The sequence below is a fragment of the Erythranthe guttata genome, chromosome 4 (genome assembly GCF_056151865.1).
Source record: "Erythranthe guttata isolate IM_541 chromosome 4, IM_541, whole genome shotgun sequence".
NCBI classification, from domain to species: domain Eukaryota; kingdom Viridiplantae; phylum Streptophyta; class Magnoliopsida; order Lamiales; family Phrymaceae; genus Erythranthe; species Erythranthe guttata.
This window is the reverse complement of record NC_142536.1, coordinates 8,469,258-8,541,346: the sequence shown is the minus strand read 5'-3', so window position 1 is coordinate 8,541,346 and position 72,089 is coordinate 8,469,258. Positions and strand designations below refer to the sequence as shown.

The window sequence follows — 72,089 nt, the reverse complement described above, 5'->3', positions numbered from 1 at the left end:
AGAAAACAAACGATTGAACATTTACCATTATCCAGGCTTGATCAATAATATTTTCCATGATACTTCATAACATATCAAATTACGGACTATAACTCACTACCTTCCTCAGCATCCTAGATTCGATGCATGTAACATTTTCAGAAATGAATAACAAATGAAATGAAAACTCACCTTCCATTGCGTCTTTATAGAAACCCAACATTTCCCGCGATGTTCCCCTCCTCAAGTAGGCCTTTACACTCTGCAAACATGCCAACAAATTCTTCAGGAACATCTCATGCATTTCTTCTATCCAACATATGACAAAAACATCTATACCAATCAAGGAGCATGGAATTGCTTTAATTAGGCATACATGTTCAGAAAATAGATAATTGAATAATGCACTTGCACTACCGGTTAACCATAAGACACCATTTCCCCATTTAAATGATAATATTATTCAAACAAGTGATCAATAAAAGTCCAAAAAACAAAGTCAAATTTGACTTAGTAGGTCAAAAAATGCACAAACAAGTCAAAGCCACACAGGATACAAGAATGATTGTGCTTCAGCAAGATTCAAGAATAGGTCAAGTTGATACTGTAAAGGGATAATGGTTGAAATCTCCTCGAGGTTTGCAAGCATTCAGATTCACACAAATCACTTTGAGATCCATCCGACACACACAAACTCACCTTCAACTTATCACTACAAAAATATATTATATTTTACTGTTCAAATCTTATCTGTACTTTTTAGATTAACGAGCAACAGTGTCGTTGCCAGTTGCCACCAGTACATGAACACAACAAAATCAACAACCAATATCCAAACAACGCACTATTAGGGGTAACTTGATTTTTTAAGACTTGTTGGCAATCATGAAACTGGCTTTAAATTTAGGAGTTAGGACCAATGTGTTACATTCCCAGGACCTAAGACCTCGACTTAGTTACTGGACGATTAACAACAAGGTCACCCTAGAATAAAGGATTGGTTCCCTTGTTGTGGTTCTTAGAGCAACATGTATTGTAAAGAACAATTCAACTCGTTAAAGGGAATTGATAACTTTGGAACTCGTTAGAAAAAGCTCCAGATCTCTTGAATTAGATGAATTTCTACTTGTTTATTACGGATAACGTACCTCTCTTAAATAGAGGTTTACAATATGCAAAATAGCAACGTAGTAATTTGCAGGGATTCTAAATCCCTGATTTTTTTCTTCCTTGATTTATTCCCTAATTTATCTCTTCCTTGACTTTGACAGCTAATTACCAATCTTTCCACATTTGAATGCATATACAACACAATGACCATAAGAGGAAATTGTTTCATGCTGAGGAGCATGCATGAATAAGTGACCGAATACATTCATCAAGGAGTAAATCAAGAATGGGGTGGGGTTAATAGAGGTTGAGAGAGAGAACCTTCTTATCGAGATCAATGGCTTGAGTACAATCCGTTTCAGCTTGGAGGAAACTGATTTACAAGAATAAATAAGTGAAATATAATACAAAATATCTACAAGCAGATGCAACAACTCAAGAAGCTATAAAAGTTCAGCTACCTTCCCATCTCCAAATAAGCCGCAGCTCTGTTACTGTAGTATGTTGCATTACTCCCGTTGAGTTTGATGGCCTCTGTATAAAATCCAACTGCCCTCTGCCACTGTTTATCTTTGAATGCTTGGTTGCCCTAAATCATTAACAGGATGTCAAATTCACTTAAGAAGAACACGAATCAGATATGCAAATAGAAGCTTTCACACTAATATCTTTGTCCACCTAAAAGATGGAACAGGGCAGGTAGAATACCAAAACAATTTGCAATCGAACATGCATGAAGAGAAAAGTACACAAAATGTATAGCTTCATTAGGTTATTCTTTAAAAAGAGTACCGCCCTATCTCATCCAGAAAAGTGCACAACAAAGGGACCATGCATAAAAAAACAACAAAGGGACCATGCATAAAAAAATTTGAATCATTGCCTAATATGACTAAAACATCCCCCAGCCCGTTTAATTACTAAATACCAGCAGAACAGAAGATTAAGCTACACTCACTATTGCTCATTTAGTAAAGCAGGTATGCCCACCAAGTACTGCAATTTATCGGTCTAAATGTGAACATAGAAAACAAATGCAAGAATTACGCTCTTTTAAATATTCTAGAAGGCGTGCTAGGAAATTACTAAAAACACAGAACTGCGAAATTGACTAGAGAATGCCACAAACTAATATTGGTAACTTATAAGTGCACACTTATAAAAGAGAGGCTGACATGGTGAAACTTAAATTGTCATAAATAACTTGGTAAAAGTATTTTTTTTTATCAGAACCAAAGGACGTGTTTATTTAGGATTAACCTTTTCTTTGGCCATCTCTGCTGATGTTTCCGGTGTCACAACTTTACTAGATGGTTTAGGCTTTTCAGCTGTATCGACCTGCTCTTGCAAAGATGCATATATTGGTTGCAAAGTGTCGAGCAGAAATCTGTCACCCCCATGCCTAGCTAGGAGAGACAAAGAAATTGGGCACTTTTCATGGACCCCGAGTGGTAGTGCAACCTACAGAGAGAACAGTAAATCAGTTTTCAAATAGATGATATGCAATGTCACACTCACACTAGCACGTATGTGTGGGGAAGAGATGGGAACTTTAACCTGGCAGCAGCCTGACATACTAGCTAAACTTGTAAAACAAGATGTTTGAATCACGAATTCCTCTGATGCAATCTCTTTGGCGCCACATTTGGGAGGAAGATCACAAGTAGGAACGACTAACACTCCATCATCCTGTTTAGACAATTGTTTCAGGCAACAGGCAGTAGTAAGAAGCGCAATAACGCACAACCAGTTTGAAATGGTTTAATGATTTATGAAGACTAGAAGTGATTTGTAACGGATACAAGCAAATTCATTTTCAAAATACCATAAAATGTAATAACATTTACTGCAAAAACAATTTAGCATAACATGCATGGATATTGTGTCTGGTGGAATCAGCAATAGGTGTGAGAGAGTACAGTATTCAGTTTCAGTTCCCAGATAGAAAAGAAAACAGATGAAAGCCAGTGTCCTAAAATACAGGTCAGACTGGAAACATGATAATTAATACCTTTAAAAGCGCATTGATAGCTGAACGCAATTCAGTCCTGATTGCATTACATTGTTCGATGTCTGCGTCAGTCAAATCTAATACTTCAGGTATTTGTGCTGAGATGACAGGATCCAGGGTAGGCTTTGCAGAGTTGATCCACTCAATATGGTTTTGTCTGAACTCATGCCTGCAAGAAAACATCAGTCAATTATTCCATTCAGGACTCAAAAAAGAATTTGATCGGAAAGAATGACAATAATCGTTTGTCCAGCAGTATCAAGCATATATATAAATTAACAATGCACATCATTGATTTCACTATACCAATAAATGAAGTTCACTACAATTAGGTACAGAATAGTAACTATCAAGATGTTATTGCGAAAAAGGCAACTGATAAATTAAGAAATGTAAGACAACATAACTTAGTTGCAGAAAGTATGAATGAGAAAACGGGGTTGGATAGGACAAAGAGCGAGGATTCCAAACACTACAATTGAGATCTGATTGCCTAAGAGAAGTAACTCTTGGCCTTTCAATTTGGTCTTTATTCTGATCTCGACCTAAGCGATAAGAAGGGAGAAATAAAACTTCGACTATCCTTATAATGGAACCTAATTGTTGTTTTGGTTACCTAATCCACTTACCTCTTTTCCCTTTTCTCGTCTCACTATTATGACCAGCTCGATGTAGCATACCACTATTTCCAAAGTAAACCACTATTTCCAAAGTAAACCACTATTTCCCTCTTCTCAGTGTACTCTGTTACGCTCACTTCTGCAGTAACTCAGAAAACCATGAAACAAAGCAATCAACCATCAATTTAAGATGTTCTCCAAATAGAATCACTGAGCAGAGTATGTATGAGTCAGTTCCGATGTCAAAGACCACGTTCGTATACATAGTTATAACTGAATCAGTAACTAGACGTTGGAAAGGCCTTAATTGGAAACAGATGTGTACATGAAAATATAAACAAGACTTCTACCATGGCAAGACATGTTCACCATTAGCATTCAAATTATTTTCTTTAAAGATGTCATTGTAAGAATAGTAACTGAAGCACAGTAGCATCAACCTATTATTTACTTAATGCTACTTATAACCTCACCTCTTAAGCATCTGCATGACATTTGCCAGCAATCTTATAGGAGAAGCTCTCCCCTCACCATTTAGTTGCTTGACGTTGAATGAGTTTAAGCTTGGAACCTTCAAACTTATGTAATCACTGAGCTTTTCATGCCTCAAACCTTGTCCTGAAAGAAGAGCCTAATAAGCAATCCAGGATAACAAAACTGAAACTAAAGTACTAACGGGAATTCAAAGGAAAATGTTTAAAACCCATGGTAAGAGTAAAAGAACATACTTCCATACAACTTCTCGATGGATTTGGTCACTGCCTGAGTGATACGTTCTGCAGAAACTTTTGATAACTGAAAAAAGTCGTCCGCTATCACAATATTCCTTGGATTGCGTGGGGCAGCATACGGAAGCTGCAACAGCACATGACCAACACGACGAAGTACACTGGGATCTTTTGCAAACCATCCTGCAATTCACAGGTATAAATCCACTATTGGAGAAATAACGTTTGAAATTTTTAAGAAAACTTTGCCACGTTAAAATGTTACTACAGTAAGCCGACATAATGCTCTTCAATGAGAGAAAGGAATACGTTCTGGCACCGAAGACATATCATAAATCAAGAAGTGCATTTACACTAAAAGAAAAAGAAACACCAATTACTCTTGCATTGAGGACATATTGATATATCATTAAATGAGCTGGTATTTGGAAGTGGAAAGATGCATGCAAAAAAAATCCTCATCGTAAATGTGTTACATGGTATTAATGCTTGGGAATGATCATGGGACTACTTGTATGATGCAATAGGAGTAATTGTCCTGACTCTGAGCAACTATTAATTTGTCTATTACATTCCTAATGGTTGAATAGTTTCATGGCGGGAGACACCAGTCTATGCAAAACATCCTAATAATGATCAGCAAAGATTTTCACAAGATTAATGTCATCCGCTAGAGTTACTATATGGTGGAGAAGCATGGTATAGTAATGATGAACGCAAGAACTTTGATACTATTCCAAATTAAACTGACATTATGCCAAAGAGAGATTTTAATAAAAATCTAACAAGATGACATAACCTGGAATTTGTAGATACACATACCTACTGTGTCAAGACTTCCCGAAACAGGAACAACCCCAGAGAGGGAGACTGTCCCGTAAGATGGTCGAAAGCCAAGAATACCACAATATCCAGCTGGCACTCGCACACCACCATCAGTATCTATGCCTGTCATATTTTAGCAAGTTAACAAGCATGTCTTCTTAATTGAAGATTTGTGCAGAATACAAAACAGTACAAGTCACGAAGTCAATAAAATAATTCCTTCAGAAGTATCAAGTCCGAAACAGTAGAATCACAGCAATCTACTGATAGTCGAGAATTATTTATGCATGAAAGTGGAAAATAACCGTGAGACCAGCAAGAGTTAATTAACTGATTATGAATAAAATATCATCAAACTATTAATGAAACAGCATTGGCATTGGCGTTGGACCTCACGAGCTAAATACTTAATCAACATTAACACAAACAAAAGACAAAACTAACTTTCTGGAGTCCAACCAATTTTCTTTTTTTAATTCATCGTTCTTTTTCTTTCTACTGGTTGTGTTATTTCGGATACTGCGAACGCTAATTTGTTGTGGTATATCAAACTAACATACGTCCACGTATAATTTATCAATTAAATAAGTTAGGAATGAGTATAAGAGAGGTGCATATACTTAGGTGCCCTTGAAATTACCTAAGATCCACCATTAACTCTCTACTTCTAAACAACCATTTATACCTGATCTTAACTTTAATCATTTGTTGAAAAAATTGCAATTTTATATTATTCTATTACACTACCATTGATGATAAATTTCTTCACCGTTCATATTGTACTAATCTAGGTGCAGACAATCTTCTGTAGCATACCTCATAGATGCCTTGCCATAACTCTTGAAAAGTATAGAGGTACCAAAGATATTTGATCCACTATCACTTGAAACTTTTGAGGGGCGAGCCCAATTAATTTCATACGGGGATATATTTGACAATAAATGAAAACTACTACAGAATTTTTTTTTGAGAAATCCACATTATATCAATTCTTATAACATAGCAAGAAGATTGTTGATATAATTAAAGAATTACTTCAACCCTCCCTCTAAATCAAAATACAAAATGAGAAGCCCGAATACAACAACAAAACCTAGTGCAGTGTAAAGATCACTATAATTAGCACTAAGTAATAGGGGAATGCAATAGAGACTTTTCTATAACACTAAATGTGATCTTACCCAGAGAAAAATCAGTAAATTTAGCAGCAACAGCTACAGCGGCACCACTTGAAGCCCCTCCTGGCATTCGTGCAGGTGAGGCAGGATTAGTTGGTGCCTCATAATGCACGTTTTCTCCGCTTACGCTGTTCAAAAAAAGAAGAAGAAAATTTATTTAAAGATAGAAACTCAGTCGTGGCTAAAAACAAGTTGCTCCCCTGTAATAAGGGCAAGTAACTTACCCTAATGCCATGTCATCCACAACGGTTTTTCCAACACATGTGGCACCTCCATCAACAAGAAGTGCAACCACAGGACATGTCCGAGTAGCAGCCTCGTGAGTCATGGACCAGTCTGGATTGCCAAATCCAGTTACATGCCCTTCGATATTAAATCTGACAAAAAAAGACTCCAAAATTGAGACTGTTGAGCATAAATTATAGAGCATGCTTAATCCAAAAAAAGATAATTTTTAAGCAACAACCGCCTAATAGTTTTAGTATAAATTCAATATCTAGAGAATCGGACCGTCAGTTACATTTAATTACACCGTCACTCTGTAACAATTCATTTTTCCTTATCGAGAAAGAAATCACAAACATCATATCACAGTTAATCAAATTAACTTTCAAACGCAAACCTATTCAAAATTTAATTGATTTTTAAACACATATCAGGTATTGTATCGTTACAAAATGGCCTAACCAAACAAAAACAGTCCATCAGAATCAATACACATATAACTATGCAGTTTAAGATTATACTACCGATAGTAGCTACTGAATTTCGCCAAACAATTCCACGTTTCCAATTTTGACGACTTCCAATGTAAAATTACACAACCGTAAAATGTATGAAATATGCTTACACATCAGAGACCGCGAAAGAGAGGCCGGTGAGAGGGTGAGGAGCTTTGGGAGGGGCAGGCTGCGGCGGCGGCAAAAGCTGCAACCGCTCCATAAAAGCTCCGAAATCAGCCTTCACTGCGCGCTTCAGCTTCTTCGTCATAAACAATATCCCCGCTATCCCAAGGCCAAGCAAAACCCACAAGTTCGCCGATGAAGACGCCATTTTTGCAGGTTTTTGAGAAATCAACCGTTCGGCTGACTTAATTTTGCGATACGATTATAGAAATATAGAAATGAATCAAATAAATAATGAGGAAGGGATGAAAGATGAAGAGATTATATAAAGAAAGGGGTTGTGGAGAAAGGATAAAATAGTTGATGAGTTCCAGGAGAGAGGAAACCTAGAAGGAAGGGGGGGCAAAGGGGGTATGACTTTTTGGGGGTTTGGGGGTTAAATTTTGTATGGGGTTTATCATTGGCTTTCAAATATTTTTTTATTCCTTTTTTTTTTTTTTTTGACTTTGTCAATAATGATGAAGAAGTAATTGAGTGAAAAATAGAATAGTGGTAAAATTTGGGATGCGATAAATGTCGTTTCAGTTTTAATAATACTGTTTCAACTTTGAAAGTAATTTTGATCATTTTCGATGTTGAATTATGCAAAACTCAGAATACGGGATTTATAGTTCTTTGAGTTAGCTTTCTAATATAACTTCAATCACCAAGATTGGATGTTTGGTTGAAAATTGGTCATAATTTTGATATTTTGAGTTATCTAAAATTGGAAATGTGACTCGTTGATGCATAACGTTGTCATCATACATCCGATCTAGTTGATTCAAATTGTGTTCGAAACACATATCAAAGGACTACGATTTTCGTATTCTGAAATTTACGAAAATCATACTAGAAAGTGGACAAAATTACGTTCGAAATCAAAACAGTATTATTAAATTTAAAACGAAGTTTAACATTTCAAAAAATTTATTTATTTTCTTATTTTGTTTTGAAATAATTATTTAATTTAAATTAAAATATAACACAAATTGATAACCGATAGTTATAAAAGAATGTTCTGTGATCATAAAGGAAGGACATTTGGGTTGGTAGACAAGTCGGCATAAGGCCACGAGGGCGATGGTGCTCAGTCCCCACTAATTTTAATGTTTGATAGATAGATGATTATTATTAGGGGTCATTAGCAATACACCCCTCTTATAGATAAAAACTAGTGATAAGTCCATACATTAAATCTTCCTTTGTGAAAACCCCCTAAAATATTTAATTCCCATCTTACCCCTCTACTAGCATTCACGATTATTTTTTATTTTATATATTATTTTCAAAATCCCTATTAATAAGGGACCTAATCCCGCTATTTATGCTTAATTATTTAGTTTCTCTAATAAACTGCTCTTAATTAAACATTTATAAAGAAGAAAAAAAATTAAACCGTATCATCGTGAAGAAGGAGACCCACATATTGGGATTTTTCCCCCAAATCAAAAACTGGCAAAAATTCAAAATACTAGCAGCGAATCTGTAGTCACATTCCAAAATCAAAGATTGTTGATACAAACTCGTCAACCCACCTCCCCCATTCACAGTCGTATTTTATTTTAGTGGTGTTTCGGTAGTCAAAATCCCGTAAATTTCAGTTGCGATAGTCACATTCGATTCTGCTTTTTGAAATGAGGAAGAAGTCGGCACAGAAGCGTAAACGAAGACCCACTCCTGAGGACGTTATGAATCTTGATGCCGGTTAGTTTGTATACCTAAATCCTTTGTTTTTTGCCGATCAATTTTTTGTACCATAAATCGCAAAAAGTATATTATTTGTGCCCGTATATCCAATTTAATTTCACTTTAAGGGTTTCTTGGGATGATTTATGGTTGCCTCATGACTATATGTTACTGTACTACACACACATTGAATCTATGGTTGTTCGGATTTCATTGAAAAGTGTTCTGTATGTATGCCCAAACTGCAATTTAACCAATGTTAAAAATATTGTGACTTCTAAACGTTTCAGCAGAAATATGCTCTGATTTGAGTATGTTAAAAAAATTTAAAACTAAATTAGTGTATACTTGTAGTCGTTTTATGTAGTCATGTTGATATAATGTACGGTATATGTCTGCATGTTGATGTAATTAGTTGTATACCAATGTTAAAAATGTTGTGACTTCTAAACATTTGCAGCAGAAGCATGCTCTGATTTGAGTATGTTAAAAAAATTTGAAACTAAATTAGTGTATAATTGTAGTCGTTTTATGTAGTCATGTTGATATAATGTATGGTATATGTCTGCATGTTGATGTAAATAGTTTGTATACCAATGTTAAAAATGTTCTGACTTCTAAACATTTGCAAGAGAAATGTGCTCTGATTTGAGTATGTTAAAAAAATTTGAAACTAAATTAGTGTATCGTTATAGTCTTTTTTTGTAGTCATGTTGACATAATGTATGGTATATGTCTACATGTTGATATAATTAGTTGTATACCAATGTTAAAAATGTTATCTAAACATTTGCAGCAGAACACATGCTATGATTTGAGTATGTTAAAAAAATTTGTAACTAAATTAGTGTATTGTTATAGTCATTTTATGTAGTCATGTTGATATAATATATGGTATATGTCTGCCTGTTGATGTCATTAGTTGTATACCAATGTTAATAATGTTCACTTCTAAACATTTGCAGCAGAAACATGCTCTGATTTGAGTGTGATAAAAAATTTGAAACTAAAGTAGTGTATTGTTATAGTCATTTTCTGTAGTCATATTGGTATAATGTCTGCATGTGTGATCATAGATCCAGATTAGATCAATTTTGTTGTTTCATATGGGATTTACTTTTGTACACACAGATTTTTGGGGCAGCAGTCATGTTTGGGGTATGCGTTGATGTATTAATTGCCAACAATAGATGTTGTGGTTTATTCATATGGAGTCATGTTGTAGCCCTGTGTTTAAGCATATAATGAAAACCCGTAATTGAATTGGTGTATTGATGTAGTAACCTTCTGTAGTCATATTGGTAGAATGACTTATTTATGGTTGCATATGTGTGTAACATACAGAAAATTGATTTTTTCAGATGAAACGCGAAACATGGCACGTCAAGTGCTTGACCATGGTACGTGGACCTCACAATACAGAGGGAGCTTGAAGTCAGTTGTTTCATTCTTTGAGGATGTAACACTTGCACCAGCACATTACGAATGCTTACGGCGTACACCCTTCTACAACTTCGTACTCCCATTCGCAAAGCACAAGATCACAAAAGATAGTGTTATCGGGTCTCGTATTACATCCCTAACGATCCTGTGGACATACGACAAAGCAACACGTACATACTCACTTGGTGGGAAGTCGCTCCGAATCACACCCAATGATTGCCAACTTATATTTGGTATCCCCATCGGAATTCGCAGGATTGATGTTACAAAATCATTTAGACCAAGAGACGGCCTGGCTTTACGACGATTCGCAGAAGATAGTGTGTGTTATCAAACAGATTTAAAAGTGAAGCTGCTTGAGTGCTTGCAGAGCGATTCTTTAGTCGACGTTGAGGATGCAATCCGGCTTATCATTTTGCACCTCATGTCTACGGTTTTCTTCAACACATCTGCTGAAATAGTTGCATGGTGGATGTTCAAGTACGTGCGAGACATTGATCAAACGATGGCGTATAACTGGCCGATGGGTATAACAGAGTTCTTGCAGCATCAAATACATGTTGCAAAGGAACTAGACAAAACAAAGGGTTGTATTCCACTAATACTGGTAAGAATCTCATACTTCAATCTTTCATCAAATGTTACACCCACATCATTTACTAAATACACAAACTGATTATTCCTGTTCTTATTTTAAAATGCAGTATTTCATATGTGAGCGAACCAAACTTGTTCAGCCTGTCACAGAAAATGCATTCCCTCGATTCCGCCGTTGGGTGATACAGGAGCTGGCTAATGTTATATCAACTACAGCCATAAGAGACATTCAACCCGATGATGTCAATGACCAACCTTTGGTGCCAACACATACAGAAACTCAAATCCTAACCGGGCATTTAGCCATGGAAGAGAGCAGTGAAAATGAAGGCAAAGATACAGATGACGACAGTACAGACAGCGAAGAAAGAGAAGCAATGGCTTCTTCTGCACTTCACGAAATCGCCAACCAGATGAGCACCAAAGGTGACAACATCACTGATCCATTCGCGCACAATGACACGAAAATCAATGAAAGGATTGTTGCTGATAGTGAAACAGATGACGACCCTACTGTTGACATAGATGTCCCTATTGCCGTATGGCTGAAGCAACATTACAGAGATATGCAACACGATGTAGATAAACTGAAAAATGAAATCGTGGCATGCCATTCTCGTGAATCATCCCTCCAACGTCAGGTTACACAGCTCATGAATGAAGCAGATGTACTGAGGGGTACAATCACAAGACTCGAGTCACAGAAAAAAACATTGCGGTCGCATGTGGACAGGTACATTTAAACTGTCATATACAGTCATGTTACATCATCACATAGATCCCCCCATTATCAGAGATGCATTTCAAAATAACATTCATTTTCAATGCTGTCAATTTGCTCTGTATTATAATTTCACGTGACTATTGCAATATGTATAGTCATATTGTGTTGACTCCTTCATAAGTATATATTTTTTTTGTTGTAGTCATATTACATAGTCACAATCGTTGATCGGTTAGTCTTTTGAAATCGCAGACTCAATGCTATACCTTCACCAAGCAGTCAGGAGAAGACAAAACATGTCATAATACTAGCAAAGCAAGTAGACGAAGCGAACCTGAAGTTAGCAGATGCCATGAAGCATATCAATGTGCAAAACTCTGAACTGACTTCCTTGAAAATAGAAAACTCACGCATGGCAGCAGAGATCCAACAACTTGAGGAAGTCCAGGTGAGGATGACGTTACTAGGTAACACGGCTCAAGTGCTGCTTGATGAAAAAAGAGCACTCCAAGACAAACTTGCAAAACTTGAAGAGGAACGGGATCTTGGAAACAACAATTTGCCATCGTTTGAAATACTGACACCAACGCAAACGTCGATTGCCCAGAAAAATAAGGATCTTGACGATTCACACGCACAAAACATTGAGCTACATGTGCGTTTGGCGGAGCTCGAAGCAGCAAACAAAACGCTTGTCCAAAAGCTAGCAAATACGACCCCAGTTCAATCTGCACACCACCCATCCAGAATATTAGTCAATCCCGCCTGCGAAGAATCCCATTCATTGCTGATGGAAGATGTGCAATTGACGAATTTGAGTGAGTCCGACGCTCAAATATTATTCCTAGAAGCTGATAACACAATACTCAAGGCAGCAGAGAAGGGACATATGGCAACCATCAAAGCAAGAGATGAAAAAATCTCAGAACTCGAGGCTATAATTGATCAATATTCCAGTGCACTTGACAACCGCCCACCACTCATAGCAGTTCCAAACATAGACTTCGAGATATGTGAGGAATAAACCCCGAAGAATCCAAAATCTGCTATAGGGAACCGTACAAGATCCAAAAAGCCGACTGTAACTCCTCGCAGCACAAAAAAGGCGCGCCGCGATCTGAGGCACAAACACGAGATGACGTATACTGAAATGAGTGATAGTGACAAAAAAAGGATTAATGCGCTGGCGGATGAACTATTGAACGGCGAGTAAGCCATTGATCCATTATTTTTTTTTTCTTTTTTGCACTCTGTTTATGTAGTGTATATTTTGTGCACTCTAACCATCTACCTCGTATTGACTTATTGCAGCAAATCAATATGGAAACATGGTACTACACATATACTGATATCTGACATATTCCACTTGCTCAGGCTCGAACAGACATCGAACAACGTAAAGTTTTTACAAACTTCTCTTATATATATATATATATATATATATATATATATATTACTTTATACAGTACTTTGTATTGAACAGTCACATTCAATATTATAATAGTCACATAAAACTTCCAGGTCATAGATGGTTACTGCAAAATACTCATGCACCAACAACAGATCGGATGTTACACACCTGCCGAAGGAAATGAACTTGCCGGCTCAACATTTGTGTTTAACAGCCTACTGCTGGTGCATATTTTAACTTCCCCTCTATTTTCATGTTTTAAAAATATAAACATAACTTACTACGTTTTATTGCTGACCATGTCACGTCATACAAACGACAAAACTTTTGACATACCCGCAGACGTCGGCATGCACAGATACTTAATATTTCCGTTGCTGTCAGTTGGCAACCCTGGTACTCGTGCTGACCACTGGACAGTTTTAATATTGGATTGTCAACTAAAAGAATGGCGATTCTATAACTCTTTACGCCCACGTGATGGAATAACAGACAAGTACCTCAAAGATGGCTCTGATATGGTATGTCGTTTATTTGTTTGTTTTTCCCCGTTACCACTATTCCATATATATACATTGACATGTATTCCAACATACAGAAAAAACTTGTCGAATTCAATGCAACTGCCTTGAATATATCCGCAATTCCACAGAATGCGCCATTGTATGCAGTTGCTGACTCGCCTCAGCAAAAGCCTGCCACAAACGATTGTGGCATTATCGTCTTGTACATCATCCAAGAGGCATTCCTGCAGCAGCAAATGATTATAGAAGAGGCGGAAGAAGGTGTCGTAGATATGCGCAGGACAATTGTGGAAGCATTTTTACACTGCAAACTCTAACATGCTATTCTATTGTATTTTACTCTTCTAGGATTTCATCTCATTTCTGTTATGCTGACTTGTATGTTGTCCAGAACACACTTTGGTATTTTTTTTTCATTTGAATTTGGTATTGCTTTCAAGACATTATTAAACAGACCTGAATGTTAACTTTTGATGCTATTGAATTGACATTTTATTATTGTTTAGACAAATAATTATTTACACATAACCTCACAGTGAGAAATATGACTAGCAGTGTGCATAACAGTGGCATTAGCATAATGTATCACGATTATTAGGATACCGTTAAGCATATGACTACTACATGACTATGCTTGTAAATCAGTAGAACTACAGGTGTGAAACAACATACATTATAAGGAAATTTACTTTACATACCCACATTCCTGCTTAAAAACACACCAGCACGAATGTGACTACTATACTAACTGTTTTGAATATGACAACGGTGAGCAAAGCAGTACACTGAACAACACAGAAGCAGTATGACTGGTATGTGACTATGGCTGAATAATGTGACTACCGAAGATGACTACAAGTAGCTAGCGCTGTAAACAGTTTGCAAACATTTATAATGAAAACAAATGTGGAGATAAAACAATCAAAAAATTCAGAAAAAAAAACACTTATCAAATTAAAGTCGCATTAAAATAACTACATATGTCTTGTGATGTAAAAAACTAAAACACTGAAATAAAATTTATCCATAAAGAAAAAAAACACACTTAATCCTTAAAAACAATTAAAAACTGAAAAAAACAATCATCAACCCCCTATAATGGCCATCGAACACGTCTTCTTGTTGTGGTATCCAATTCGGTTGCACCGACTGCACTTGATCTTCCGTTTGATCTTCTCTCCCTTCGATGGTATTCTTTTTGACTTAGGCCTCCCTCTACGAACGTGGTGGTCAGGGGGGCCCACAATCGGCATATTATTGTCAATCGTAGGCTGCACAAACGGCACAACAGGGTGCGAGTAAGTCTCCCGGTATGACTCGGTGCGATAATATTTGTCAACGTATTTATAGCCCTCATTAGTGTTATTGAACAACACACAAGCAGCATGAGCACAAGGCAATCCAGTGATTTGCCACATCCTACACGAACACACCCTTTCTTTTATATCAACAACAGCAGTTGGGTCGCATAGAACCTCAAACATATGATCCGACGACTTCCTCGCTACCCAAACTCTACCTTCTTGAACCAACTGATCCACCTGCTCATGAACTTTGGAGCTAAGCTCCGTCGTCATCGTCACCTCTTCCTCAGCCCTAATGCTAATATTTATCATGACTTCACCCCTGATATAATCGATAAAATTTGTGATAGGCAAATCGCGAGCACCCTTGATCTTCGAGTTCCACGACTCAGCAGCATTTGAGGTCATCTCATTATGCCGATCTCCGACAAAATACGAACATGTCCAGTTAACAAAGGGTAAGTCAGCAATGAAATTATCTACCCTTGCGCCTCCATATTCTTTCAACTCATTCAATTTCTGATGGAACTCAGTCTTCGTCGGTGCATACGCACATGCATTGAATTTAGCAACAATACCCTCTCGAAAATTAGTCGGGCAGCCTCTACACTTGTGCAATAGGTTGTTCTGCAGGTGGACAAGGCAAAATATGTGTCCACAATCAGGGAATATTTCCTTCACACCGCGCAAAATTCCATGGTTACGATCTGATAAGAATGTGAGCACGCGATCTGTTCCAATAGCAGTTTTTAAATGTCGTAGAAAATACGCCCAGTTGTCGTCAGTCTCCTCGTTCACTATTCCAAAAGCTACTGGAAACAAACCTGCGCAATTGGAAACATACAATTAGTACTGTAGTCATATATAGTCATGTTAAAAAAAACAATGGGTTGTACCGTTTTCACTGTCTTTCCCCAACGCACTTAGATGGATTCCCCTGTGTTTTCCAGACAAAAAGGTCCCATCAAGAGCCAGCATAGGTCGACATGCCTTAAACCCTGACAAACTCCCTTCAAAAGCAAAAAAACACCTCCTAAACTTCATTGATACTGGATCGACATCAAGATGGTACACGCTGCCCGGATTGCTACGCCCAAGCTCTTCAAAATACAAGGGCAAGTACGAGTACGAAGTCGTAGCGTCACCAAACACATGATGCTTCCCCGCAGCAAGTGCCTTCCAAGCAACAAAATAACTGATGTCAATGCCATAGTACAATTTGACGTTGAGCACGACATCATTCGGGGCCATTTCAGGTTTGATTCTAACTGCATTCATGATCAGACCAGAAATTAAATCAGACGTCAACCTATTTTTGCTCGATGAACCAAATGAAGCTCCGCACGTATGATGTTTTTCAAAAGTCCTAATATAAAAGAATCCGTTTGCCTTTTGTAGCGAGGCATGAATCCTCCACATACACTTCTTCATCACCCTGTATTTGCACTCTGCCGTAATCCTTGTAGGTTCATTCTTCACATAGTTAAATTCAAACCCAACTTCAACAGCGTATTTCCGCAATGCATCCCGGAAATCAACAGCCCCGTTCCGAAATCCTTGCCCTACTTCCCTAATAAGATTTCTCCAATTGGTACTCAATAACTGTGTGTTATCAAATGTCAACGAATTCGGACGAACACACATGTCGTTATTCAGATAATTACCCATCGAATTGAGTGATGCTGATTGTGGAACCCTCGCCAACACTACTGCATTAACGTTGTCCTTGCGCTTCACAGTTATCTCAACACGGTCAAGACCTAGTTGTCGAACCAACGATTTCATATACATTACCTCATCATTGTCACCGAGCATGCCCTCGCCATAACCATCAACATTGTATGTCATCGTAACATCCCTCGCATTCAAGCTGCACCACTTCTCTGTCACAAATCCAATAAGGTCTTCATACACAAAATCAGCTCGGCATATCTTCACCCCGAACGACCCTCCGTACTTCAAAACAACCATCATGCTGGACGACATACTGTGCACCACTGAAAAAAAAATGGCGAATATGACTGCTCAAACCTATAATATCATCACAACTGCCTAAAAATAAGACTACTCTTGATTCAATTATATAAAACTAAAAAATCTCAGAAATTACTGTAAACAAACACAATAACGCAACAAAACAAAATATGTAATCACTGCATACAGAGCATTGTGAATACTCTGTAAATCAATATAAACTACAATCAGATACGACATATGCAATGTGACTACTCTGTAAATCGGTATAACGCAGAAATCAAATACAACATACACACGACAAACCCATATCAATCGGATCGGAACAAAAAAACATAAAAAAATTGCGAATCAAAAACATCAATATCATTATCTTAATTGCAAATAAAACACTTAATTCATCACTCACCTTTTTCCACGAAACGTTTCTTCAACACAAAGCACAAAACAGAATACAGAGTGACGACTATGCACTTCGATCTCGCCCCCCAAATATATTTGATTGTGTCCGCTGAAATCACGCTGAAAATCGGGTGAAGATTATGTTGAGGATATCACGTCCCTCTACAAAAAAGGAAACGGTTATCTTAATTTATCATTATTAAATATTTGATTTATTTTAATAACTGCTGTTAAGGGTAATTGTGTCTTATCCTATCTTAATAAGGGGGTCTCACTAATTAAGATTTAGATATGGGTGTGAGCAAAAGTCTTAAAAGTCAAATGAGTTTTTTACATAATATTTTCCATTCTAGGGGGGGATTGCATATTTCCCCTTATTATTATTCTTCTTTAAAAAAAAACAATTAATATTATTATTTGGATTATATAATATCTATATTACTTTCGAAGTTTTTTAGCAGTTAATGCTGAATTAAATTTGTATTTAAATAGTTCTAATTAAATAATATAGTATAAATAAGAGGAGTGTTATAGAATAAATTATATAATGAAAGACTGTGATAATTGATTAGTGTGTATGCTATGAATTTTCAGAATATCAAACTTGGTAATACAGTAGAAAAGAGAGTGGATAATTTGGCAGAAGGAATCAGTACATTTTTCATTCATATGTTGCGGATATATATATACACAAAGGCCCCGTTAGGCTGGCAAGATAAGTCACGATTAAGTAAATACTTGGACTTAATTTGATGTTTGGTATCCTCAATAAATTGCCAGGTACACCGGCCAAAATTATATAATCATGACATATCTTGCCTTATCTTGGCTTATAATGAGTCTTTTTTTTTTGACGTTTCAAGCTCCAATAAAATAATTGGGTCTCATTAGATTATTTAATCTTATCTTGGCAAATCTTATATTGCCAATCAAACGGGGCCAAAGTTTACAAGTTTTTCCATGCAATGACTATCGTTATTACAATAAATGACACGTATAAGGATATGTATAACTTTGCTTAGACTACAAGATATATAATTTTAAGTCCACAAAGTAGATATGAATAATTTATATTATAATACTCATCCTTGGACGAAAGAAAATTGGATGAGTGAAAATTTATATGCCTCGTTAAAAACCTCGAGTCGGAAAACTCAGTGAGACAAAACCGGTTAAAAGGAAAAAAAGAGTACATAACGCAATCCAAATTGTGTGCATAAGCTGCCTCGTTAAAAACATTTGCTGGAAAACCCAATGGGACAAAACCAGTCATAAGGGAAAAAGAGTGCACCGCACCATTACTCCTAGGGGTGAGCAAGTCGGACCCATCAACCCGCTACACCCGTCAAACCCGTGAAAAACCGCCCCGTTAGAACCGGACGGATGGATCCATCCATAGGATTGGGTCCTAAAATGGTGAAGAACCGTGGGTTTGGGTCTTAGACGGGTTCAATTTTTTTTAATACCCGTGAAACCCGTCCCGCCCCGCCATACAAAACGACGTCGTTTTGTTTAAATTATATAGTATAATAAATTAATAATATTAATGAATAAATTAAGCATCTCTAGTGTATCAAATACATAAATCAACTACTCTATAATTGTGGCAGTAATAGCTATAAAGATTATGAAAATCTCTAAGAAAATGTAGGAAAAAAAACATATATATACAACGGTCAACACACGACAGAAAAAAAAGGAAGAAATTGGTGTTGAATGGAACTGAATAGCGTTGGTTATGCTTGAAAAAACTATATTTATTTTATTTAAATTTTGTCTTTTAAGTTATGAATTAGTTATTTTTAGTTTTTATATTAATTTTTATTTACTCTTGACATTTACATTATTTATGTTTGGTTTCAATTTAAAATTTTAGGTTATTCATTTTAGTTTCTAATTATTCTCCCGTAAAACTTATAAATTATATATAAAAAAAAATAGTTTAGACGATAACGGGTTTCGATCCGTAAAGGTTGGGTCCTACTACAAACCCGCCATGGACCCGCCTATCGTAAACCCCTTGAAAACCCACAAGTTTGGATCTTCAAAATCAAGAACCGTTGTTTGACGGGACGAGGGCGGGTTTTGATAGAACCCGCGGGTTTATGGCCCGCGCACACCCCTAATTACTCCCCCTGAAATGAGCAATATAGCTTCAAAAATGGGTCGTCAATCTTGCTTCATATTGGCTCTTCTCATTCCAATGCCGAACACCAATTTCTCAAATGTAGAAGTCGGTAAGGCTTTTATAAACAAACAGCAAGATTTTCACATGAGCGAATTTGTTGGACATCAATCTCGGCATTCTTCTGAAGCTCATGTGTATGGAAGAACTTTGGTAATATATGTTTGGTCCTATCACCTTTTATGTATCTGCATCTTGTATGTGCTATGCAGGCAGCATTGTCTTCGTAAATGATTGTGGGCGTGTCTGTAACTGGATGTAATTGGCAGGAGTTTTGTATATGCGAAATAACGGATCGTAGCCAAACACATTCTCTGCCCGCCTCATAAAGAGCTATTATTTCAGAATGATTTGAGGAGGTGGCCACCAATGTCTGTTTGGTAGATCGCCAAGATATACCTGCACCATTATAACAAAACAAATATCCAGTTTGTGAGCGAGCTTTGTGCGGATCACATCTATATCCCGCATCGGCACAACCATCTAACCCTTGGTTAGTTGCATTCTTCGAAAAAAATAACCCCAAATCTACAGTACCACGGAGATATTGAAAAATATGTTTAACACCATTCCAGTGTCCGTGTAGGCTCAGAAGTGGATCGCGCAAGCACATTTACCGCAAAAGCGATATCCGGTTGAGTGCATTGTGCTAGATATATTAATGCTCCGATATCATTGAGATACGGCACTTCAGGACCAAGTATCTTTTCATCAAATGCTTTAGGTCGGAACGGATCATTTTAAGGATCTAAATTGCGCACAACCATAGGGGTGCTCAATGAATTAGAATTTTCCATATTAAACTTTCTGAGCAATCGTTTAGTATATGCAGATTGGTGTATAAGTATGCCGTTACTTTTATGCTCAAGCTCAATACCAATACAGAGTTTGGTTTTTCCAAGGTCCTTGACCTCAAACTCTTTCTTTAAATATTCAGCAGCATTGGCCAACTCTTCAGGAGTGCCAATGAGGTTCATGTCATCTACATAAACCGCAATAATAGCAAATCCGGTTTCTGATCTTTTAATAAAAACGCATGGGTAAATGGGATCGTTTTTATAACCTTCTCTGATAAGTTATTCACTCTATGATACCACATGCGACCGGATTGCTTAAGACCATACAATGATCTTTCTAATTTGATTGAGTGCAGCTCACGAGGAGCGCCAGTTGCCAGAGTTTGGCATTTTAAATCCATCGGGAATTTTCATATAAATATCAGAATCTAGTGAACCGTATAGATAGGCCGTTACAACGTCCATTAGACGCAGGTCCAGTCCCTCTTGGACGACCATATTGATAAGAAAACGAAAAGTGATCATATTCATCACTGGTGAATAAGTCTCATCGTAATCATTCCCAGGTCGCTGGGAGAAGCCTTGACCAACAAAGCGGGCTTTATATCGTACAATTTCGTTGTTCTCATTCCTCTTACGGACAAATACCCATTTATACCCAACGGGTTTTACATTATCCGGAGTTTGAACAATTTGCCCGAATACTTTCCGTTTTTCTAAGGAAGTCAATTCAGATTTTATTGTTTCCTCCCACTTAGGCCAATCATTTCTTTGGCGGCATTCCATTATGGAATGCGGTTCACTATAATAATCATCGTACATAATTTCGTGTGCAATCGAGAATGCAAAAATATTAGAGATGATTATCTCATTTATATCCCATATTTCATTGCAATAACTTATGGGATTCTCGGTATTCCCAGGATTTGGTATCGCCTTTTTGATATCAGGCTCAACAGATTCATCTTGAGCATTCTCACTAGGAATCGCCTCATTTGAGGGTTCATTGATTTTTTCCTTTCTTTTTATAGGAACAACGTCCTTTGATCCAATAGGTCTACCCCGTTTTTGTCGTGAGGGATCATCATTTATTTTCGCATGTTTTTCAGGAACATCGATCCTAGCTGAACATTCACAACTGGAATACAAGACTTCGTGACTTTACTGGCATCATTAAATGCATCAGGAAGTCTATTGGCAATATTTTGTAAATGAATGATTCTATGCATTTCATTTTCACATTCAGGGGTACGTGGGTCGAGATGAGATAACCGTTGCTCACACCATGTGAGATTCTCGATTGGTTTTCGTTTATCATTATCACGGATATTCTGAATATCCTTACCAATCGATATAAATAATGTCTCATCAAAGTGAAAATCCGCAAATCTAGCGGTAAATAAATCACCCGTCATTGGTTCCAAGAACCTAATAATTGACGATGAATCAAACCCAACGTATATGCCAAGTCGGCGTTGGGGACCCATTTTAGTCCTCTGAGGAGGAGGAATTGGCACTTGCAAAGCACAACCAAATGTGCGAAGGTGCGAAATATCGGGCTCAAAGCCCAAGGCCAATTGCATTGGGGAATGCATATGATAAGCAGTGGGGCGTAGTTTAATCAGTGCTGATGCATGCAATATTGCATGACCCCATGCTGCACTAGTGAGTTTTAGATCTCATCAGCAAAGTGCGAGCAATTATTTGGATGCGTTTAATCAGAGATTCGGCCAGTCCATTTTGAGTGTGAACGTATGCTACTGGGTGCTCGACATTTATTCCCAGTGCTGCACAATACTCATCAAAAGTTTTTGATGTAAATTCTCCGGCATTATCCATTCTTATGTTTTGAATGGGATAATCAGGGAAATGTGCTCGGAGTTTAATAATTTGTGCTAGCAAACGAGCAAATGCAACATTTCACGTAGATAATAAGCATACGTGGGACCATCTACAAGATGCGTCCACCAAAACCATAAAATATCTAAATGGCCCACTCCCTGTATTGGTCCAAAATATCACTATGAATACGTTGTACAAACGATGGTGATTCATAACCGACCTTTTAAATGGAAGATTTTATAATGAGTTTTGCTTGTGAACAGGATTCACAGAAATATTCATTGGACATCAAGAATTTTGTATCTTTTAATGGATGTCCTTTAGTATGTTGTGCAATCCTATGCATCATAGTCGTTCATGGGTGACCCAGTCGATCATGCCATAACCCGTGTATATCGGGATTAACAAGTTTCCATGGCATAATGGCGTAGGATCTGAAAGCTCGAATTTGGACACAATATAGTCTAGAAGATGTCGCTTCGAACTTCTCATGAACAATTCTTTTGTCCATGACATATGATGTGACGCAAAGACACTTCACAGTATTTTCAACCAGTGTCTCTAAATGATATCCATTGCGTCTCACATCTTTAAAACTCAGTAGATTCTTATTTGATCTACCGGACATCAGTGCATTTTCAATATGCAAAGTGGTACCATTAGGCAACATAATTGTTGTGTTCCTGGATCCATCTATTATTTCCGCGGAACCTACTATGGTTTTAACTTGTGTCTTGCACAAAGTCACACTCGAGAAATAAATTTTATTATTGAATATTGAGTGTGTAGTTGCACTATCGAGTAGGCAATAGTCATATTTGTCCATGTTTTTCATGTACGTGTATCAAAATCAGCTCGACCTCGGGCATTTATCCTCCAAGGGAGATATGTACATGTGGATTTATATAAAACAACTCAATCTTGGGTATCACACCTTCCAAGAGAGATTTATATACAGTGGATACAAAATAACCCAAAACCCTTAAATTTGGATCTGTGATTGATAGCCTCTAAGTTGGCTCTTAACGGGTTTTACCTCGTCTAGTGACTCTACGAGCTTCAGGCTGGGAGATATTTTCAGATATTTGGCCTTTAAACCAACTTTTGACGGATATTATCACGTCTTGACTCAACGATCTTCAGGCTCGGAGATATATTTATGATTTAGCTTCTAAATCAGCTTTCTACTCTCAACGAGTTTAGACTCGGAGTTAAATTTCATTTCCTTGCAAATATAAATTTCAATAGCAATTCAACAAATATATGAGCTACATATATATACATATACACGAATCTATCATATCCTTTGAGAAATGGTAGCGTATAAAATACAGAAGTATTCACTAATCATTCTCGTTTGTCTTTTTGACAATAGATTGAGGATCTAAATTTTCGTAAAATAAAACAGAAAGAAGAATACGAAAATATCAAATCCCTAAAGAGCAAAACCTCGTGTTGATAACGTGTTATAGAATAAATTATATAATAAATATGTGTGTGATAATGGATTAGTGTGTATACTATGAATTTTCAGAATATCAAACTTGGTAATACAGTAGAAGAGAGAGAGGATAATTTGGCAGATGAAATCAGTACATTTTTAATTCATATGTTGCGGATATATATACACAAAGTTTACAAGCTTTGTCATGTAATGACTAAGCATTCGATATTACAATAAATGAAACGTATAAGGAGGAGATGTATAACTTTGCTTAGACTACAAGATATATAATTCTGAGTCCACAAAGTAGATATGAATAATTCATATTATAATAAGGAGAACAATATTTTTGCTTTCTACTTGACCAGTAAATCCATTTTCAAGTATGGAAAGAGTTGAACAGATTAATGCCAAAAAAATGATATGTGAAATAAAAAGAATTATGTTGAGCTATGTGTTCGTTGATTATTTTATCGAATTTGATACCAATCGATTGATGCACCGTGCATGTCAATTTGCTACCTACTTTTTTTAAATATACGTAGGGCTGGCAATCGGGTCACGTGAGTCGAGTCTGGATCGGCTCAAGCTTATATACCATCGGTCCTCGTTATTATAGGCTTAAGTTCAAATACCATCGAGCTTCATGCCTATAGACTCAAACACGACTCACGTATTTTTTCGGGCTTCGGGTATATATCGGGCTTATATCAAACAATAAATAAATTACGTATTTTATAACTTTGTAACAGAACATGTTCAAAAAAGAAAAAGAAAAAAACTTCACGGTCTAAGAGGAAAATCTAGAATATTCATTGAAAGTGAAAACAGTGATAAATTAAGATTACCTCCATTAACGACATATCTAGAGAAACTCGAGCGTGACTGATACAACATACGGTAAACACTAGGTTTTGCATATACTAGGTTTTATATGCATGAAGAAAATATTAGTATCTTATACGTTAAACTTTTCATATTCTCAAGATTGATTTTGATTAAATTTATACTGCTAGTTGTTGAATATATATATATATATATATATATATATATATATATATATATATATATTTGTTAACTTAGTCGGACTTTATTTGGGGTGAGCCATGGTAAGCTCAAATTCAGTCCATAGTGTAATCGGGTTTAATAAAAAGGCTCAAACTCGGCTCGGCTCAAATAAAATCGGGTCAAGCCATCGGGTTTCGGGTAGGCCCGGCTCAATTGTCGGTCCTAAATATATGATAATGGTAGATCACTGTTAGTTTTTGTAGTTGATTAACATTGAACACGAAACTAAGGAATATCTTATTTTTTGATGATTCATTTCGCCCCATTTTTTCGGTTATTATGCTCGAAAAATAGTACTTATAAATGTTGTTACGTCATAAACAAAATAGTGGTAGATCACACGACGAAGAGGGAGATTTTTCCTGCAATTGCTACTGTTTCTGAGTAGTTGTTTTCGATTGCCGAAAAAGATTCGGATTTCGGCCGCAGGAAAATATTGATTTTGTTGTAGGCCTGTCATGTTTTTTTGTTACAGTAAACAATGGCGTGATCCTAGGAATTTTGGAAGAGACGATATGTAAACAATTTGGAAAGTGAATTTCGTGATTTTTCTTCTCGCTATTTGTACAATTTTCTTGTGTGGTAGTGAGAAGTGGGTGATGTGAGGGCATTTTTGGATTATGAAAAGTCAGAGGTATCTCATTTGAGTATATGTTAGGTCTAGTTCTAATAAAAAAGAACTAAAAAAGGCGGCGGCTATTCGTAATACCAAACTTTGCTTAGTTACAAGCATTTCTTAGTTGTAGACAAATTACAAGTATTTACTCATAGTCTATTTGGCTAAACTTATTTTAAATAATTAATAAGTTCTTAATGCTAATAAGTTATTTTAAGAACGGGTAAGCTGTTGCGTCTTATTTATAAAATTAATTTTTGAAGTGTTTGGATAATAAAGTTATATGTTGTTTTTACTGTTTTTAAGTTCTTAAATAAAAGTGTGGGATTTCGTGGTTGATTAACATTGAATTTACTTACAAGCACCCCCAACAACTTATTTTTTGAATTTTTAAGATCTTTTTGAAAAAAAAAATATCAAAACTTTGTTGAAAACAAAAGTTGTTAAAAATAGCTTATAAGCATAATGAAACACCCGCTTAGTTGATGTTTGCAAACAAATAGAAGTTCGGTCGTTTGGAGAGATAGGTGGTTACCGAGAGAAACCACGTTTAAACCAATTACACCTAGGGATGGCAGCGGAGCGGGTACCCTCGAAAAAGTGCAATACCAGAACAATTACCATTTAATATAGCTCAAACCATGACCATACCAAACCCTTTTAAAAAGTTAATGCAAATACCAGAACCATTACCACAAATATCAGGGTACCCACGGATACCCATTTACCATTTAAATTATGGTAATAAAAAATAACTTTAGGTCCGATAACGTTAACTAACTCTCAGAAAAGAGAAAGAAAAATAAATAAGGAAAAAAAAGGTAAATTACACAAATATATCCTCCATAAATTATTTAATACTTTATTTAAAATTTTGTCAAATTATTTTTTTATTCATATTGTTGAATTTTATATATATATATATATATATATATATATATATATATATATATATATATATATATATATATATATATATATATATATATATATATATATATATATATATATATATATATATATATATATATATATATATATAAAATGGTCGGGTACCCATGACCGTAAAGGTAAAACCATAACCATACCAAAACCATGACGGTTTTCTTTTCTTTTACCAAAACCATTACCAAACCCTAATGGTTTCGGTAACGGGTTTTAAACGGAGCGGATACCCGCGGATAGCTAGCGGCTCGGGTTTTTTTGCCATCCCTAATTACACCGCAATATAGGTTTCCTTGGAATTTGCAGGTAAGTGATTTAATGCGCGAGGGATCTAATATGTGGGATCATGCTTTAATAAGCGCAATGTTTGTGGAGGAAGATCCGGAATCAAATTTTGTCCATTCCTTTGGGGATCTCTGCTAACGAAGACATACATATTTGGCACTACAATAAAATGGAAGGTTTTTGGTGAGAAGTCCTTATTATCTTGCTTTTCGGATGCTTGAAGGGGATCGCAACCAGATGACTAACAACTCTAATGGAGATATTTTAATGCTCGTAAGTGGTCGTGGTCATTAAAATTGCGGACTAAGATTAATATTTTTGTAATGCGTGGAGTTGAGGCTGAAGATATTCAATATATTCTTGCGAAGTGCTTTTTTTCTAGGCACGTGTGGGCACTAAGTAACATTCTGTGGAATATGTACAAATGGATTGATAATGAAATGGTGTCTTGGTTATTGCGTATGAAGCGATTCACAAATAAAACTTTTTTGGAGAAGTGCGTCTTGATTTATTGGGCAGTTTGATCTTCAAGGAACAAAAACACTTTTGAAGGAGAATCGAATGAAGCAATGAAAGTTATCTCATTCATGAAGAACTAAGGAAACATGATACGAAGCCCCGCGAATAATGTGCTTCAAGAAAATATTGGAATGAAAAATCTTGATTCTAGTTGGGCGCAATCATATGTGAATGTGGTCAAGGTAAACTTTGATGCGGTAATCAATGAATCTAATGGGACCGTGGAGCTACCACTCGATCACATACATGGAAGTGTTTGGATTGGTCTTTGATTTGTCTTAGGCAAACTCTTGATCCTACATCGAACGGACGAAAAAACGGCCTATTTAGCGGCGGAATTGACTAAGAGTAATAACTCAACCAAAGTGGTCATTGAAGGCGATTCCACCGTGGTTGTAGAAGCGATTTCGAGTCTCGGCGATGATAGGTCGAATTTTGGGACAGTTGTGGCGAATATTCACAGTGTGATAGACTCGTTTGAACCTTTTTCTGCAGCATATTAAAAAGTAGAAAAATAGAGTTGCACACAAAATGGCTCAGTTTTCTTTAGAAGGTCCATGTACTTTAGTCAATTTACCTCATTCAGTTTAAAATATTGTAATGATGGAGGTTGTTCATTGAATAAAAGATTTACGAGTGTTCTCAAACAAAAAAACAAATTGTGCGTTAAGTTGGAATTATTATTTTTTTCTCTAAAAGTTGAAGGTGTTTACAAATATGCTAGAATAAATAGAAAAAGTAGGGCGTGAGATGGATTTTAATTTATAGTTTAAAACATCTTATTTTAAGAGAAGTAAAAGCAAAAACTGGTATTGCAAACACTTCAAAAGTACTGAGCCCAAAAAATCTCAGGATCTCTTTCCAAATGTTTTTGAAAACACCACCTTAGTCTAATACCATAAAGTACAAAAATACCCATCGTTCAAATATTTAACGCTTACAAATATGGGTGGTTTCGGTACGATTACTGAATATTATCGTGTACCTACACTGAATATTATCGTGTACCTACTGTATTTTGTGGTATTGAAAAATTTCATTGTTACCGCACCAACAATTTCGGTATACCATTATTCGATATACCATTACTTTCGGCTCGGTATCATCGGTGTCTTGGTCCTCTACGGTTAATTTTAATGATGGGCTTGCATGATAAGACAATTAAGATAGATACCAGAAAAGTCTTGAATTGCTTGTAATTACTAAGAGACTTATAAAAAAGACAATTGTAGTCTACATGACTACATGTAATCTATTTGTAAGATTTTATTTTTCAGAATTTACATAGTAATCAAATGAAACATACCATGCAATGCTTCAATGCATGATCAGAGAAGGAAAGAGTAAAAAAAAATGTAAATTTACCGCATCTTTATTTATGTATTATAATTTTTGGAGCTTCGACCAATTTATGCTAAGTGGTAAATTATATATTTTTTTATTAATTTATATGTTAATTCAAAGTTCTATAAAATAAAATTGTGGTACGATATAGTATTACTATAGTTTTGAAAAGTAATACCGCTATTGTACCGTATAATAGTGATACGGTACCAATATTGTACCAATTGTAGTGATAATTTTCGATATTTCAATATTTCGATATTTCGATATTTTCTTAATAATTTTTTATAGGTATACCGTAGTAATCAGTAGATGGTGATTATTTTCAAACCATACTTATAAATATTAAAACAACCTATTCCACCTAATTAATTTGTGTAAACTGGTAATTACAATGATCATAATATCGAAATATTAGTAGTACAAACAAAAGATAATTATAAACTTTGGACTCTTTTTATTTACAAGATGGGATTGAAGCCCAATATCAGTCAAGGCCTTGATTGTGATGTTTTGATATTTTAAAATATCTGAAATTCATTTTTGGTTATTGGGCTTGATTAACAAATACTAAATCTGATTTTAGTTTGGTGTAAAGTTCCATTTGGACTAAGTTATGAATTATTAGAATTGCCCCTAAATTATTTTTTTTTTCCAGCTGTTTCAAATTTCATATATCATTGTTGATGACTTTTTCCTTAAATATTCAATTCTCATAATTACAATTATCATAATATCAAAATTTTAATAGTACAAACAAAAGATAATTATAAACTTTGGGCTCTTTTTATTTACAAGATGGGATTGAAGCCCAACATCAATCAACGCCTTCATTGTGATGTTTTGATATTATAAAATATCTGAAATTCATTTTTGGTTATTGAGCTTGATGCACAAATACTAAATCTGATTTTAGTTTGGGGTAAAGATCCACTTGGACTAAGTTATGAATTATCAGATTTGCCCCTAAATTAATTTTTTTTTCCAGCTGACGTGTTTCAAATCTCATATATCAATTGTTGATGACTTTTTCCCCCAAATATTCAATTCTCATGTAGCATTGTCAATGATTTTTTTCCCCAAATAACAACCATAACCCGTCTCATATCATATAATATCAATTTTATATTATTTTATTTTTAATCTTGCGATCTATCCATCGAATTGGATATTGTTGCCATATCAGAAAATGAGTAGCAGCAGTTCCAATGGTATACACAGTCGGGGAAGATCTTCACAAAGCTTTTATACTACGGGTTCACCCAACCTGATATTATTCTGCCAATGTGGTCCGGCAATTGTTGTCCAGACATCACGGACGCTGGCCAATCTGGAACGACGCTTTATTTCATGTCCTCTGAGAATCGGGGTAAGATTTGTGTATGTCATGACCTATTTCTGACAATAATGTTGATCCTCATATTTTGTTATTACAAGTTGTAGAGTATTATTGCAGGCATTGAAGTGTAACTTTTTTAGATGGTGTGATGTAGACATCTGTTACACCTGAAAACAAATTATGTCAGATTCATTTGAAAAAAATATATCGTTTGGAAACGCTTGTGGATATTGAACAAAGTAGAGCGAAGAATTGACGAATTGTCGTCGTTGGTTGTTCGATTGTGGTCGGGCTTATTGTGTTTCCATTATGTATGTTGTAGTAAAGTAGATAATTTGCAAACTTGGTTGTATGTTTATTGGCCAAACTTGGTAGTTTGGCGAGGTGGTGAAATCGATGGAAACACTATATATCATTAATTATGGTCGTATGACTATGTATGGTTGTTTATTTTGTTCGGATTGTATCACTAACGAATGTGTAAATTTGTATATGTTGTTTGCACTATTTGAACAACAGTTCTCTTTACTTTTACTTTATTTTGGTCATCCAAATACTAATTGCATTTGATAAAACAGACATTTCAATCTTCAGAATATCTCTTTCCAAAACTCATTATTCTAGCTTATATTTTTCAATTGCAATAATAATGAATATGTTGAAAATTATTGGTCTTTTATCTTATCTATGCATCTGGCAAGAATCTTGAGCTATGTTACAACTTCCAATTTATTCACTAGTAACATGTCCATCAATTATATCACTTGGATGGAGAAGGTTAATAATCATTTTCTTATTATGCAATTAAAAGATGCACATGTTGATAAATCTTTCGGCCTATGTATTGGGCAACTTATTTACTAGCTTGAGAGACCAAACTAATATTAATATTTTCATACACTTTGCAATGGCACAAAAAAAAAACCATATTTACGTCAGGAGGATTTCATGTATGAGCTAAACTGGGATGGGAAAATATATAACACATTCATACATGTGCTGTCTTACGAAACGCGTATAGGGAACTTTGTCGTGGCCAAAACGAACAAAAGTTCGTTGAAGTTGGCTCAAACTTTAATAGGCAAAAGACATGCTAATCATTTTTCTATAAACTATTGTGTGCATAAATTGGATATTTTGCACAATAGGTACACGACCTTCGGTGCATTGTTAAAAAATATGGAAGTGACTTACAATCCAACGACTAATACTGTTTTGGCCACGAAATCAGTCTATATTGGAGGTACTTAACTTTTAGAAATATTTTACTCGCACATTGCGCTATTATTAAGAAATATTTAATTCCGAATGAATCTTCTATGTGTTACACAGGAAAACAATTTAGCGTACGCTTATTGCACGTACATGGAAAGCCAATGGGAGGATCGCCCTACTATATTTGCACCACTTGCCGAAGTTCATGACACTAGTGCGGTAATTGTTGTTTTATCTCTTTACTAAATGTTTTAATTTGCAATTTCCAGGAAAATGAATTTGTTTTGGCGTATCGGACATATGGTGAACCATAATAGAAGAAGATGGTAATGATTTTCGGTGTCAAGAATAAAAACAAAATCAAAGTAAGCGATGATGCGTTTTATGAGTTATTGTTTGATCAAATTGAAGCGGAAGATAAAAGTTCAAATACGAAGAAGACAAACGTCCAAAAAAATATGACGGACTACTATGTTCGGGAGAATAAAGAAAATGTTGAAAATGTGCTTAAAAATTTGAGAAGGAATTAGTCGTCTCTATCATCTCTAATAAACCATTGGCTAATGCCTAGTATTATTATTTTTCGTTTTGGTTTTTTTTTTTTTTTTTTTTTTTAATTTTTTATTATTTTTTTAAATTTGTTTTTTTTGGTAATTTCCTTGTTTAAATTGTGACTCTTCGAAGTAATATGCATTGTTGTTGGTCATTGGTCTGATTGAGTTTTTATAAACTATTAAACAGTCAATGACAATTTGAATACAAGAAAAAACTAGTTCACCTTCCATTTGACTAATTTCACTACATAAAGCCGATGAACAAAAAAAACAAGCAGACAAATTCACCAAGAGACTGAAAGATCGAGGAACATTTCACTACATAAAGCCGCAGATAAATTCACCATTACCAATAGCATATAAAGGATAACAATCATTTGTTGTCCTAATTACTAATTATACAATACATAAACTTGCAGACATATCACAGAACATATAGGATGGTTGAATAAAATCACAGAGTTTTCACAAATATTAATATATATAATGACGAATTGTCTTTGTGGAAAAAACTTAATGCACATTCCAGCATCCATCAATTTAGAATTTACCATCCAATATCATCCATACCACGACTTCCTTGTGCACATCTGTCAAGCTGAAGAAGATGTCCAGATTTTTTATCGAGTTACACACCACCTTCGCAACATTTATTTTTTCCTCGATGGTTAGACTAGCGACATCAGATAGAGTATCAAACATTTCGACCGCATGCCGATGCATCATACTCGAACCCAATTCGTTTCACCAACTCACCCAAACGTGATTCCGCCTTCTTAAAAAAGTCGGACATCAAGTTAACCATCTGCCCATGGTTTTATCGTGCTTCTTTTGGCGTTTATGCATTTTCGTATTTGCCTTGATCGAGGTTTCTCCATCGTTACGATAGCTTGACATGTACTCAGATGCGTCATCGTTGATAGTTATGTTAGTTGGAACATAATCCGCTCCGGCGGACAAGTCACTTTGACGGTTGGTCTTGAAGCACCAAGTCATTGACTGCATCAACAAACGATTCGGCATTTTCACCGGTTGCTCGATCTTTACCAAAGATTACAAGTCAATCCTTGTATAGAGGCTATTTTTTGTAGCGCATAGTGCAAGCATTCGGATCCGACTAAGGCATCATGTAATGCATCATCAAAGATTATAGAAAAATTAAACGGATAACATTAAATATGCATTTCGGTAATTCATATTGCCTTCACGTACTCATCCCACACGTGGTCATCAGCAATGCCGAGCATTGTAGAAGTATAGTCCCAACCAAAACCGGAACGAGAAAGCATAGTTGAGAAGGTCCCGTAATTTTTTTTCAAACGTGTATTTTCGAAACGATGTGCAGGTTGGCCTTCAAATCACAACCGGGAAGATCCTGTCTCATTTGTTGTTCCATCACAATAAGGAATCCCGTTTTGAAACCGTTGTAACATTTCCACCAGCGACTGAAAATGTCCTTAAGAGCATAAACAAGAGCCTGATCTTCGCACAATTTCCAGCTACGCCTAGTAATGTTCATTTTCTTCTTATTTCCAGAACTTTGAGGCACTAAAGTTGTACTCATCTTCCCTATTGAAATTTTTATTTTGTTGTGATAAATTAAAAGGGCCAGTATATAACCGTTAACAATAAAACAACAAGAGATTCACAAAATAATTCAACATATCAATGCGAATACACATTAAACCAACAAGACATTCGTTAAAATAAATCAACAAGAGATCCATAGGACGCAAAACATAATATCCAAAAAAAACTTTTAATAAGTCAAATAACAACATTGAAGTGCAATGTATACAACCAGTTTAGAGATTCAAAAATAATAATATGTCTATAAATATTAATTAACGTTTCCATTCCATTCGTTATACATGCTCATGGCCATGTTATCGCGCAATAATGCCCATTCAGGTGTTGACTCTACGTTGTTGATAAAGTTATCACAATTCTCGTCAATGTTCTTCTCATCGTTTTGAGGAACAAAGACTTCTTCCAGGTCGTGATTGCAGTTAGTACGGATGCAATTGTGTAACAGGCAACATGACATAATTATACGATTGTGCATTTTGATTGGATAATATGAACAACTCCTAAATATGCCTCATTGAAACTTTAAAATGCCAAATGTTCGTTCAATGACATTACGTGCTTCAAAATGTCTCATATTGAAGTACTCTTTCAAGTTTTGGGGTGCAAGACGACCAACTCCATAATCGTGTAGATGATATTTGGTATGCCTATATGGTGATATAAATCCATCCCCATTGGTATATTCGTTATCAACCAAATAATAGTGACCTGGATTTTTTTTTTTAATAAATAAATTTAATAAAAAAAAGATCAAGGTAATTTATTAAAAATATGTTCGATCTCATACCCGTTGGAACCTTAATACCGTTCTGCCTAGTAATTGCATCCCGTAATATTCTACTATCTGCCGTAGACCCCTCCCACCCAGTCAAAACGTACGCGGAATTTAAGTTCTGATCACACAATGCTAGAATATTGACTGAGATGTCACCCTTTCGATTTCTATAGCGCAAAATTTCAAGTTCTGGAACTCTCTCTTAAATGTATGTGCCATCTAACGCACCCAAGCAATCCTACTAAAACGTTTCGTCAATGTAAAACGACTTATTTCATTAATAATTAATAATCAGTGTGTTTGAGGTTAATCATAAATGTTAATTAAATTAAATGTGGACAAGGTTTTGTTAATAGCAAAGTTCAAATGTACCATGAAATATTTCCAACGGAAATCATCGCAATCTGCAGGAACCGGTTCTGGATTACCAAAAACAATGAATGCAACTTAAGAACAACCTTCATTACTTTACTAAAGTAGTTACTGACCGTGTACCCTGACCTATCATGATTCGTATGAAAAACCACATTTTTTGTGTGGTCGGCTAAAATATGCAGAAAGATTGCAACATGTTCAGGTACTAACATGTTTCAGGCTGATTGTAGTCCACCTACTTGTTCGAGAACATATCACACACGATTAAAAGTATCTATATTCATTCGTAAATTGTTATGGCATCTCACATCGTTAGTACCAACCCACTTACGCAATGATGAAATTTGACCGGATAGTCTACTTTTCAGACTATAAGTTCTTCTAACAGAATGACCACATGTCAAGAGGCGACGTCTAACCGTCTCATACAACTCGTTGAAAAGCATCAGAACCAATTTAATATCCCTTATCCTCGTTATACACATCCCTTAACCTAAATGATTATTCATTAACAATAGCCACAATTGAAATTACTGAAGTTAGAAACCTTAATAATTTAAGCACCACAAATATAGTTGTGAACAAAAAGAACATCATGCTCAACCATCAAATAATCAATGTGCTCGACCATAAGATATGCACAAAGACAGTAACTCAATAAATATAGCTGTAAAAAGAAGATCATCATGCTCAACCATCAAATATTTAAATATGCTTCACCATCAAATATGCATAAATTCAGTAACTCAACTTCTAAATAATGAGTACACGTATACCATTACCCAAAAAAAAAAAAAAATCCAAACAAAAGAACACTTATCCTGGTTAAATGTTTGGTTAAATGTTTGAAGATGATGAACTGTGAATATACAAGCAAGCAATTCTGGTAATAGCTGGATCTGTTATACTAGGATTTCATCAAATGACTAAAACGAAAATCCTCGAACAAAAAAAATGTAGAAAAATGTCGATATTACAATTGCCCAAAGATAGAATAAGGCACGCTATTTCCAAAGCAAAGAGAGTATGGGCGTTTTAGGGTTTACTAAATTGGGAAAAAGAACAAAAACATCTTTTATAGCATGTACTTTGTAGTGTGTTGACTCAAATGATTAATTATGCATTTTCAAGTAAAATATTAATCCGGCAAATTGATGGATTACATAATTGGACATGTGAAGGCATAATTGAAAAAGCAGCAAAGAGCCTATACTAGCCCGGGCCGAAGATCAATTCCACACTTTCAACCGATGAACCAAACGCCGGATCTAGTTGGATAAATTGTTCAGTCCTACCTAGGGGTGGAGATCGGACGGATCGGATCGGAAACCACCGGTTTGGAAAAAATCCGATTTTTTTCGGAAGTCAAAAGGCAATTCCGAATCCGATTCCGAAAATTTCGGAATAGAAAAACTCATTCCGATTCCGATTCCGAAAATTCCGGTCGGAAATTCGGAATTTTCGGAATCGACGATTTACGGCGACTCTGTTGCTTTTCCGCGACGGAGCAACGACGATGGAGCGATTTTGAGGCAAACTCATTTCCTATTCCAAAGACACCCTCTTCCGCAAAGAATCTTTCAAATCTTGAAAATGCTTGTGAAATGATGAACGGGCGGATCTCGACAAGAAAATGGAAGAAAAATGTAGAGAAAAAAGAAGGCGGCAAAAGAAGACGTCGCCTGCAGGAAGATTTTTTAACGAATAGAAAAGAGAAGAAGAGGTGGGCGGAAGAGGGAGAAAAAAAAGGGGCAGAGAAGGGGGTGTGTGGCTGGTAGCGGCGGAGGAAGAAAAGAAAGAAAGTTAGGGTTTTGATATTTAATCTTTAGTCATTTAAAATTATAAACATAGAGTTTGGGTTTGGGTTGTAGTTTGCTAAATGGGCTGCAGGCTTATTCTTTTTAAACATGAGATGGGCTTTCTCGAAATTGAAGAAGTAGTAAATGGAAAACAAAACTACAATATAATTAATAAATAGCAATAATTTCGGAAAAAATCGGAAAATTTCGGAAAAAAATGGAAAATTTCGGAATTATATTCGGATCGGAATTCGGAAATTCCAAAATTTTGATATGTATTTCCGATTCCGATCCGATTTTTTTCGGAAATTTCGGAAATCGGAATTTCGGAATTCGGAAGTGAAAAAATCGTTCCAAAATCGGAATTATTCGGATCGGATTCGGCGGAAATCGGAAATTTCGTTCCGATTTCCACCCCTAGTCCTACCTTTTCCATCAAACTAAAAGGGTCCTTCGTATAGAGAGAAGGGCCTCTTTGATATAACCCCCTCAATATTACTTTTAATAAGGGGAGACCCAAATTATTTTGCACCATTTGAGAAAAGTCCCTTCTTAATTTCAACCACCTTTTGTTTCCAGTTATTTCCCTGCCATCTTATCATCACTATCATCAATTATGTCCCTGCCACCTCATCAACCTTTTTTTTTGATTTTTTAATTATTTTTTGATTTTTTAGTTTATAATTTTTTTTAACTTTTTATTTGCTTCATTTTTTAACTATATTTTTCTCTATCATGTATATGAATCGACTATGAGATCTAAGCATAGTTGATTGAGAAACTGACTATTAGAAAAAAACACAACTATGTAAAAACGAAAATCGACATTATTTTTACATAACAAATAATATACATAAATTGTAATTGATTTATACAAATCAGAATCAATAAACAAAAATTCAAAAATGAATTAAAAAATGAAATCAAGTAACATTAATCGACTACCAAAACAGTCGATTAACACTTTAATCATCTACTAGAGCAGTCGATTAACATAATCGACTACCCGAAAAACACATAGTCGATTAAGGGTTCAGCCTGCGCGAATTTCTCTACCGCGCCGTCCTACGCCTAATCTACCAAAAAACCCTAGATCTGATCTTCATCGGCACCATGCCACCGCCACACCATCACCACCACACATCTATATTGTGACGGTGTTTAATAACAAATAAAGTAAATTACAACCCGCATCACCAACCCAAACAAATCCAGTACCATCAAAACCACTAAAACAAAGCCACTCAAACCCAATTTTCGTCATGACCACCGCTGTATCTAAAAATAGACAGCAAAATCAAATTAAAAATCCATAATCTGCAGCGACGAAGAACAAATATTCAAAAAATCGAAACGAAGAATAATCAAACATCTCTACTACATACCAACAATTGAAACGAGAAACAAAATTAACCACGAACAATCACCGGAATCATATCGCAAAAACCAACTGAGAAACAAATCTGAAAGAATCAATCGAAATTGAGAAAGATATCAGTTGAAGATTTTATCTTATAAGAAAATTGGGGTGAAGTGTGAAGATCAGAGGGACAAAGTAGAGAACTGTAGACCCAAATTGGATAAAATTTAAGCAGAGAGAGTAGAGAGAAGAAAAACAAAAGGTATGATATATAATTAGGATTAAATAGTTATAATCACATAAAAGATAGTTTAAAGAAAATAAAAATATTATTTGTGTAGAATATCAAGTAATGGGTTTTCTTTAATTATTTTTTGGAGTGCTATTTCCTTCACTACATTTCGTAGTAGATGGGTCTTGCTAATTTTCCCCAAGAGAATAGCCTTTTCATCCTTCCTCTTTTGCCCTCTCCCCTTATTTTCCCGCCTTGCAATTGTCCTTCCGCATACAGAGAAGCGAGAGCTCCCGAAAGCTAGGGTTTCCATCTTCTTGAAAATGATAGTCGACGATTACAAGTTTCTGCAAATAAAGGATGCAACGGCCTGCATTAATCAGCAAGTCAATCTCATCGGTGTTGTGGTCGAGACCAGTGCTCCCAAACAATCCAGAGGAAGCGGTAATTTTCCCGCTATTTTTTTTTTAATTTTAATAAATCAGGAGTTGTTGTATTTCCTTCAAAAGCATTATTCATCTGAAACCCTCGCCTTCTATTGTGTTGTTGTTTCCAAGATCTGTTCTGCTCAGTAAAAATCATTGACGAATCGTGGCCGCTTGGGTTTCACATCAAGTTTTTTGCTGAAACTAGGGCGAAGCTCCCTTATGTTGATACTTTGGGCGATATAATTATAGTTACTCATGTCGTGGTAAGTGAATTTCATTGTACTTTTATTTTTTGCCTACAGGTGGAAATTCATATGGGGTTTGAAGTTAGGGATTTTTGTTTTTTTTCAGTGTTTGGGTTGGTTATTTATTTGTGTATTGTTTTTCTACAGGTGCAAACTATGGGTTCTGAGGTTGTTGCTTCGTTTAAGAAGAGATCTTCGTCGTTCGCTTTATTTGAAGGGAGGGAATGTAGCGGTAAGGAATTCGTGCCTTATAAATTTTCACCGAACTACAAACCCAGAGATCAGGACAAGAAGTTCATAACGGGGTTAAGGAAATGGTGCATGCAGCAAAAAGTCAAAGGTGGGCGCTCTTCTTTGTCATAGCATATGTATTAGTCTTAAAATTCTTACCGTTTTGGTTTTTTCTTAATTTTCTTTTTTTGGTGAAAGATAAATTTTCCGAATAAGTTGGGACCTCTTAAGCAAGCAGGTTTTGATGGAATTTGATATGTGCTTTTATTTGCTTCGTAGGCTTGAATGAGTTGCCGTCATTTAAAGATATCAAGGAAGGCAAACGCCTCAATTTGCTCTGCAAGGTAATTCAGAATTGCGTATAATTGACTTGTGCATTCAAAGAGTTGGAAATTGTATTTCTCGAGGAAAAAAAGTGGTGATATAATGTTCTTTTTTTCCTCCTCTTTTGGCACTACTGCTAGATTTTGCACATATGTGAAGTGAAGAAGAACGAGTGGATGCTCTTTGTTTGGGATGGAACAGACACACCACCTCTTTCTGTTGAAGCGAAGTTAGTATTTCTGTTTTCTTACAAATCGTTAGTAGTAGATTATTTTTCTTTTTTGCCGCAATATAAATTCCGTATGGTGGATAGTCGAAGGTTATTTGTTGTTAATGATAATAGTCATTACGTCTTATGTATGTGGATGTTTGATACCTTGGATCAGCACGCAAGCTTTATGAATTACTTTGTAAGTTCACCTTTAAGTTGGCCTTAGTTATTAGCCAATCTGCTTGCCACATGAGAATCTAAGCTAATAACTGCTCTTTTTCTTGCTTATTTATATATATATATATATATATATATATATATATATATATATATATATATATCTCCACGAGGGAATGGAAAATTATACACGGTAATTTTTACCTCACCCTATCATATATAGTTGAATATCATTTGATTGCTGCTTTTTAGAATAATGAACTCTGAGCGTGGATCATGTTGGTGTAAAGTATATAGGCTTTATGTAATTATAAATGCCTATGTACACTGGGAAATCTCATATTATGGTGGTTTCTATAACTTAATTTCAAACAATGGCACCTTACAATTAGTAATGTTCATCTTCTATAAAAATAACGTGTTGTATTTGAGATGATAGTGGATTTGCTGGTACGTCATTTTGCGACGTACATTTTTTTTGTTTTGGCAATCTTGGTTGGAAATTCCGGAAACAAATTTAATCTGCAAAATCACGGACCCTTCATGTTCTCATAATCGGCCCCGAAAGGGTATCAGTTATCACTTATCAGTACCACCCTTTGCTTCCGGGGTAGGTAACTCGACGAACCTAATGTGTATCTACCAGTTGACCAGGAAAACGAATCTTATTAATATTCTATCTTCAATTTGGCTTATCCATAATCATTCACTGCATTTCTAACAGGATCCAAAAGCAACGTTAGATGCTTTATGCTTAACAAATAACTTAAGACAAGGGATAATTATAAACATGCAGTACTTCATAATTCATATCAAGAAGCACACTGTACTGGCGATTATTTTTCTCTTCATCTTAAAGATGGACCTCTACTAGTGCAGTTATCCCCTAAGAAAGATTGTTTCTGTTGCACTATTTATAGTGTATGCGTATGATAGATGGTCTATATAGAATCCAACCTAAAAAATTCTCTCTCAAATGAGTATATTGTAAAATTCAGAACATAAAGTAGCTGAGCCAAGCTCCCCTTCTCCTTTAGGTTTCAATGTTGGTCCACATAAATGTTTTAGGAGTGTAAATGAACTGAGCGGGCTCACGAGCCTGATTAACCCGGCCCTACAAGAGCTTGAGCTCTGTCCACTACTATTTGTTCACAAGCTCACAAGCCGACTTGTGAACCTTTTTATTTATTTTATTATAAATATAAGTGATACGTAATAATAAAAATATTGTAAGAATAAGGTAATAACAAATATATAAAAAATTGAGTTCAACTAGTTTTTATTTATTTTTAGTCTTTTAATTTAATATAAGTCCTTTAATAATAATAAAAAAATAGTACCAGAAAGAACATATAAATAATAAAGAATAAGCTTGAGTCTTAGTATGGCGATTGGAGCGCGACCTCGATCTTGATAAATGAACTGAGCTCAACGTTAGCTCGACCACATCCTAAATTTTTTAGTATCTTTTTCAAGGGAAACAGAAATTCCCTTGTGTTTTCTGTCTGAACTATTTACTCATAAGTGGAATATTCTTAAAGCCATTTTACTTTGGGGATAGCTATGTATGTTCAACATTAAGAATATGTTCTGGTGGACAGGTGAAATTGTGGCTTTGATGAAATTGTTCTTCATAGGTCTTACATTTTGCTAGACTCATAATAAGTAATCTGATGTTTTTCTTCTGTAAATGATTACGTTACTTCATACTTTTGGGAAAACTGTTAACTACTAGCAAGAAAGATCAGAATTATTGTCAGATTAATTCTCTTAGGGTTATTTAATAATTTCTTAGGCGTAATTTAATATTATTATGGTTATAATATTCTAGAAGTAAGAGTATAGTCTATTAATATTCAATAGGATTCCAACTTTTTATGATTGAATGGATGATTTATTTAAACAATGAATGATTTTTTTGGCTGTTTCTTTTAATTATATATTAATTTATTATCTAAATTTGCATTTTACATATTAAAAGACTATCTTGATATAGCATCATTTCTCTTTGATCTACTTTTTTCAGACTAGAAGATGAGATGGAAAATCCACTTCCTTTAGATTTGGACCCTTCTCCTTTACCAAGAGACATTTTATGTACCTTTCCAGCTGTCGGCACTGTCTTGAGGATCATTGTTGATCAAGGAAACGAGAGTCTTGGTATTAAGTTCTTGAAAACAAATAAATGGGTGAAAATTATCAGCGTAAAATGTGAAATTCGCGCTTCGCTGTGGCGTGCCGTGCTGATGCCCTTCTCTAGGATTTGCTACTTGCCCGAGCTTGATACCTCTGTAGTACAACGTCAAAGGTAATTTCGCTACTCAAAGTGGATTCAATTTGTTCCACAAAATATGTATACGTGATATTTTGGTTTTATAATTCCAAATAGTCATATATTTTTGTTTGTTTTAATTGATCAATGATCTATCTGATTGGATTCAGATTATATAACGAGCGTTTGCCATCCACATGGGGAAGAATGCCGTTCACGTGTTTTCCTTGGCCTTCTTACATAACAGGTTAATTGCGAAGAGATAGGAAATGAATTAGTATTTTCAGTTTCAATGATAATAACACCGTTTCTTATAATGCAATATTCATTTCTTGAATATTCAGAGACGGAGTATCCCGATGTGCCCTTTGTCACTTTGATGAATGTCCTCACGCACGAAGAGGTAACTTACCTATAACACAGACAGCGCATCTCTCTCGTAACACGTATGATGTATATCTACTTATTGACTTATAAAAAAACTCGTGTATTTACGGTCTTTTTAGTTTTTGAGGACTTCTCGATTGCTCGTTTTGGCATGTAAGTAGGTCCATGGAAGTTTTGCTAGGTTATTATTTATGCTGATTTTCTCGGATTCAAGGGAAGATAGCCCATCCGCTGAATCTATACTAAATTTTTCCAAAGTTTATCTAAATTCAACTGTATTTTCTAGTCATATACTTTTATTGATCCAAATATAATTTATGCCGAGTTTTCCAAAATTTATGCAGATTTCCCTCATGATTTGTTTTTTTGGTCGTCATTGCAGGTGACATATAAGTATAGGTGTGTAGTTCGAGTTGTCGCAATATTCCCATGGAGGGTGGAGGATTTTCGCTCTCCTAGTGGTATTTACAGACTGAGGTTAACTCTTGAGGACCCCACTGCAAGAATTCATGCTTTTCTCTATGCAGAGGATGGGGTAAATATTTTCACCATTTAATTTCCGTTATTATTTGTTTCATTCTACCTAATCATATATATATGTAGTTTGTAATATTGTGTGATGGAATATTTTGGTACACAGACGAAATTTTTCGGGGATTTTGACTCGATGGATGTGCTGAGAGAAAAACGGGACATGTTGCTTGGAGTTCCTGAAGAAGACAAATCGCAGGAAGTGCAGAAAGTTTCGAGAAATCCACCATGGATACAATGTTGCTTGAAATCTTACTACACTGACAAAAGTGATGTTTGGGGTAGTAGGAATTTTCGGATCTTTGACACTACGTTTGTCGGCTGATCACAATTGTTACACTTTAATTTCTCAGACTTGAGAATGTAGAGCTGTATATTGTACTGAATTGTATGAAATGTAGAGACTCTACTTAGGCTATGGTGTTTGGCGTAAAGGCTGACAACATATGTAAAATATTTTGAATGGTTTTGAATGTAAAATTTATCAACCTTTATGTGAGTCCAACTCTGAGACTCCACACGTTTTCAGGTTCTGATTTTATTGATACTACACCAGGAGAAATATATTGGGCAACGATAAATTTTGCAGTGTTTTTTTTCTTTTGATAATTCACAGTCATAATTCACACATATATGGGGAATACGATGCTACACCCGGTGATTTTCACCGAGTGGCTCTTTTCTTGACATGTGTCATTTTTTATTTATTTTATAATTATATTTCTAAAACTCATTGGGCCATAATTGAACCCGTAGTGGGAATCTTATTAATTAGGGTGCCTGGTTATATTCACCAGGTGTAGCATAGAATTTCCCCACATATATGGATGTTCAAGATGTGTATTACAATTTAAATAGGGTTAAATATAGTTTACACCCCTAAAATATACCTTATGTAACTTTTACCCCTCTAAAGTATGCTTGTAACACTTACAATTTAATTTGTATTTTAAATTCTCGTACCTTAAAAATTCATTCTTTTATTGACAGAAACAACTAAAAAAATTAATTAAATATACAACTAAAATATCGGTTAAAAATGCAATATTTTAAAATTTAAAAATATTATTTTACATTGGGTACATATTTAATAAATAAGATCTAATTGTTGTTGGACCAATTAATGGAATTGTGTCTTTACAAATAAGCCCATCAATGGGTACTTATTCATAAAGAGATCTAGACAAAAAACTCCTTTACAAATAAGTCCACACATGGTCCAGATTTTTGTAAAAGACTAAAATAGCCCCTCATACTTTAATATACTAAAATTTCATCCTTAATTTAATTTAACCTCAATTTGACCCCAAATTTCACAAATTATTCAATTTTGACCCAAATTGTTTTTTTCAAAAAATATTTTTTTGCCGCCGGATTCCGGCGTTGACTTTTCGATTTTTTTTTTGTAACATTTTTTTTTCGTTTAAACAACAATATTGATGTGATTAGCAATAATATTAACTATATTACTGTTAAACACAATAAAATTAACTATACTACAGTTTAACAGAGTAATATTGCTATATTAATCTCTAGCACAGTAATATTAACACAACAAAACTCATTATTATTGTGTAATAAAGTAATATTACTACGTTGACCGTTCAACAAATGTAAACATAATAAAAAGCCAAAATAATTAATATTACTGTGAGTGGCAATAATATTACTATAACAACAACAATATTACCGTCAACCACAGTAATATTACAATAATAGACAATAATATTATTACGTTACTATGTGAGTAACTCAAACAAACAAAAAAATCCAAACAAAATAATAATATTGATGTGGTTGACAACAATATTACTATAACAACAGTAATATTACCGTCAACCACAGTAATATTATTGTGTTTACAGTAATATTACAATAATAGACAGTATTATTATTACGTTACTCCCTGAATAAATCAAACAAAACAAAAACCCAAAAAAATAATAATATTGATGTTGTTGACAGTAATATTATCGTGTTTACATTTATTTTACTGTCAACGACAGTAATATAATTACGTTGACTTGTCAACAAATCAAACAAAATAAAAATAAATAACAAAAAATAAAAAAATAATAATAATACGTTAATTTACTGTCAACGACAGAACAATTACATAAATGTATTGTCAACGGCAGTACAATTACGTTAATTAACTGTCATTGACAATATAATTACGTTAATTTATTGTTAGTGACAGCACAATTACAGTCAAAGTTTAGCGGCGAACGTAAAAAAAAAATCCTTAAAAAATACACTAAAAAAAAGTCAACGCCGGAATCCGTCGGCGGAAAAAAATAGACCAGAAAAAAAAAAACAAATCAACGCCGGAAACCGGCGAAAAAATCCGGAAGAAAAAAAAAATAAATAAAAAAAATCGAAAAGTCAACGCCTGGAGACCGGCGTTGACCGCAAGTCAACGCCGGAATCAGGCGGCAAAAAAATGAAGACCTAATTTTTTGGGATAATGGGATCCCACTAATTTCTCTAATCCCCTACTAATTGGAGAAAGTAACAATAAGTAAAAATATGACTATAATTTATGTATTTAACCGAAAGGAAAATAGTAAATAATATTTTTTTTTGAAAGAACATAATAAATAAAAGGGTAAATTCCACTTTACCCCCTTGTACTCTGCCCAAGAACCACTTTACCCCCTCGTACTCTTAATTTTGTCGATTTACCCCCTTGTACTTGTACAATGTGCCAATACAACCCTCTTTGTCAACTTTTTTCGATTTTGACTCTGACGCCATTTGGTCAAGAGTCAAAATATTGACGTAAATATTGAATTTTATCGATTTTGACTCTCGAGATTAGAAAAGAGAAAGTTTCACACATTCATATGTTTTTTTCTTTGCACTGTGAGGAATCGATCAATTTTTGGGTCTTGATTTTTACTAAGTTAGGTGTTCAATTGGGGATATCTTGGAAGTGGAAGTGGTGAGAGAAGTAGAAATGACAATATTGACGGAGGAGAAACGATGCGTTATAGGCAGTGGCAATTTTGTAATTTACAGAGTTGACCAAACGGCGTCAGAGTCAAAATTGACAAAAGTTGAAGGAAATGACTATAGGGAAATTGTACAAGTACAAGGGGGTAAATCCGTGAAATTGAGAGTACGAGGGGGTAAAGTGGAATTTACCCTAAATAAAATTGAAGACTATGATTCTTAAAAAATGTAAAATAAATATCAAAATAGAAATAATAAATAAATAAATAAAATTTGAATATATATAATATTAAAATTTTATTTAATTTATTTTTTGCTTTCACTATTCTGCTACTTAAATATAATCATTTTAATATGAAATTAACTCATCACATAATATGTTTTACTACATTAAACATAAATATTTGTTTTATTTTGTTTTTTAAATTTTTTATTAAATCTAATTTGTGTGTATATATAAGATTTTTTTATTAAGAAAAGAAAAAAATAATTGAATAAAAGAATTGAAAAAAAATTGTAGAATAATGAATGTATGGGCGACGACGGTATGGCATCATCCATACTGCCCATAGATTCTTCCCTATAAATAGGATGCTACGTAATTGTAAGTTTTTTTTTTGTGATGAACGTAATTGTAAGTTTCAATATCATATTTTCATATTTTCATTGCATCTTCAGTAAACATGCATATTTGCAAATTCTTTCTCAGTTCAATAATAATAATTCTTCTTTTATTTTGTCTTAACCTCGATTCATTAATAGGATAAGAAAAAAAAGTTTTCAACTACCAATGAATATTCTCTTCTAAAAAAGGTACAATTTGATATGTTTATAATTTTTTAATTTATAATTCGTATGTTGCTAAAAGTTTGTAGTTTATAATTCATTAGTTACATTCATAAATTTTGAGGTATTTTTGTAGTTTATAATTCATATTTTTAAGTAATATTAAAATTAGTATTGAGCTCTAATAGCACTCACTTTTTCTACAATTATGTAAAATGGATCCAAAACCTGATATCGGTTAGGAATTCGGCGACATGGTTGGTGACAATCGAAAAAAATCAAATGTAAATTATGTTATGTAGTAACTGCAGGCGGGATAACAAGATTGAAACAACATATCGCCCACATGTCTGGAGACGTAGAGGCATATAGAAAGGCTCCTAAAGAAATTTCGGTAATGTTACGAAAACATCTTCACGATTCCAAAGCTGCTAAAGCAATAATGAAAAAACAGAAAGAAACATCTATAATGTCCATTTGTAAAAGAAAGTAGGGACATCAATGACGTTAGTTCTGAAAGTAGCAGCGGGAATGATGATGAAAAAGGTTCCCAATACGCAAATAAAGAGCACTTATCCAAAATGGAGAAAAAATAATTGCGGAATGCGATGAGGGAAAGTCGAAAACTAGCTTTCGATGAAGAAGAGCGTAGGCGATATGATGACAGTATATGAACTTTTATATCCTACTCAATTGTTATACTTATACAATATGTCAGTTAATTTGTTTTATTTAATTGTAGGGCATGCTGGTGGTACTTCGTCTCGAAGTCAAACATCAGGTGGGAAACAAGGAATATTCCGTAGTTTCAGCGTTAGAGAAGGATCTACAAAGTCTTGACGCGGGGTTGATCCTTTAATGTTTCCAACAAAGTAAAAAAGTCTCAAACACTTGTTCGCTCCTCAAAAAATCAAAGCAGTTGGTAAGGCCGTTTCAAAATGGTTTTTATTTAATGCCATTCCGTTTCATGCTGCTGATAGTGGATCTTATTATCAGTCCATGATACAAACTACTGCTGAGGCTGAGACTGGAATTACAGGTCCTTCAGGCCGTCAAATTTGTAGTACTTATCTAGATGATGAAGTTCTTGAAATTGACGGGTATATAACCACTTTAAAAACAAAATATAGGAAGAATAGAATTGGAGAAGAAGAGAAATAATAATACGTAATAGAAACCCCCATTATGTTATGGGTTGAATTACATGGAATATATATAGAGAAATATTGTAAGGTAATAGAGTTTGACTAGGTAACTAAATCCTAACTAATCTAGATAACTGAATCATACTAGAATCCTAATATTAGGAGAGTTCTATAATATAATATTCTCTAGCACGCCCCCACAGCCGAAACGTGACGAACGTGAAGATTGGACCGCAGTCATAACGAATAAACTCCAAAAGTGAAGATTGGAAAGAAAACCCGCGAAATCGAGTCCTTGATGAAAATATCTGCCAAATTAATAGAAAGAAGAAAATAACATGGAGATTTTTTTTTTCTTATTATTATTATTATTATTATTATTTTTTTTTTTTGAATCGAGAGAAAAGATACCGACTAAGAAGAAGAACAAGATGTCGGAAAAGATAGAGAAGAAAGATATTGAAGAAACGAATATAAGTAGAAGAGAAGAGTAACACCACCGGGGGAAAGAATTGGTTTGGTGGTCGCCGGCCATGGAGAAGAAGAGAAGCGGCGGCTAGGTTTTAGGCCATGGAGAAGACGAAGAAGAAGAAAAAGAAGAAGAAGAAGAAGAAAGAGATAGAGAAGATGCACCACCGGGGGAGGGAGAAAATTCGGGTGGTGTTCATAAAAAAGATAGAAAAGGAAAAAATAAAGAAAAATATTAGAGTACCACCACCGGGGGAGGGAGAAAATTGGGTGGTCACCGCCATGGAGAAGAAAGGCGGCTAGGTTTTCACCGCCATGGAGAAGAAAGGCGGGCGGCTAGGTTAAAAAACCTAAACCTGGTGCTCTGATACCATATAGGAAGAATAGAATTGGAGAAGAAGAGAAATAATAATACGTAATAGAAACCCCCATTATGTTATGGGTTGAATTACATGGAATATATATAGAGAAATAAGGTAATAGAGTTTGACTAGGTAACTAAATCCTAACTAATCTAGGTAACTGAATCATACTAGAATCCTGATATTAGGAGAGTTTTATAATATAATATTCTCTAGCACAAAATGGTTCGAATATGGTTGTACAATCATGTGTGATGGGTGGAGTACTAAAAATAAGCATCCCATCATTAATCGTATGATATATTGTGATCGATAAATAATATATCATACATATGTGGATTGTACTGGTAAAATAAAGAATGCATATTTTATTTTAGCTCTTATCAATAAAGTTATCTATGAGATAGGGGAGAAAAATATTTTACAAGTTGTTTACAGATAGTGAAGCTTCGAACAAAGCTGATGGGACAAGGTTGATGTTGGAAATGCCACATATATTTTGGCCGCCTTGCGCTGCACATTGCGTCGATTTGGAAGATATCGGTAAGATGTCCAAAATTTAAAAATGCATAGAAAAGGCAAAAAAAATTACAAGTTGTATTTACAACAATGATAAAATAGTGAATCTTATGAAATCATACACAAAAGATAGAGAGTTGTTAAGACCCGGAATTACAAGATTTGCAACGTTATTTATTTCTATTGAAAGTCTTGTTCGACATTCTATGGAATTGAAGAGGATGTGTACGACACGTGAGTGGGAGACTTAGAATAACACTTCAAAACGGCGGAGCTGAAAGGGTGTCAAGTATCATATTGGATAACAAAATTTGGAAGAAAGCCTGTGAAGTTTGTTTAGTCATGGAACCACTTGTGAAGGTTCTAAAACTGGTAGATCAAGATAAGAAGCCCACATTAGCGATTGTTTATGAAGCTATGGATAGGGCGAAACCGGGAATAAAAGGGGTAGTTAAAGATTGGCAAACTTATTGGACTGTGATAGACAAGAGGTGGTACAAAATGTTACTTAAACATTTACATGCTGCAGGTAATCTAAACCTTTATTTAAAATACTTGTCATTTGGTTCAACTGATTTATGTTTATTAATTTTTTTTAATATACATATTTCAGCATATTTTTTGAACCCAATTCTTCAATATTCTGGCACTTGCAATTACACTGATGAGCTTCGACAAGGTTTGAAAGCCGTAATTAAGAGACCCGACCCAGATATAAATGCACAAAGCGGTTAATGATGTATTATATCTTGTATTTTCTTATAAGTTATTTAATATTTTCAAAAACTATGAATATTCAAATTATTTCAGGTTAGGGTGTTTGTCAACAAGACATAGAAATTTGGATCTGCGCTAGCACAAAAAGCCGTTAAAACAACGCTTTCGGGTATATATTTTCAATTATTATAAATTTATTTTTCAAAAATATATGTTCATGTCTAGAGTCTAAATCAATTGTTTTATATCAGCTGAATGGTGGTTGAACTATGGCAAGGATGCTCCCCACCTTAGAAAAATTGCCGTCAAAGTTCTAAGCCAAACATGCTCACCATTTGGTTGTGAACGGAGTTGGAGTACATGGTCATTGATACATACAAAGATTCGCATCTGTTTGGCTGTAGCAAAGTTGCATAAGTTAGTTTTTGTTCACTACAATATGCGACTTAGAGTACGAAACTTGATGTATCAAAGAGAGGAAGATGATTATTGTAGTCCCATTGATCTTAATCATGTGTTCCATGATGATGATATCTTGGACAAATGGACCCGAGAGAATGAACCAGACGTGTTTGCAGTGGTTGCATGAAGATATTCAAGGTGGTGAACCAAGAAATGAAGTTAGTGTTCCCAGTCAAACCAATAGGGGAAATGTAGACCCACGGTCTGCGAAAATGAAAGAAAAAGCCACTGCATGAAAGAGTAAATCTACAGATGTTGATACGACTGATAGTACTGACACGGGTGACGGTAATGATCAATAAATTACCTCGAGAAATGAAGAATTAGGTGGTAGTCAAGGACACGATGATAGTGGTGCCACTTGGGGCCTGGGAAAGGAATTGTTTTATGCCACTCAAGACACATATCATGGATACAGTCCAGGTATTGAAGGACAACGTCGTTACTTAGCGGGCTTGCAAGATTATTCTAATGCTGATGATCATCATTCACAACCTCGTGAAATGTCTAGGTGATATCGAAATGTGGATGACCATATGCAAGGTTTGAGCTTAAGATGGAATGAAGGTCAACCTCGATACGGTTATGGATTGACTACTGAGGATTTGGGCTCTCAAAATATAGGATATAACTATGGTCAAAGTTCATTTGCTTCCCAAGATAGATACGTATATCCATTGCCATATGGTACAACTGATATTGGGTAACATGATCACGAAAATGGATATTCTGGCAATACTAGTGGTATACGTAGTGGTTTTGAGGGTTACTACGATCCGGCACATAACACATACCGTGAGCCTTCATATACAAGTGGCACTGGATATGATTATGGGTCTTCCAGAAGCAGAAGCGCGAGATATCATGATCTCAATTATGCATCTTTTGGCAGTAATGGATATCGAGAATCTGGATACTATCATTGTAGTCATGAAGCATGCACATACAAATTCATCTCATGCATCAAATGAGGCTCAATACGGACAATATGGGTCATATTTACCCATTTATTCTCAAACAAAATCTTGAAAGCTTTGAACCAGCTTGGCATTCTACGTGGTATTGATATTGCATGTAATTTTATAATGTTAATGCAAGGTTGTTGTAATACTTTATTTTTTAACTTTTAATAATTTTAGCATACTATTGTATTGTAACGTTGGTATTACAGATTTATTTGAAATAAATTATATTTTTTAGTATTTTAATTAAAATTTGTCCATTCCGGCTGCGACGCAGCCGCGACGGAACCGTGACGTTGCAATGGAACTGGAACGGCAGTGCCCGCGACAGCAGACTATTCTGATGGCGAACCATGGAGACATTCATTACGCACTCCGATGGCAGCAAACGACGGAATCTCTCAACTATATCAACAATGCACCTTGCCAATTCCAAAATCAAGGATGGAGACCACAAGGTCAATATGGAGGAAATCAACAAGGCCAAGGATTCCAAAGACCCCAAAGTCAATATCAACAGTGAGCCTTTCAAAAACAAGCCTATCAAGGGAACAATCCGCCGAACCAAAATCCAGACTCTGATATCAAGGAAATACTGGCGCAATTCATGACAACCACTTAAGCCTCGTTACGCAACTTGGAGAATAAAGTGACACAAATAGCATTGGATTGATGAAATCGTCCAACATAAGCTTTGCCATCAAACACGCAGGACCAAGAATGAAGCAAAACGAGTCATGCCAAACCATCAGTCTGAGCAACGTGAGGCAATTAGAAGAGGCCTAAATAAAGAAGAAAGCTAGCAAAGAGACCAATGAAACCGAGTCGGTGGATGAGAACAATAATGATCAAGGAGAGGCTTTGATAACCATGTCACTCCAGCACCACCTATTTCATACTGTCAAAGGTTTCTAAAAAACAAGCTCAATGCCGAATATCAAAGCTTTGTGGACAAATAGAAGGAAATTCGTATAAATATCCTCTTCATTGAAGCACTTCAATAAATGCCAAAGTGGGTTAAATTCATCAAAGACCTCGTGACCAAGCATAAAAAATTACAAGGGCATGAGATTATTCAACTCACCGAACAATGCAATGCAATTATTGTTAGAGTAAGTAACAACAAGCCAACTTGTGGTTGTGGTCTTTCATTTATTCTTGTAATAAATAATCCTTTTTGGTTTTAATGATAAAACACCTTTTGACATTCTATATCTTTGTCCTATACATAAGCATAGATATAGTCCTTACAGTTATTATAATTACTTATATTTGATTTATTAGGATCATGAGATATTTACTTAAGTATCATAACTGTTAAACCGTGTTCCTAGTATAAGGGATACGCCATCAACGAGGATATCGGCCTTTCCCATTAAGAGACTAGCACTTAGTGTATGGGTACTGCGTCTCATTTGTAAACGGTATTGTGATATCGGCATACATAAGTGGGTTCTCGTAAGTTGACGAGTTCACTGAACTCCCTCATCCTAAAAATCTTTAAGTGGTTCTCAATAATCGAGTAGAGATCTCTATGATATAGCTCTGGATTCGATCGCTAGAATAGTCTTGGATGTCCTCTGTGTTCTCATAGTTTGTAATCTTTAAGTCTCGGGCCAGAGCTGACTAAGTGATGATTAGGTAATTTGATTCTCTAAGTCATGTACGTACCAGTTACAACTTTAGAACGATCGCACGGTTATTGAACTATAAATGAGGTCTCGATGAGCCAATGTCTCTAGTTCAGTCGGGACATATGTATCGAAGGGATTGTACTGTACGTTAACTATATCACACGGTTCTTGCAGGCACTTCATTTGTATCTAGGGAATCATGACGCGTAGTTGCTAGACGCCAATCTTGATTCGTCGGGTGAATAAGTTGAAACGAGCTTCATCTTAACTATAACTATACGAATGAGTTTAAACCATTAAGACTTATGGACCCACGGCTAGCTTACACCTGAACCATCGAGGGTCACACTGCTTGTGTACTCGAGTTCTTTGAATAAACTGTCAAAGATAAAAATGTTTAATCTTTGCATAATTGGAAGTCAATACGATTGAGTCCAACATTCGTAATTGGGAATTATGAATGAGAATGAGAAAAGGAAAGAACAAGGCGATTATGTTTGTGAACTTTCTAAATTGGGAAGTTTGCAATTTAACAGGTTCACTGAATTAGGGTTTCCAGTTTTAGAAATAGGAAATCGAGAATTGGAATTCGTAATGATGAGGACGTTTTAATTATGTGTAGCCCTTTGCAATAGTGCAGTAAGCCGTGTTAGCGGGGATACTATAGTAAGGTAAGCTGTAATTCGATTGACATAATGATGTAGGTAGCCATAGAAAAGGTTATACTAGATTAACGTGGTCGGCTAGATTAACTAGGGACTGCATTAGTTTGGTATAATTAAGTTCTATGAGCATCTTTGATTGCTAGGTCAGACTTGACACACGAAGATTTTGAATTCGCGAGATTAACTTAGGTCATTATCAAGTGTGAGGAAAATTACTTTAGGATGATATAAATGATATGATTGACTGTGATCTACCTTTGGGCAAATATAATCGGGCTAGATTAACTACGGGTTATATTTGTTTATTGGACCTACAACCCATTAAAGGAAAAACGGTTTTCTCATTTGTCTACTAGAGGGTAGTGGAACTCGGTAAAATTAGTGGGACAACAATTAAATAATAAAAGTCCAAATACTTAATTGTAAATCATTTTAATATGAATCTCTAATAATCCTCTTCTCTAACCTCTCACATAATTATGTCTAAGAATCCCATAATCTCAATCCTCGACTAAAAAATCAATGGCCCAAACTACCTCGATTGGTTACGTATTCTAAAACTTGTGGTCACTGTTTATGGGCGTCTCTATGTGCTCGATGAGAGACCTCCTTCCTCTATATCTGACATTGCGACTGATTCTGAAAAGAAAACTTATGAAGCATGGAAGAAGGACGACACTCATGCTAGGTGATACATGATAGCATCTATGGATGCCGCGCTTACGAGGAAATATGAGTCTCACTTGCATGCTTTTGACATCAAGTCTCATCTTGATAGTATGTATAGTGAGAATATTAGAGCGTCTAGGTACGCAACTACCAAGGAGTTGACCACTGCGAGACTGCGCGAAGGGGCTTCGGTCCACGAGCACTGTCTCAAGGTGATCACTCTCCTTAAGAAGCTAGTGAACCTTGACGTCACCCTCCCCGTCGAGCTGTCATTGGATTTGATCATGTTATCCCTCCCTAGTTCCTATGAATCGTTCATAGTGAACTTCAACATGAATAAGCTTGATGCTCCCTTAGATGAGTTAATGAACATGTTGGTCAATTTCGAGTCCACCATCAAGAAAGAGAAATCTGTTCTCGTTGCTGCCACTTCTGGAAAGAAGAATTCTTTTCAAAAGAAGAGAAATGAAAGAGTTCCCTACACAAACAACAAGTTCAAGGTGGGTGAAGGTAGTTGATACGCGTAAAACCTACGTATGAAAAACCGCAAGTGTACAGTATCGCGTTTTGCAGAATAGTGAATTCCAGATATCGATCCACAGGGAATTAAGTTCCTAAATCTACCAAGTACCGTAATTATACTATCCTAGACTCTATCTAGACGAAGGAAATAATGGGGGATGAAATGAAGCAAAAATGAAACAAAAATAAAAACAACGGTCCGCCAGTATAATCGAGGAATTCCGACGTGTGATGGCTTCTAGGGTAAAATCCACCAGTGTACTATCGATAAAGATCTACAAATCCGAATCTATTGTCAATTCTATGTTCTCTAACCCAGACACTAAAATACCCTAACCCCCGTCTCCAGTGTAGTTAGAGTCTACCCACAGGTCCGACGTCTCTGTTCAGAACCTGATATTAAGAGAACATTTAGGTCAAGTCCTTAAGGGCTACCCGGGGTGCATCACGTCTCCGTTTCCACAACCCGAGCTATGTTTTCCTAAAATCAAACGAGAAATCCTCTCTCGAGTTCATTCCCATTTAGAATCAATTCAACTGTTGGCCAAACAATCGAAAGCATTTAATACAGGAAAACATAAACAGAATCAAAGAACGACAAATAGATCACAGATCTGGAAATCAAAATCAATATATACAAGGTTTCATTTCCCTAAAAGAAAATTCTTAGTTCATTACAAACATAGCATCAAAATGAAGAACACGAGAAATTATAAACTAAACGTAAAGAAAAGCTTATGAAAAACCCGAGTCAAAACCCTCGTCGAAGCTTCCCGCGAAGAACTGGCGAGAACCGAAGAGAAAACCGAAGAAAAAGTCGAGAGATGGTCGAGCGATAATCGAGATGTCGAAAAATGAAAAGGAGACCTTCTATTTATAGTGAGACATCAAAGAAAAATATCTAGTCTCGATTTCTGTGCCCAGATCGCGATCTGGGATTCTTGGATCGCGATCTGGCAACCTCGAAAACTGCCCACCGCCTTCCCAGATCGCGATCCAGGAAGTGCGGATCGCGATCTGCCCCAACTTTTCGCTGCTACTGGAATTTGCCACCAGATCGCGATCTGGTGATGCTGGATCGCGATCTGGCCTCTGCATCAACTTGAAACACTGTTTTGACCCTTTTTCAGCCCGAATTCGACAATTGTGCATTTCACAAAAGTTGTAGCCCTTGAAGTTATCTTTCTAAATCCACTTGAATCAGCTCAATCGGAGGTCGCATGAGAAAGTTATGCTTTAAATACCAAACACTGCCACAATCCGCGAGAATGCACTTTTGCACGTGTTTGGTTTGGTTCTCGGCTTCGCTTCCAAAATCGTCTCGAATCGGCAAAAATAGCTTATCTTTACCTAAAATATAAATAAAAAAAAAACAACATAATATATACAAATAAAGCCGAAAACTCGTACGAATGAAGACCAAAACACGAAGATTTGATAAGTGAAAATCATGCAAAATGAACACTTATCACACCCTCAAACTTAGATCTTTACTCGTCCCGAGTAAATCAAAACGAAACAACAACAAAAAGGAAAAAGAAACAACAAACTAAACCTAGGCCACTAACGTAGGGAAACACGATTGCATTTAGCGTATGCAACAAGCCGTTGAACCCCTGGGTACCCCCAAAGGACGAGTTGTGTCTCGTGAGGGTTTTCAGACAACACACCCACAAAGTTGCCGGATTGGTCAAAGCATTGCAATTAATTCCAAAGATAAAACGAGCTAGATAACCTAAAATCTCATAATGGCCCACGACTTTAAGGTATTTGACTTTCCTACCGACGCAATTAGTTGTTTCTACACCAAAATGAAAGATAGACTCAAGAATCCGTAATTAAACAATAAACACAATTATCGAGGGTTTTGAGTAGAAATGTGGGTGAAAAGCAAGTTTTGATTCTGAAATTCAAAAACTCGAGTTGGGCATAAGTAGGTCTATTTATTCAATAAGAAATGACAACAACAATATTTTTGGTGATTTTCATCACAACTTTTTTCTTTTTTTCCTTTTTTTTTTGAAATGGGCATAATTGTGACTCGTGCAAGGCTCGACACCACTGTGTTATCTCCCTGACCCATGTATCGAACTTTAGTCCAAGAAACCCCCAAGCTCGAAAGCTCGAGGGACTTAGGTGACGAGGTGCACCCAACGGGTTAAGCTCGAGTCAGAAAGGCGGGGAAATCAGAGCGTGAATCACAACAATACCACAAATTATTATTTTTCTCTCTTTTTTATTTTTTTTTTATTTTTTTGATAATATAACACAAAAACGTAAAGACCATAGATAGAACTTTTAGCCAACAACTGGAAATCGTGAACACATAATTCAATTCTAACTCGCCCCCCAAACCTCAGACTATTATACCCCTTAGAAAAGTGCGCTCAAGCTTAATCGGAGAGGATTCGAAAGGCTATCCACACAAGTTGCAAAAACGCAGTCGGAAGGTTCATCTATAATTAGCCGGTTATCCACAATTTCAATTTTAAAATCAACTAGCCCATCTACTAATTCATTAATTGCTTTGCTTCAATAGAATCCGAAAATGCAACTTACACTCGATCCTAAATGAAATGCATGTGACAAACATAACACAATTACGGAAATCAAAATACATAAATGAAACTAAATTATATGATATGCATGCAAAAGACCAAATCAAGATAAGCTAAACTCACCCCCAAACTCAAATCATGCATTGCCCTCAATGCGAAAAATAAAAGATATGAGAAAGAAATACACCCTGAACAGTCGTGCCGCAGATTGATCAGTGTTCTACGGTTGCGAAAGTGTTCTTTGGTTGCACGGGGTGCCGTGGATTTTGGCACCGAGGGCGAATTGCCGCAATTGTCTAGATTTCCCGACTTCTTACTCTTCTTTCCTTGGGGACAAGATACCGGCAAAAATCAAGAAAAATGGGTGAAATTAAACTTTAAACCAAAAAAATGCAAAAATGACAAAAAGAAAGAAAATAAATGACGATAAATAAATAATGGGTTGCCTCCCATTCAGCGCCTGTTTTACTGTCGACGGCTCGACACAATTTGGACGGATTATGTCCAATCCAAAACCTTGTAGATTGCGCATCCATCCGTCAGTCTTGATACATACTTTGCAATCATATCATGGACTAGATTGCAATCTTTTAATGACCATCCCAACCCATGGTACTTTTCGTTTGCTGTGGAAATCAGTCGGTAGGAGACTAGGATGGGTTGCTTGCCTACCGATCTCTCAAACTCGTACACAAGATATTCGAGCTTTGGAGTAAGCTCTACCTCAAATTTGAAACTCGTCTCCTCGCTCACACTCAAATCCGGAGTAGCAATGTGGATAGGATTTTGTTCGTCAAGTTCCTCTACCATCATCTTCATCCCACTCTCATCACACGCAAAAGTATCCACATAAATGGGATGAATAATTCCCCCAAGGTGCTCAACCTCATCGTTCATACGAAAATCTGTAAATACCTCGTTGTCTTCATAAAGGATGGTCGGATGTGGTTTATGAATGTGACATCTCTGAAAATTTTCGAAAATATTTGCCAAAAAGTGGAGTTCTTCTTGTAGATAGCAGAAGTGCTCATTTGTTTGTGCAATTCCATTTTCTGGGTTCAACCTTCGATGTCTTTCAATATCCTCCAACTCATGTTGAATGTAATCAGCTCTAGATTGAATCTTGCAAAGAGAGAGATCATAAATCGAGGCCATCGATGTATACAAATCTGCTATAAAAATAAAAAAAAATCAAAAGAAAAAAAAATGTCTAAAGTAAAGTAAGGATAGTTGGTAACGATATTAGTAAATTCAAGATTAACTAATTCCCCGGCAACGGCGCCAAAAACTTGATACGCGTAAAACCTACGTATGAAAAACCGCAAGTGTACAGTATCGCGTTTTGCAGAATAGTGAATTCCATATATCGATCCACAGGGAATTAAGTTCCTAAATCTACCAAGTACCGTAATTATACTATCCTAGACTCTATCTAGACGAAGGAAATAATGGGGGATGAAATGAAGCAAAAATGAAACAAAAATAAAAACAACGGTCCGCCAGTATAATCGAGGAATTCCGACGTGTGATGGCTTCTAGGGTAAAATCCACCAGTGTACTATCGATAAAGATCTACAAATCCGAATCTATTGTCAATTCTATGTTCGCTAACCCAGACACTAAAATACCCTAACCCCCGTCTCCAGTGTAGTTAGAGTCTACCCACAGGTCCGACGTCTCCGTTCAGAACCTGATATTAAGAGAGCATTTAGATCAAGTCCTTAAGGGCTACCCGGGGTGCATCACGTCTCCGTTTCCACAACCCGAGCTATGTTTTCCTAAAATCAAACGAGAAATCCTCTCTCGAGTTCATTCCCATTTAGAATCAATTCAACTGTTGGCCAAACAATCGAAAGCATTTAATACAGGAAAACATAAACAGAATCAAAGAACGACAAATAGATCACAGATCTGGAAATCAAAATCAATATATACAAGGTTTCATTTCCCTAAAAGAAAATTCTTAGTTCATTACAAACATAGCATCAAAATGAAGAACACGAGAAATTATAAACTAAACGTAAAGAAAAGCTTATGAAAAACCCGAGTCAAAACCCTCGTCGAAGCTTCCCGCGAAGAACTGGCGAGAACCGAAGAGAAAACCGAAGAAAAAGTCGAGAGATGGTCGAGCGATAATCGAGATGTCGAAAAATGAAAAGGAGACCTTCTATTTATAGTGAGATATCAAAGAAAAATATATAGTCTCGATTTCTGTGCCCAGATCGCGATCTGGGATTCTTGGATCGCGATCTGGCAACCTCGAAAACTGCCCACCGCCTTCCCAGATCGCGATCCAGGAAGTGCGGATCGCGATCTGCCCCAAATTTTCGCTGCTACTGGAATTTGCCACCAGATCGCGATCCGGTGATGCTGGATCGCGATCTGGCCTCTGCATCAACTTCAAACACTGTTTTGACCCTTTTTCAGCCCGAATTCGACAATTGTGCATTTCACAAAAGTTGTAGCCCTTGAAGTTATCTTTCTAAATCCACTTGAATCAGCTCAATCGGAGGTCGCATGAGAAAGTTATGCTTTAAATACCAAACACTGCCACAATCCGCGAGAATGCACTTTTGCACGTGTTTGGTTTGGTTCTCGGCTTCGCTTCCAAAATCGTCTCGAATCGGCAAAAATAGCTTATCTTTACCTAAAATATAAAAAAAAAAACAACATAATATATACAAATAAAGCCGAAAACTCGTACGAATGAAGACCAAAACACGAAGATTTGATAAGTGAAAATCATGCAAAATGAACACTTATCAGTAGTGGGGGTCCTAAAGCGAAGGTCAGCAAGCAGGCTGATGATGCTTGCCATCAACGTGGAAAGAAAGGGCATTGGCGCCGCAACTGAAAAGGGTACGTATTTCATTGGCGTACATTTTTCTGTAAACTCTTCTTCTTGGGTATTAGATACAGGTTGTGGCTCACATCTATGTATTGATTTGTAGCTAATGACAAGAAGTAGAAAGGTTAAAGCGGGTGAAACCTACCTAAGGATGGGAAATGGAGCAAGAGTTGCTACTGAAGCCATTGGGACTATTTACTTAAATGTTTTTTGGATTCTAATTTTCATATTGGTTTCAACGATTGTTTATTTTTTCCGTCTCTCATTAGAAACCTTATTTCTATTCATTTTTTTTTATATTGAAGGTTTCACTTTTGTTTTTGGAAATTCGATTTGCATTATACAAAAGAATGAAAATGTGATTTTCAAGGGACGATTATTAAACAACTTATATGAACTAAATCCAAGCGAAATACCCATTAATGCTACATCAGCAAAATGTAAGGAGATAATCAAAACCCCGCACAACTTTGGCACGCTAGATTAGGTCATGTCTCTTTAAGAAGGATGCACAAATTTGTTAGTGAAGGATTATTGGACGACGTGAAATCACTACAAACTTGTGAATCCTTCCTTAAAGGGAATATGACCAAGTCACCCTACAAAAGGAAAATGGAGCGGGCCGAAGGTCTTTTGGATTTGATCCATACCGACGTATGTGGTCTACTAAGCGTTAGTGCGAAGGGTGGTTACAACTACTTTGCTATATTTACCGATGATTACTCTAGGTATGTGTATGTGTACTTGATGAAAAACAAGTCTGAAACATTTGAAAAGTTTAAAAGATTTTAGACACGAAGTAGAAAAAAAACTCGGACGAAGTATTAAGAAACTACGATCCGATCGTGGTGGAGAATACTTGAGCATCGAGTTCATTGACTATCTAAAAGAGAATGGAAGAAAATCTCAATGGACTTCACCTGGAACTCCTCAATTAAATGGAGTTTCTGAACATCAGAATAGAACTTTGTTAGACATGTACCAATGCCTCTAGTTCAATCGGGACATATGTATCTAAGGGATTGCACTGTACGTTAACTATATCACACGGTTCTTGCAAGCACTTCATTTGTATCTAGAAAATCATGATGCGTAGTTACTAGACGCCAATCTTGATTCGTTGGGTGATTAAGTTGAAACAAGCTTCATCTTAACTATAACTCTAGGAACGAGTTTAAACCAAAAAGAGTTGTGGGCCCACGGCTAGCTTACACCTGAACTATGGTCACACTACTTGTGTACCTGAGTTCTTTGAATAAACGGTCAAAGACAAAAATGTTTAATCTTTGCATAATTGGAAGTCAATACGATTAAGTCCAACATTCATAATTGGGAATTATGAAAGTGAATAAGAAAAGGAAAGAACTAGGCGATTATGTTTGTGAATTTTCTAAATTGGGAAGTTTCCAAATTTAGCAGGTCCACTGAATTAGGGTTTCTAGTTTTAGAAATTGAAAATCGAGAATTGGCATTTGTAATGACGAGGACGTTTCAATGATTCCAAAAATGTAATTGTTATAATTTTCTGATCATTGGTTTATGAGAAACGAGCGAAGAAAAACTATCAAACTTAAGTTGTTGGGCCCGGTCTAACGTAAGCCCGTTAGGTCTTATATACAAGACACTATAAATACAAGATTTATAGGTCTTGTACACAAGTGACAAACCCTAGTCTGCTGCCACCTCCATCGGTCCGCCGTCGCCGCCGTCGCCACCGTCGCCGGAAATCGGCGCCCCACGCGCCGTTTGTTCTTGGTACTCTTTTCTTTATTTTATTCTTTCGTTTAGTCAGACTTTTGCGTATCTAGTGCCACGTACTAGTTGAACTCGGTATACGAGGTGAAAGCCGAGAGAAGGAAGACAAATTGCCTAGAAGCCCTCGCTGAACCAGCACCGCACGCGCCCTCACGCGCCACGCGAAGACAGCGCGTGAACTGCACCCGCCGCCGCTACCCTCGTGTTCGTTGTCGCCGCTCCTCCCGACTGCAAGGATTGGTTTTCGTGGCAGTTTGCATCAATCAGAAACTTCGCCTCATGCTTCAAGAGGTAATTTTCGGATTTGATTAATAGGTGTTAATTTAATAAGATTAAATTAATGTTTATATATGCATTATGTCTTTCATGAATGTTGTTGTGTAATTATCCATGCATGATTCGTGATTTGATTTGTGATTTACTGTGACCATGACATGTGATTTAATTAGCGAATCAATAATATGCATGTTGTTTTTAATTTTCGCTGGAAGCACTGAGGTACGCAATTAATTGCTATTATCGAGTACGTGTTTATATGATTAAATTCGTTTTTCATATAAAATTTTTGTTTTCCTATGCATACACATGCCCGATCCCAACAATTCTTACACGGCCCCTCCCACAAAAACTCGGGATCCAGGTAAGTTCACTATCCCTTGTACTAGAAAAGATAAATTTTTTGATCACGCATTGATTTTAGGAACTTACATTAATCTTATACCTTATTTTACTTATGAGAGTCTTGGGTTAGGAGAAATTGAACCGACGATTATAACTTCAATTAGCCGATAGATCGTTACTTTACTCAAATTGTATTTTAGAGGATGTGCTTGTGAAAGTTCATAAAGTTATTCTTTCTGTTGATTTTGTTATACTTGATATGGATGAGGATAGGGAGACACTTACTATTTTGGAAATACCATTTTTAGCTACCTCTCGAACTATCATTGAATGAGCCATGGTATCTTACTATTACTGTGCATGACCAAACAATTCGATCTAATGTTTTTAGTGGAATTAGGCGTCCACATGATTCAAATGAATGTTTTTCTATTGATATTTTAGATTCTTTTTCTTTTGAATTGTGATTCTTTACTCTTGGATTTTTTGGAAGCATCTTTGGTTGCAGGAGATAGTTGTGGAGATGAGAGAGTGGAGGATCAAGTGTGTTAGTTGGATTCCGCAGACATTCTTGCTCAACCAGAATTTGAGAGGTTGGATTCAACTACTCTTACCACACCCAAGGCATTCAAAACATCGTTGAAGGAGCCGCCCAAGCTTGAGTTGAAATAATTGCCACCGCATCTGAAATATGCATATCCTGATAAGAATGAGATTTTGCTGGTAATTATTTCACACGCTCTCTCTAATTTACAGGAACAAAGGCTTTTGGATGTGCTTCGGGAGCACCAGTTGACGCTTGAGTGGACAATTGCTGATATCAAGGGAATAAGCCCTTTGTTTTGTATGCCCAAAAAAATCATCTTGGAGGATCAGCAAAGGCCATTGATGGAGCCGCAAAGACGTCTGAACCCCATCATGAAAGAGATAGTCAAGAAAGAAATTCTCAAGTGGCTCGATACAGGTATTATTTATCCTATTTATTATAGTGCATGGGTAAGTTCGATTCAATTTTTTCCTAAGAAAGGGGATATGGCGGTTACTTGTAATGCAAATAGTTAATTAATTCCATCTAAGATCACAATAGGTTAGCGAATTTTCATGGAATATATGAAATTAAATAAAGCCACTAGAAAAGACCATTTTCCCTTACCCTTTATTGATCAAATGCTTTCTATGCTGGCGGGTAAGGAATTTTATTGTTTTTTAGCTGGGTACTCGGGGTATAACCAAATTTCTATAGCACCGGATGATCAACACAAAACCACGTTCACTTGCCCTTATGGCACTTTTGTATTTAGACGCATGCCTTTTGGTTTATGTAATGCGCTGTGATGATGCTAGAATTAGATCACTTGATGTAGTTGAAGTAGGACAAGCTGGAAGAGAAAAGTGGATCACTGGCTCACGAGCTTGATGATCCTGAGACACATGCGATCAGAGAACACGTAATCCAAGTCGGGGGTCGATCTGGCAGAAACCCCTCCGACGCTAAAGTCAGGCGTGTTGATAGCAAAAGTCGTAGAGAGAATACGAGCAGCTGTAATATTGAACGTATCTTAAAAAATGAGTTAGAACATTTATTTATGCCTCGTCGATTGGGCTTGAGCTGGTTTATTGAGATTGTCGGGTCCAAACCTTATCTTAAGGCGATTGGGCCTTCGTTGTAGTGGGCTTCAAACTTGGGCTCGTGGCCCAGTAGGTTAAGAAATTGTAGGCACATTGGATTGGCCTAATTAGGCATATCATTAAGTCCTCCACTCTCGAGTTGGAAGGGGTGCCGGATCGTGTCGAGAATAGATAGTCGTTGTCGTAGAATAATAATAATATATTATTATTCCCCTTTTTATTTATTTTTATTTGTTTGAGGGGAGCGCATGACGCGCGATAGGGAGCGAGCCCGCGGTGCGACGCGAGCGAGATACGTGGTCTGCACACTTGGGACCAAATGTGGGTCTTCTTGATACTACCAACGAGGTTGGCACTACTAAACGGCGTTTTGGACGCCAAGTCGTAGATTTTGGGAGCGACGAGTCACTCAAGTTGAGTTCATCGAGCGACTACGAGGGGTCTGAGCAAGTTGTCTCCTCGTGGGAGTTGTTTCGCCGTGGGATAGGGATGTTGGGCGTGTTATCTCCTCATGGGAGTTGTCTCGCCCGTATCTTCGCGACACAGGTGGGATCAATGAGAACATCATCTGATGGATGGAGCCGGGCATTTCTAATGAGGGAGAAGAAGTAGAGGATGCCGATGATGCGGGCACCGATCTAGTGAATGATGTTGAGGTAGATGATAATCCCACTATTGGTACTTGGTAGGATATATGTTCCCCTTGTATGTGGGCAGAGTACTTAATTTATCTTCATACTTGGAGTAGATTGGTATGCCCACTATTTTTTAGTTTGAGGTTTATATTGTTTGACATTGTCAATGGTTTGACGCGTTGCTTGTATGTGTTTACATTTAGCCTTGTGCGTGATGTACTTATGAGGGAATCAGTCTCTCGGGGTTTTTTTTTCATGGGTATCGTAAGTATGTTAGGACCGTGGCCACGTTTTAAATCAAGGACCCGTTACAAACAAGTAAAGAAATTTAGGCATTCAAGCTATCGAGGCTATATAGATCACCATAATATCTCTAAGTGTTTCCAGGGTTCTAGTAATGTTAACTTGAGCTGATAATCGTGTAGTGAAACAGTAACAACGGTGAGAATAAGAAGAAGAACTTGTTTTATTCGTTGATTGAAAGCTTGAATGTTACAAGCCTACTTGAGGCAAAGGGAAATAAACATGTAGGGAGCGAATCACTCAAAATAACAAAATCTATACTAAATAGAAATTTTAGGTGCTTCTTCCACATCGGTCTTGCGCTTGTAGCTCCGAGCGGCTTTGATCCTCGTGGGAGTTGTCTCGCAGTGAGGGGCCTACAAGAGTGGAGGCTGGTGGCGCAATTGATGTAGAGAGGTGAGAGGGTGCACCATCCTTGGGGTGGATAGCCCCCCAGTTTAGGATGATGCGATCACTAACTCTGCTCCGAGCAGCTTTGCTCCTCGTGGGAGTTGTCTCGCAGTGAGGGGCCTACAAGAGTGGAGGCTGGTGGCGCAATTGATGTAGAGAGGTGAGAGGGTGCACCATCCTTGGGGTGGGATAGCCCCCCAATTTAGGATGATGCAATCACTAACTCTGTTATGGGCTCGAAAGACTCCAAGTGTCATTGACATTATTGGAAGTCCTCGGGCGTGGAAGGAAATTGTTCCAGAGTTGTCGACGACTGCTGTCGGTCATCTCGTCGCCAGGTGTCGAAGTGATCATCATCTCTTTTCCTCTTAATAACTCCTCCAGAGTTGTTGGAGGTCTTCCCGCGATAGATTCCTTGAATCTACCTCGCTTTAAGTTTTGTTGAATAATTCCAGAGAGCATGCCTCCTCCCATGTTAGGAACATCATGAGCTGCCTCTACAAATCGTCGAATGTAGTTGCGTAGGGTTTCGCCATCTCTCTGGGCGATAGTGAAAGGTACGCGGGAGTCTTAGCGTACGTTTTGTTGATGGCGAACTGGTTAGTGAAGCAATCCGAGAGTTGGGAGAGAGCTTCACTTGACCCATTGGGCAAGGAGTTGAACAAGCTCAGGGCTCATTTGGAGAGCGGGAACCTTTTTCATAACGCCGCATCAATAGGGTCATATAGTTCCGCCATGGCGTAGAACTTTTCAAGGTGCTCATGTGGGTCACTAGTTCCATCGAACTGCAGCAGACCCGAGACCTTTACCCTTTGGGGTAGCATCTCACTGAGTATGGTGACAGTGAAGGGACTGCGCCTTACTGGACCTACTGCCTTTACACCAATTGGATTGCCTAAGTGGGGAGTGGGGTTCGAGCGAGATACCCGACTACTGATTTCATCCCCTCCATCATTGAGTGGAGGAGCTTACTGGCTATAGGCGTTGCCTCTTGGAGGTGAACGTGGTTGTTGTTGCCTCGTTCGTGCCTCTTGGCGTTGAGTGGATTGTTGCATCAGAGACCTAGGGTCTAAGGCAGATGCCGACGACACAATTGTTTGGCAGTCGTTATCCTGCGCTGGTGGAGGTGGTTTTACCATGGGTGGAGCCGCATGAGGAGCGTTGGCTCCGGCTGTGGCGATGTATCGTGCTTCAGTGACGAGCAGAGGTTTCAGCTATATACGTTGAAAGGCCTCCTCGGTTATCTGAACCATTCGATGAGCGGGAAGAAGTTGATCATGTTGAGGATCTAGTGGGACATCACGACTAGGGTCTCGTGGTGGATCCCGATCACGAGGATGAGGAAGTGGCAAACCAGAGTTTCTACGAGGTGGGAGGTTTTTAGCAATGTCACGCTCCCCTCGAGCAGATGTCTCAAGGTCATCTTGCGCACGTTGAAGGGCCTCCTCGGTTATCTGAACCGCTTGAGGAGCATGAAGAAGTGGATCCTGTTGAATCCCTAGTGGGGGCTCATGGGGAGGGACTTGTGTTGGAACATAAATGCGGGGAGGGGGAAGCGGTAAGCCAGAGCCTCGCCAAGGCGGGAGATTGTTAGCAGTGTCATGTTCCCCCTGAGCAGATGTCTCAAGGGCATCTTGCGTGCTACGTGATCTAGTATGCCTTCCCACAGACGAAAACCATTATGAAGAAGCTAGAGTTGGATCACCTGATGTTGTTGAAGTAGGGTGAGCTGGAAGAGTAAAGTGGGTCATTGGTTCACGATCTTGATGACCCTGAGACACCTGCGATCAGAGAACACGCAAACTAAGCTGGGGGTCGATTCGGCGGAAACCCCTCCGATGCTCACGTTAGGCGTGTGGATAGCAAAAGTCGTAGAGAGAATACAAGTAGTTGTATTGTTCGAATATTGAATGTACCTTAACAAATGAATTAAAACAATTTTTTTATACCTCGTTGATTGGGCTGGAGTTGGTTAATTGAGAATGTCGGGTCTGAACCTTATCTGAAGGTGATTGAGCCTTCGTTGTAGTAGGATTGAAAGTTGGGACGTGGCCCACTAGGTTAAGATATTGTAGGCCCATTGGGTTGACCCAATTAGGCATATCACGCTGCTACTTTTCGAAGATGCATGATGGCTATTTTCACCAATATGGTGGAAAATGACTTAGAAGTATTTATGGATGACTTTTCATTTTTCATTGATACGATTGAAACTTGTCTCGACATGCTAGCTAAGGTTTTGCGCATGTGTGAAGAAACCAACTTGGTGTTAAATTGGGAGAAGTGCAACTATTGTGCACGAAGTGATTGTGCTTGGGCATAAGGTGTCTCGAGAAGGCTTGGAGGTGGATAGAGCAAAGATCGCAACAATTGAACAACTTCCGCCACTAATTTTGGTCAAAGAGATCCGGAGCTTTCTAGGGCATGCTGGCTTTTATCGGCGTTTCATCAAAATTTTCTCAAAAATCTCCACGACATTATGCAACCTACTCGAGAAGGAGAGGAAGTCCAATTTTGACGGTGAGTGTCTTCAAGCGTTCAATGAGCTTAAGAAAAGGTTAATGTCAGCTCCTATTATTTTTGTGCCAAATTGGGATGAACCGTTTGAGCTTATGTGTGATGTTAGTGATTATGCGGTTGGTGCTGTCTTTGGTCAAAGGAGAGATAAAAAATTTCGGTCAATTTATTATAAGAGATAAAAAAAAAATTCGGTCAATTTATTATGCTAGTAAAAATTTTAATGATGCTCAATCGAATTACACCATTATGAAAAAAGAGTTACTAAAAATTATGTTTGCCTTTGAAATGTTTCGATCTTATCTTTTAGGTCCCTAAGACTATTGTGTTTACTGATCACTTTGCTCTTAAAAAATATTTGAAATAAAAGATGCAAAACCTAGACTTATTAGATGGATCTTAATGTTACAAGTATTTGACAACGAAATTCGTGATCGAAAGGGTAGTGAAAATTAAATAGCCGATCACTTATCTAGGCTTGAGAATTAAGTGGATGAAAACGAATTTTTGCGTTAAGGAAAGCTCTCCTAATGAACACTTGCTTGTTGTTGATAGAGAAGTACCTTGGTTTGCCGATTATATGAACTATTTAGTTAGCCAAGTACTTCCACCCGATCTTAATTTTAATCAAAAGAGAAATTTTTTGCATGATAGAAATTTTTTGCATGATGTGAAATTTTATTTTTTGGGGAAAACCTTTTCTCTTTAGACAATGCAGTAATTTATTGGTGCGGAAATGTGTTTCAGAGAGCGAGCAACAAGATATACTATTTCACTGCCGTGACTCGGATTATGGAGGGCACAAATAGCAAAACGAAAAAAATGGCAACCTGGTTCCTCGGATCAAATAGCAAATGAAAATTTGTAAATTGCAAACGATTATAGGACTAAACCTATGGCAAGCGCTATAATTTGCAAACCTGTTGAATTTGCAATTTCGGATTTTCCGAAACGGTCGTCAGATTTTGTTTGTCAATCAATTGGGGGAGGAAAATGTGGGATATTATTTAGGGGATTTATTTTTGGGTCCATTAGATATAACCCATTAGTCTTACAAATAATAGGGGTAGACCCAAACTCAAATTTGTCATTTTGATAAAAACCCATATTTTTCTAAATTCCACCAGTACCCTCAATCAAATCCCACAAATCACGTTATTTTACCTTTTGAAATGATATCAAATCCCTCCCTATTTTCCCGTTAAAACACTATCCCCACAAAACCCACTACCCAATTCTTCAACCTAAAAAAAAAACCAGAAAAAATATACGGTGAAGATAGCACGCTATACGGTGGATCGACGTTTCTGCACTCCGACCTCTCTGGCATTGGTACGTCTTCGCCGCTTGTTGAAACGCCATCACCCATCAATATGTTGATCTGTTTTTGCTTAATCGACTGTGACGTTGGTTTAGTTGCAAATATTTTCTGAATCGCCTACCGAAATCGAGCCCTAAATCTTTGGTGTTGCAACGGCCGATGGGCAGGACATCCACCAGAAGTGGTAACCCATGTCAATTTTTATGTTTAACTGCAAAGTGGTAGTCATCTTGTCTGTTTTTTTTGGATACTCAGGATTTATTTACTTATGTTGCAGGCGACGAGGTATAAAAAATGGCAGATGACATTATGCTACTAAAAGCGGGTAATATGTGATTTCCCCTAATTCTACATATCAGATAGTTATATAATCGATTAAGATATCAATAATCGATTTTGTGTTTTTACAGCATCATGTTTGACCATAGTATAATTAACCTCATGGGTTTATTCATATTATACAATGTGATTAGATATTATGTATGTGATAGTTGGTTAATACAGTCTGATAGTATATTATAATAATCTGGTAACTTGTTCTGCATTGTTATATCATATTACATACTGTGTTAGTTCGTTATTATACTGAGATAGTATATTATAAAAATTCTGACGGCGTGGTATGCATTATGATAGCGTGTTACACTAAGATAGTATGTTAATATAAAATTGTGTTGTTATGAAGTAATAGTTTGAGTGTATATATATGTGTAGTAATATACCATTAGTTTAGCTGAAATTGTTAGTGTCTTAACCGCACTGCAATTCTAAATATGCATGCTAGTGTATTTATACAGTCTACTGATATGACCTATTGGTTTATGTGTATGTTGTGCATTTATATAAATATATTATGTTTCGTTACTGTCATATTAAACTTGTATTTACATATGTAACTTTAACAGTATTCACATGTGCATTTAGATATGTACTATAGTCTGTTTGTTCATTTACATAGTCTAATAATCTGTATGTACATTATCATAATGAACTATGCTAATATATGTATCGATATTTGTTGCATGTTTGTGAGGCTGATACATACACACTTTTATATGATTTACAGCCGAATCGGACATAATGGCACAAAAAGAACTAGATCAAGGCAGCTGGACTAGACAATTCCGATCCAGCCTACATTCAACAGTAGACTTCTTTGCAAATGTCAGTCTGCGAAAAGTGCATTACAAATGCCTGAAAAAGACGCCATTCTACCGGCTGATTTTACCGTTTGCCAAGCATGAAATATCCATCTCGCAAGTCACATAGACACAAATCGGCACAGTCCTGATATGAAAACATAGAACAAAACAGACAAGGTGTTCAAGATTGGAGGAAAAGAATTACATGTCTCAGAGGAAGATTGCAATCTAATATTCGGAATCAAATCGGGTGCAAGAAGCATAAATATTCCCAGAAGCACAAAACCAGAATTCGGTCTAAACAATCGTAAATTTAGAGTTGAAGAAAAAATAAGATTGGGGATGTTAAAGCCTAAGATGATGGAATACATAGATAGTAGGGATGACGAGGATGTTGAGGATGTGGTTCGTATCATCATACTTCATGTATTTGCATCCTGTTTTTTTGCAACTTCCGGAGACCAAGTCAGCTGGTGGATGGTGCTGCTGTGTGATGAACTCTTCAAACTCTCTGATTACAATTGGGCAGGGTACATTGTCGAATTCCTGATGAAATATGTGCAGTCAACAGAACCATCATTAGTCCGTGGGTGCACAACGCTATTGTTGGTATGTCAACATAATTGACTATACATTAACTCATACTCAACTCTGCATAATAATATTTTGTTAATGCACATAACTGTCCCGCGGTTCTAAATATGCATGCTCGTATATTCATTTGAAAACATAGTGTACCATTTTCTCCATATAGTATATTAATGTAATCTTAATAGTACATATAAATAGTCTTAATAGTATATTAATATCTAACATATAGTCGATTGCTAACACTAGTTTGCTTCCTCAGTTCTGGATGTGCGAGAGGATAAATATCATTGAACCAATCGTTGCTGATGCTTTCCCAAGGTTCCAGAAATGGAATCTGAAAACACTGGGGACAACACTTGAGCACAAAGCCATCAGAGACATCCACAACGATGAAGTGTACGAACCGGCACTTATTCAAACAGAAGAAGAAAATGCGTTCTTCAAGAAGGAATCATCTGCTGTGGAAAAAAGCAGTAAAAAGAAAAGACAGTTTAAAAATAAGGAACACAAGAAAGGCAAAACCGATGACACATGCACCAGTTCTGAAACAGGCGACAATACTCAAAGTATCAATGTCCCAGAAACATTCATGAAGAAATTACGTGAGAAGTCGTCAAAAAATCGTCGTCTTTCCAAGCTTGCACTTCAGTACGAGACCGAATCCCATATACTGAGAGAGAAGAACAAACATCTTGAATACCTCTTGGCCAAATACGCACCAGCCGCAGAAGTGAGTCATGGGGCGTCGGCCCAACCCAGAGACCAAACTACAAAAGACAAGTTAACTGCCGAAACACTACGTTGCGCTGCACTCGAAGAACAACTAACTGTTATGAAACAATCTTACGAAGACTTAGAAGCAACAACAACATTGTTGAAGCTACATGTAGAGGCCCTGACAGCTGACAACAACAGCCGCAAACTATCCAGTAAAGGGCTTCCAGACTCGAGTGACGTACCTGATACCAAATTGCACGAATCTGCTGCTAAGTCAACCACTTCCATGATGACAGGCTCGACTTCAAAAGCTCCCACAGAAGACAGTATGCCATTTTTCCGGTTGCTGTCACAAACGCAAACCGACAATAATGAAACATCAGAAGAACACGATGATCCTTTGCCACTGACGTACGTTGACGAGACTGAGATACAGCTCGTCGATCTCATAACTGATGTAACATTGCTAAAATACATCAATAAGGAGAAGAGTCAGACGATATTCGACCAAAGCGAGCTAATTAAGCAGCTGAAACACACAATATCCTGTACAAAAAATTCTAGCAATTCTCGTGTCATTTCAGCTGATCAACTGAATGAATCCTTCGAGATTGATGGGGGGCTCGAGGACTCCAACAGCAAAGGCACAAACAATGAAAGTCGTGTGGGCACATTGGACAAATCTGATGACAAATTAATCTTA

General features: G+C 36.5%; 3 protein-coding genes and 1 pseudogene across 3 annotated transcripts in view; 2 read left to right on the top strand and 2 right to left on the bottom strand.

Annotated features, from left to right (window-relative positions):
- The window catches only part of TOC64-III (translocon at the outer membrane of chloroplasts 64-III), an 8,306-nt gene extending 558 nt beyond the window's left edge, over positions 1-7,748 (bottom strand). Inside the window, exons 1-12 of the mRNA XM_012997782.2 lie at positions 7,302-7,748; positions 6,676-6,828; positions 6,455-6,579; positions 5,271-5,396; positions 4,449-4,631; positions 4,194-4,338; positions 3,101-3,269; positions 2,647-2,778; positions 2,350-2,550; positions 1,551-1,678; positions 1,411-1,462; positions 172-241 (exon numbers count right to left, since the gene is read on the bottom strand). Of these exons, the coding sequence (XP_012853236.1) occupies positions 172-241; positions 1,411-1,462; positions 1,551-1,678; positions 2,350-2,550; positions 2,647-2,778; positions 3,101-3,269; positions 4,194-4,338; positions 4,449-4,631; positions 5,271-5,396; positions 6,455-6,579; positions 6,676-6,828; positions 7,302-7,504 (1,687 nt within the window). The 5' untranslated portion in view covers positions 7,505-7,748. The remainder of the gene's footprint in view (positions 1-171; positions 242-1,410; positions 1,463-1,550; positions 1,679-2,349; positions 2,551-2,646; positions 2,779-3,100; positions 3,270-4,193; positions 4,339-4,448; positions 4,632-5,270; positions 5,397-6,454; positions 6,580-6,675; positions 6,829-7,301) is intronic.
- Positions 7,749-14,656: 6,908 nt separating this feature from the next.
- On the bottom strand, positions 14,657-17,565 carry LOC105972769 (uncharacterized). Its single transcript, XM_088817650.1, has 3 exons — positions 17,411-17,565; positions 15,924-17,024; positions 14,657-15,851 (listed from the first exon to the last, which is right to left on the bottom strand). Exons 2-3 carry the CDS (start codon positions 17,011-17,013, stop codon positions 14,809-14,811), a joined length of 2,133 nt encoding a protein of 710 aa, XP_088673776.1. The 5' UTR covers positions 17,014-17,024; positions 17,411-17,565; the 3' UTR covers positions 14,657-14,808.
- A 20,187-nt stretch (positions 17,566-37,752) lies between these two features.
- ATPOT1B (Nucleic acid-binding, OB-fold-like protein) lies at positions 37,753-43,021 on the top strand. The gene is made up of 10 exons (XM_012997802.2): positions 37,753-38,131; positions 38,245-38,378; positions 38,508-38,700; positions 38,871-38,935; positions 39,056-39,144; positions 41,330-41,611; positions 41,746-41,822; positions 41,920-41,978; positions 42,345-42,497; positions 42,603-43,021. The coding sequence occupies exons 1-10, from the start codon at positions 38,011-38,013 to the stop codon at positions 42,816-42,818; spliced, it is 1,389 nt and encodes a 462-aa protein (XP_012853256.1). The 5' UTR covers positions 37,753-38,010; the 3' UTR covers positions 42,819-43,021.
- Positions 43,022-46,815: 3,794 nt separating this feature from the next.
- Positions 46,816-50,422, top strand: LOC148771064 (uncharacterized; annotated as a pseudogene).
- The last annotated feature ends 21,667 nt before the right edge of the window (positions 50,423-72,089 follow it).

What these genes read in the sequence shown, in the direction of transcription:
- LOC105972769 (XM_088817650.1), bottom strand. Translation starts at nt 17,013, where the DNA reads ATGTCGTCCAGCATGATGGTTGTTTTGAAGTACGGAGGGTCGTTCGGG. An exon ending in GGGGAAAGACAGTGAAAACG is followed by an intron (nt 15,852 to 15,923) that starts GTACAACCCATT and finishes CCAATTGCGCAG; the next exon opens with GTTTGTTTCCAGTAGCTTTT.
- ATPOT1B (XM_012997802.2), top strand. Translation starts at nt 38,011, where the DNA reads ATGATAGTCGACGATTACAAGTTTCTGCAAATAAAGGATGCAACGGCC. An exon ending in CCTCTTTCTGTTGAAGCGAA is followed by an intron (nt 39,145 to 41,329) that starts GTTAGTATTTCT and finishes TACTTTTTTCAG; the next exon opens with ACTAGAAGATGAGATGGAAA. An exon ending in TTCTCTATGCAGAGGATGGG is followed by an intron (nt 42,498 to 42,602) that starts GTAAATATTTTC and finishes TTTGGTACACAG; the next exon opens with ACGAAATTTTTCGGGGATTT.